Source organism: Pleurodeles waltl, chromosome 4_2, assembly GCF_031143425.1.
Source record: "Pleurodeles waltl isolate 20211129_DDA chromosome 4_2, aPleWal1.hap1.20221129, whole genome shotgun sequence".
NCBI classification, from domain to species: domain Eukaryota; kingdom Metazoa; phylum Chordata; class Amphibia; order Caudata; family Salamandridae; genus Pleurodeles; species Pleurodeles waltl.
The window spans coordinates 1,038,575,883-1,038,647,971 of record NC_090443.1 but is presented as its reverse complement, the minus strand read 5'-3'; the positions used below and the strand labels follow the sequence as shown (position 1 = coordinate 1,038,647,971).

Genomic DNA, 72,089 nt, shown 5'->3' with positions numbered 1-72,089 from the left:
TACAGTGGAACATAGACCTGGGAGTAGCCACTCCAATGCAGATGGACTCTCCAGATATTTCCACTTAGACAATGAAGACTCATCAGGTCATGGCTAGTCTTATTGTCCTTCGTTTGGGGGGGGGGTTGTGTAGGAAAGTACCATCTTGCCTGGCATGTTACCCCCATTTTTCACTGTATATATGTTGTTTTAGTTGTATGTGTCACTGGGACCCTGTTCACCAGGGCCCCGGTGCTCATAAGTGTGCCTGAATGTGTTACCTGTGTAGTGACTAACTGTCTCACTGAGGCTCTGCTAACCAGAACCTCAGTGGTTATGCTCTCTCATTTCTTTCCAAATTGTCACTAACAGGCTAGTGACCAATTTTACCAATTTACATTGGCTTACTGGAACACCCTTATAATTCCCTAGTATATGGTACTAAGGTACCCAGGGTATTGGGGTTCCAGGAGATCCCTATGGGCTGCAGCATTTCTTTTGCCACCCATAGGGAGCTCTGACAATTCTTACACAGGCCTGCCACTGCAGCCTGAGTGAAATAACGTCCACGTTATTTCACAGCCATTTTACACTGCACTTAAGTAACTTATAAGTCACCTATATGTCTAACCTTTACCTGGTAAAGGTTAGGTGCAAAGTTACTTAGTGTGAGGGCACCCTGGCACTAGCCAAGGTGCCCCCACATTGTTCAGGGCCAATTCCCCGGACTTTGTGAGTGCGGAGACACCATTACACGCGTGCACTACATATAGGTCACTACCTATATGTAGCTTCACAATGGTAACTCCGAATATGGCCATGTAACATGTCTATGATCATGGAATTGCCCCCTCTATACCATCCTGGCATAGTTGGCACAATCCCATGATCCCAGTGGTCTGTAGCACAGACCCTGGTACTGCCAAACTGCCTTTCCTGGGGTTTCACTGCAGCTGCTGCTGCTGCCAACCCCTCAGACAGGCATCTGCCCTCCTGGGGTCCAGCCAGGCCTGGCCCAGGATGGCAGAACAAAGAACTTCCTCTGAGAGAGGGTGTTACACCCTCTCCCTTTGGAAAATGGTGTGAAGGCAGGGGAGGAGTAGCCTCCCCCAGCCTCTGGAAATGCTTTCTTGGGCACAGATGTGCCCAATTCTGCATAAGCCAGTCTACACCGGTTCAGGGGACCCCTTAGCCCTGCTCTGGCGCGAAACTGGACAAAGGAAAGGGGAGTGACCACTCCCCTGACCTGCACCTCCCCTGGGAGGTGTCCAGAGCTCCTCCAGTGTGCTCCAGACCTCTGCCATCTTGGAAACAAAGGTGCTGCTGGCACACTGGACTGCTCTGAGTGGCCAGTGCCACCAGGTGACGTCAGAGACTCCTTCTGATAGGCTCCTTCAGGTGTTGCTAGCCTATCCTCTCTCCTAGGTAGCCAAACCCTCTTTTCTGGCTATTTAGGGTCTCTGTCTCTGGGGAAACTTGAGATAACGAATGCAAGAGCTCATCCGAGTTCCTCTGCATCTCTCTCTTCACCTTCTGCCAAGGAATCGACTGCTGACCGCGCTGGAAGCCTGCAAAACTGCAACATAGTAGCAAAGACGACTACTGCAACTCTGTAACGCTGATCCTGCTGCCTTCTCGACTGTTTTCCTGGTGGTGCATGCTGTGGGGGTAGTCTGCCTCCTCTCTGCACTAGAAGCTCCGAAGAAATCTCCAGTGGGTCGACGGAATCTTCCCCCTGCAACCGCAGGCACCAAAAAGCTGCATTACCGGTCCCTTGGGTCTCCTCTCAGCACGACGAGCGAGGTCCCTCGAATCCAGCAACTCTGTCCAAGTGACCCTCACAGTCCAGTGACTCTTCAGTCCAAGTTTGGTGGAGGTAAGTCCTTGCCTCACCTCGCTAGACTGCATTGCTGGGAACCGCGACTTTTGCAGCTACTCCGGCCCCTGTGCACTTCCGGCAGAAGTCCTTTGTGCACAGCCAAGCCTGGGTCCACGGCACTCTAACCAGCATTGCACGACTTTCTAAGTTGGTCTCCGGCGACGTGGGACTCCTTTGTGTAACTTCGGGTGAGCACCGTTTCACGCATCCTCGTAGTGCCTGTTTCTGGCACTTCTCCGGGTGCTACCTGCTGCTAAGAGGGCTCCTTGTCTTGCTCGACGTCCCCTCTACCTCCTGGTCCAATTTGCGACCTCCTGGTCCCTCCTGGGCCACAGCAGCATCCAAAAACGCTAACTGCACTATTTGCAGCTAGCAAGGCTTGTTGGCGTTCTTTCGGCGGGAAAACACTTCTGCACGACTCTCCACGGCGAGAGGGATCTGTCCACCAAAGGGGAAGTCTCTAGCCCTTTTCGTTCCTGCAGAAACCACAGCTTCTTCTGTCCAGTAGAAGCTTCTTTGCATCCACAGCTGGCATTTCCTGGGCATATGCCGATCTCCGACTTGCTTGTGACTTTTGGACTTGGTCCCCTTGTTCCACATGTACCCTAGATTGGAAATCCATCGTTGTTGCATTGTTGGTTTGTGTCTTTCCTGCATTATTCCTCTAACACGACTTCTTTATCCTTAGGGGAACTTTAGTGCACTTTGCACTCACTTTTCAGGGTCTTGGGGTGGGTTATTTTTCTAACTCTCACTATTTTCTAATAGTCCCAGCGACCCTCTACAAGGTCACATAGGTTTGGGGTCCATTCGTGGTTCGCATTCCACTTTTGGAGTATATGGTTTGTGTTGCCCCTATCCCTATGTGTCCCTATTGCATCCTATTGTAACTATACATTGTTTGCACTGTTTTCTAAGACTATACTGCATATTTTTGCTATTGTGCATATATATCTTGTGTATATTTCCTATCGTCTCACTGAGGGTACACTCTGAGATACTTTGGCATATTGTCATAAAAATAAAGTACCTTTATTTTTAGTATAACTGTGTATTGTGTTTTCTTATGATATTGTGCATATGACACTAAGTGGTACTGTAGTAGCTTCACACGTCTCCTAGTTCAGCCTAAGCTGCTCTGCTAAGCTACCATTATCTATCAGCCTAAGCTGCTAGACACCCTATACACTAATAAGGGATAACTGGGCCTGGTGCAAGGTGCCAGTACCCCTTGGTACTCACTACAAGCCAGTCCAGCCTCCTACAGTCACCAGCTGGCGATACCCAAGGCATGGGTCCTGTGACCCTTTTTATCACCCCTAGCTTCTCCAACTGCTCAAGCTCCTTTTCAACAAGGGGATGTAAATTAAATGGCATTCTACTGTGTCACAAGGCCACTCTTCACACTGTCTCATCTATGTGTAGCTGGATTTTCTTCTCTTTCAGGCAGCCAAGGCCCTGAAACATTTATGAGAACGCAGCTGTGATGTCTGAATAGGACTGGTGGACTTGCTTGGCGAAGAAAACTAACCCTAAATCTTTGGCCATATGGCACCCCAGTAAGGTGCCAGTGCTGCCCCTCGTGATATGGAATTTGGCTTGTGTTTTCGAGTCGCCATTTTTGATCATAACTTCTATCATGTCTTTCAGCAGGATTGTGGTCAGTGCCTCTATAGGTGTAGATTCTGGCTTTTGTAGGTGTGATGTTTGGTCAGGGACGTAGCTTGCTGAACTGTGTAGTGTCTATGACATTCACCGAGGCACCAGTATCAATGAGAACTGTGATTGGAATTTCGCCAATCTCGACCTGGCACATTGGGGGAGGTCTTTTCTGTTGATTGTCTTGGCCTGTGAATGAGATTGTAAATGCTTCTTCATCGTCATCATTCTCTGGGTTATTGGTCTCCTGATCGTTAGGGTCAGCCTGGCCTTCTGCACTGTCTTCCACTGATAGCTGACAGAGTGTTGGTTGCTTTCGTTCCCGATTGCTTGGTCTTTGCTGCCGGGCTGCTGCTGAAAACGTTACCAAAATGATTGGCGCAACCATACTTCAGGCACGCCTTTCTGTGTGCTGGCCAGGTGATGGACGTGCGATGTACCATGCCACAATTCCCACAGGTCCTTCTGCTTGGGGTAATTAATATTGTTTTATGGTTCAGATCTCTTGATTTGTGTTTCCTAGTTCAGAAACAAGGAAAACAGGGAATACAGAGAGCGTCACAGCTCTCTTTACAAATACCACATTTATAACCAAAACACCAATACATCCCATCAAAAGCCCCCCTTTCACTCCCTCCACCTATAGTACTCAGCATGATAAGAGTGTGGCACTTCATGACTCAATGGTACTCATCCTAGTTGTCATCTTCGGATTGTGAAGGGGTGGCATTATCTGTCATGCATGATAAACAGGTATTTGGGGCATTTGAGTTCCTTAAATTCTGCTGAGAGTAAGGCGATATATGGGCACCAGAGCTCCATATAGGAGTTACCCTACACTGTAAGAGTAAGGGTAAGCTTCTCAATAGATGCCATAGGGGATGCATCCATCCCTGATGTGATGGAATGTGCCATGTCCCCTAGTGTCTTAAGGTAGTCTGGAGTGCTGCTTCTAAGGCCAATCCAATCTGTCTCCCACTGCGGGATTTTAGCAGGAAGGTGGCACATTTGGAAGCTCCACAATTGTGTAAGCAGGGAATTGTGGCAATTGTGTATCTAAATGTGTGTCAATATCATCAAGAATTGTGTCCCAGTACCTTACAAGCTTAGGACAATCCCACAGCAAGTGGAGCAATGTCCTGGGGGATCCACAGCCTCTCCAGCAATTGGCACTCTGCGCTGGGTTACCTTTATGTAGGTGCACCTGCGTGAGATCCCAATATGTGACTATCTTAGTGGCTGTTTTGATGGTGGCTGTGTTGCGTGCAGTGTGTATAGCTCTATAATACATCTCCTCCCATTCCTTATTTGTCAATTGTCTCCCCAATTGTAACTCCCATCTTTTCTAGCTCACTGTTTTACCCTGTGGAGTGGCCTGATGTAAGATGCTGTACAGTTCAGTGACTAGACACCTATCTGAGGTTTTCATCACCAACCATTTCTCGAAAGCTGTAAGGGATTGATGCACCCGTGTTTGAATCGTCGGGTGTGCAAGGCAGTGCCAGCCTTGTAAGTTGTGCATTCTCTGTGATTTCTGCAACACGTAATCTGAGCAAAGCTGGTCAAAGGGAAGTGGGCCCTCTTCGTCGAACATGTATTCCAGGGAGTGTCAACTTGCTCGCTGTCATGGCAGAAATTCCGCCTGGTCTAAGCCTGCAGTGAAGTCAGTATTACCCACAATCGGCATTAATGGGGAGGGAAATGAGGATAAGCCCTTACGTAGTCCCACCTGGTCCCACACCTTCTATGTGGCTCGAGTTACAGGGGAGGAGTAAAGACTCCTCGGTTGGTGCAGCTTTTTCAAGAAAGGGACTTTCCATAAGTGCTGCCTAGCGAGTGTCCAATCCATATACAACCATTGCTTCTCGGATTCCTCTCTGGTCCATTCTACCATATACCAGATCTGCGCTGCTTGATAGTACTGTAAGAGATTTAGGATACCCAGATCTCCTTTGCTTTGGGGTCTGTAACTCTGTTCCCTCCTCATCCGGGATTGCACCTCAGCCCAAATAAAGTGGTTCATTTCCCCTTGTAGGGACTGAATCAGTCCTGCAGGAGGTGCCACTGGGAGAGCTTGGAACAAAAACAGGATTTTAGGCAGAGCAGTCATCTTTAGGGCGGCCACATGGCTGAGCCAGGAGAGCAAATATTGCTTCCACCTGGTCAGGTCAAGCAATACCCTATAGTTTAGGGTCTCGTTTGCTTATACCGAATAGGCCAATTGAATCCCCAAATAGGGGATGGAGGTAGCTGCCCATTGGATTGGGTATTGACATGCGAGCTGTGCCTCCATCACCAGACACACCGAAAGGTTACGGGCCTGTGATTTATGGACATTAATGCAGAACTTTGCCACCTGGACAGCGGCCTCTAACTCAGCCAAGAAGGCTGGAGTAGAGACCTTGTCACCTACTTTTTAAAGATCTCAGTGGACCTACTTGAAGTAAATTGGTAAGTCTTTTTTGACTGTCAGAAGGTCATTGCAGAGGGATGCAAACAAGGCCTCTAGGCAGGATCGAGTTACCGACCCCTCTGTATCTTCGCTGTCTGGTGGGTGTTCTGGACTGGGCGGTGGCAGTTGATCTCTAGACAGGCTTGGTCAGCATTTCTTTCAGGGAGCGACCTTTCTTCACTCTTGCAGCGGCCTTGATCGCCCGATCCGTAGGAGTTCAGCACGGGAGAGGTGCACAGTCAGAAGGCTTCTATGTGGTCTCAGCCCAGGCGGGGCAGGTCTCGATAACGAATCAGCTAGTTTTCCAGCAGGTGCCTGAAAACCCACTGGTCATAGGTGGTAAGTTCCAATGTAAGGGTCTCGTCTGGGCCTGAATGTCTTCTTGTCGTTATCTTGCTTTATTTAAAAAAACAAAATCTCTTTATTTGTTTTATCAAGAGGTACAAACATCATTAACTGTGCCCCCTCCACCTCCCTCAAATGCACAAACAGATGTGCATTATTAGTGTTGTAGTTCTCATCATTTGGGTCCTGTATGGACCAGACTTCAGTGGTCTAGCCATTAGTCCTAACCAGGCTCTGGGCTTAGTTCATGCCTAACCTCACAGATAGCCACTGGGGCGGTGTCCATTCCATCCTACAACAAATTGGGTCCCAGCCTTGCTTCTCTAGTCCCCTTCCTCCCTCTTCGATGTCCATTAGGCCCATATTTTATTCCATTTACGTGGGCATCCTCTCATCTGGTACATTTTTTTCTGCTGCCATGCACCAGTACAGGTCCTTCTCCCATTCTGACATTGTAGGCAGGTGGGGTGCCCCCCACTGCATCAGTATATCCCTACGAGCAACCATGAGTGCCAAGTTACTGACTATCAGTGCATAGCGGTCTAGAGTTTGTTCGCCTCAGATTCCCAGAGTGACCATCTGTGGTGTCAGCTGTATCTCCAGTCCCAGAGTCTCTGATATCCCGTCCTTTATTCACTTCCAACAGGATTAAAGTTTCGGGCAAAGTGTGTGGATTTGAGTTCCTCGTCTGTGACATCCCCGCAAGCACCGGTCATTGGGAACCCGGGTCATTCAAAATAGGGGGGTCTGGGTACAGTAAGCCCTATGAAAGATTTTTGATTGGATCAGTCTCAAGCCTGCTCGATGTACTACCTCACTAGGGTACCCACATGCCTGATTCCAGTCATCATTCTCCAGTCTACCCAAGTCTCTTTCCCACTTCCCTTTCAGGGGGGGTCTAGCATTTGGAGACTATTATTCAATAATGTGGAGTAAATTCAGGACACTGAATGGTTTGACAGTGGGGATCCCAGTACTTGACATTCCAGTGGGTCTCATCCTTAATATCTTCCCTCAATGCAGTGCATTCCATAAGGAGGAATCAGAGATGTTTATAGCGCAGTAATTGACTCCCCAAAAGCTCATATTCTACCTGCAGTTCGCCAAAAGATATTAGTGCCCCATCGCTCCAGGCCTCCCCCATTTGGGGGCTCCCAATAGATCCCATTTCTTATGGCCGTCTATGCTCCATAAACTACTAAACAGGTCGGAATCTCAAAGGGGGGTCTTAGTGTCACCCTATCTTTCTACCCCAGTGCATGTGTCACTGTTTTCCAAATTGTAATTACCATCTGTGCCGCCCTCTGTCTGGCAACGTGTCAGTAGGGAAAGAGCTATCCTAGGAACTCCACCATCCCAGAGCAGCACTGCCCCAGAGGGGAGAGTGGCAACTTCCACCTCTCCACGTCACAAATATTCCTAGATATTGAAAAGTCCAGTCACCCACCGCAAGGGGTAACTCCATCTACGGGAAGAGTACCTGTCCCTATGGGAAATGCTACTGATTTAGACCAATTAATACAAAAACCCGAGGACCTCCTAGACCTCTAAGGCTCTTTGTATCAAGTGTGGGGGATCCGTGAGGCAGACGAGAGGATATCATGGGTGTATAGTGAAATCACATCCTTCCATTTTGGTTCCCAACTGAGATCGCTAATCTGGGCGTCCACCATGATCCAGGATGACAGATGTTCGGGGGCAATGGCAAAGAGCAACGGTGTGAGCGGACAACCCTGCCTGGTGCCTTGGGAAAGGTCAAACTGGGCTGATAGGACCACTTTGACTCGGACCCTGCCACCGGTTGTGTATATAACAGGCTGATCCAGGACAAAAAATTTGGGCCAAAGCCCATCTTGCAGAGGACTGCCATCATATATGGCCACTCTAGTGAGTCAAAGACCTTTTCGGCGTCCCGGGTCAACAGTATCCCCGGCTCTCGGAACAAGCTGCCCATCACTCTCTTCAAAATGTGCCTCGTGACTCAATATGGTATGGAGCCAGACTGGTCTGGGTTAATTAGAGAGCCAAGTACCTGAGCTAGGCGGTTCGCCAGGATCTTGGCTATTCTTGCACTTTCTTCAGCAACTCCTGCCAGCCTGTGTGTGCCTCACCAGGAGGGAAGGCCGAGCCATCACTAGTGAGCTCCGCACTCCATCGTAGGCAGCTCCTTCATGAACCTCCAATCACACTGGGTAGTGATGTGCGTTTGCCGAGTCCCTCTAGTGTCCCATCAAGCCGCTTCCTCCATGAGTAAACCCCTTAGGTCCCTTCCGGGGCCTTCCGAGGATCCCTGCATCTTGGCCGTCCAGTTCACAGGATCCCGAGCTAGCCCAGACTAACAATGTCCCTTCTGGGTGGTGCAGTGCTGCAGGATGTTGAGTGTCAGGAAGGTCCTGGGCCGTGGGTGTGCAGCTCACTGGTGCTGATCAGAGAGTCTGCTATCAGAGGTGTGGACTGGGGATGTGCAGCAAATCACACCAGGGTTATATGTCACAGCAGACCATCTCTCTCCAACCCTGCAAGAGTTCTGGGGATTGCTATGCCTGGGGCCCCCAAGTGCTGCTTTTGCTGCTGTCTGCACCCCTCTAAGGGTGAGATTAGCAACCTCAGGGTGTAGCCAGGTAATGCTGGATGGGGATCCCCATCCAAAAGATGCCTGTGGTGTTGAATGCTTTAAATACCTGTGGCAACTGAGTGGTCCCTCAGGGGCCGCTGACTGTGATCCCCATCTACCAGCCGCTAAGCTTCTATGCTGCCCTCAACAAGCACTAGGCGAGTGTCTCTCCCAGGGCCTCGGCCCATAGTGATATGGCCAGGCCCCCCGCTGGCCTGGGAAGGTGTGCTTCCGAGGACAATGAAGGCCCCCTAGGTCAGGGCGGGCCCAGCGTGAAGAACTTTAAGTCTGCTGGTGAAGAGACAGTGCCCAGTCATCACTCGGCTGTGAGCACCCCCGTTGTCCCCCCTCTCTCAGTGTGGAGCCTCATGAAAGTCCCAGCAGCAGGCCCTGGGACCAGAGCGAGCAAGACGTGTCAGGCCTCACCTCAACTGGAGCGCGGTCGCCAGTGTGTGGTTCTGTGCTGCTCAACTCCCCACACCATCATCACTCATCTAGGCTAGGGTGTGGGAGATCAGTGGCGTGCAAGCAGCCGGGCCCATGGAAGGGAAGCAATCTCGTCGGGCTCAGTCTTGCTTTTGCCGCAACGGGGCCACTCTGTTTGCGTCTCGGCTCTTCCCCGCAAGCGCCCCCCGCGGGGTCGCAGCGCCGGTGCTGGTGCAGTCACGTGGGTTGACATTGCTTAGACTTTAGGGCACAAAGCTTGACCCGATCGGGGGCGGGGACTGAGAAACAGAAAGGTGCGTCCAATCAGCCTGCCATCTTGATCACGTCCCCATTAATAGCAATGTTTTAATAACGTTTTCAGTAATGTAGTTTTTAAAAATATTGTTTTTTAATTATTTTAATGTGTTTTAGTTGATATATTAATTTAATGTGTTACTATTGTTTATATAAATATTATTCGTTTTTTTAGATATAGGGCCTCATTACGAGTTTGCTGAAGGGGATGACTCCATCACAAACGTGACGGATATCCCGCCCGCCGTATTACAAGTTCCATTATATCCTGTGGAACTTGTGATATGGCGGGTGAGATATCCGTCATGTTTGTGACTGAGCAATCCCTTCCGCCAAACTCATAATGAGGCCCATATCTTTTAATGTTCAGTGATTTCTATTTTTTATTTAATTATTGATAGTAATTTATAGTGTTGTAGTGGGGTGTTGGTTTTGTAGGGGAATTAGAGTGGGAAGTTATTTAGGTAGTAATTAATCATGAATTATTAAAAAAAATACTTAGGTGTATGATTGATATTTAGTATGTACATTATGTAATACTGATTTATTTTCACTATGAATTTTAAATGTGTAAATCTAGGAATACTTATGTATTTCACTTATATTTTAGTTGTGGGCTGGTAGGTTTGTAGGGATGTAGGTAGTAAGTTCATTAAGGTATAAAATAATTAACAATTAATTATTAATAGTTGATTCATTATTTAATTTAATTTAAGATATGTAAATTATGGAATACTTTTTTTAGTTATATTTTAGGTGCGGGCTGCTAGGTTTCTAGGGCTAAGGGTTGGGAAGTTAATTAATTAATAATTGAATACCAATTATTTATCAATTGATAATTAAGCCTTTAATAAATAATAATTATGCAAATTGAATAATTGTTTTTAGTTTTTTAAATAAATATACATGCATATTAATTAATATTTTTATATTGAGAGTTTAATATATATATATATATATATTACTCATATATGTAATGTGTTTTAAGTGAAGTAATTTTCCTACTCTTGCTTAGAGTGCAGGAGGAATAGTGAAAATAACCTCTTCCGAGTTCAACACTTTCCCTTCTGTTGAGCTGTTTGGAGTGGGAATAGTAAATTTTACCCCTCCGAAATCCAACACTTTCCCTGCTGTTGCACAGACTAGAGTGGAAATAGTCAATTTAACCCCTCCGAAGTCCAACACTTCCCTACTGTTGCACTGTTTGGAGGGGGACTAGCAAATCTAACCCCTCCGAGGTCCAACACTTTCCCTTGTGTTGTTCAGACTGGAGTGGGAATAGTAAATTGCATCCCTCCGGTTAGATCTGTCGGCTTTAGGGTGGTCTTCCCCCAAACGTTTTGCATTCCTCCTCTTACTTTTGCTGATCTTGTTTTGGTTGGCCTTAGACCTCTGCTAATCAGTGCTGAAGTGCATGTGGTCACTCCTTAAAACATGATAACATTAGCTTAACCCCAGTTGACATATTTATTTACTTGTAAGTCCTTAGTAAAGTGGTACTAAATGTACCCAGGGCCTGTACATTAAATGCTACTAGTGGGCCTGCAGCACTCATGCTGCTACCCACTTAAGTAGCCCGTAAAACATTTCTCAGGCCTGCCATTGCAGCCTGTGTGTGTGTGTGCAATTTTAGACTAAACCTTTTGCCAGGCCCAAAGCTTCCAATTTAATATATATGTCATCCCTAGGGTAGGCCCTGGACCCAGCCCAGATGGACAGGGTGCTGCGTATTTAAAAGATTGGGCATGTGCCTTTATGTTTTACTTGTCCTGGTAGTGAACAACTCTTAAATTAGTTTTTCACTACTGTAAGGCCTACTTCTCATTGGTGTTATCGTATTACATCTAGTATGCTGTAATTTCCAAATAGGAACAGTTAACTGTAGGAGGCTGGCGTGGTTTGTAGTGGGTGCCAAAGGTACTTACACCTTATACTAGGTCCAGTTATCCCTTATTAGTGAAAGTAGTCAGTGTCTAGAAGCCAGGATGTTTAGAGGTAGCTGTAGCTGAGCAGCCAAGGCTGACCTAGGAGACATGCAAAGCTCTTGCAGTACCATTGTAGTGACACAGTACTCACACACATGAAAGAAAATACTAAATACTCAGTGTTACCAAAATAAAGGTACTTTATTTTGGTGACACAAATGCCCAAAATACCTTAGAGACTATACTCCTTTAGGAGGTAAGTAATATACACAATATATACACTATTATCCCAAAACAGTTAAGTAAACAGAAAACACTGCAAATAGTGAAAATCACAATAGATTGCAATGGGCCTAGGGGGAACACAAACCATATACTAAAATAGTGGAATGCGAAAGTCGGTTTCCAACCTAGGCAAGTGTAGTGTGTAGGGGGGCGCTGAAAGTGTAAGAAAACACCAAAGGTAAGTAATAGAACCCACACCAGAGCCCAGGAAAACAGTAGTAAATCACAGTAAGTTTCCTGAAACACAAAGAAGTCGTGGTAGAAGATTATGCAAGAACCAGAAAAGACTGCAAGACACCAACAATGGATTCCTGGACCTGAAGACCTGTGGAAGAAGGGGACCAAGTCCAAGAAGCACTGAAGAGTCTAGGGAGAACAGGAGCCCATGCTAACCTGGATGAAGGTGCAAAAGAAGAACCACTGGTGAGAAGACAAAGGGGGTTATTCTAACTTTGGAGGAGGTGTTAATCCGTCCCAAAAGTGACGGAAAAGTGACGGATTTACCACCAGCCGTATTACGAGTCCATTATATCCTATGGAACTCGTAATACGGCTGGTGGTATATCCGTCACTTTACCGTCACTTTTGGGACGGATTAACACTCCTCCAAAGTTAGAATAACCCCCAAAGTCAGTTATGCACCCAAGAAGACAGATGCGGGTTCCTGGTTGGTGCTGAGTATGTCCCACGCCAGATGGATGATTGCAGTCTGGTTTGCGTCGCTGGATTCCACCAACAAGCTTTGGCACACGCAAAGCCCGAGGTTAGTGGAAAATGGCACTGCCGGGGACCAGGAGGGACCTGGTGGCCTCTACCCAGGAGGGGAAGAGAGAGGGGGCTCTCAGCAACTCAGAAGACCAGGCAGCACGCACAGAAGTCCCACAGCACAGTGACAAAGCAGGTGCAACTGGAGGCCCACGCAGCAATGACACAAAGGGATCCCACGCTGCCAGAGAACCACTCAGAAAGCTGTGCGTCGCAGGATGGAGTGCTGGGGGGCCTAAGATGTGCTGTGCACGGAGAACTTCTTGGAAGGTTGCATACAAGCCTTGGCAACTGCAACTCACACGGTGCACAGGGGTACTGTCTTGCATGGGGAGGAAAGCCCTTATCTCCACCAAAGTTGGACAGCTGGACTTTGGGACTGTCAGGGATCACTTTAGTCCACCACCTGTGTTGCTGGATCCACGCTCATCGTCTGGAGAGGGGACCCATGCCATCGGTCGTCGCTGCAGAGAGGTACCTGCTAAAGCAGGGAAGTGACTCCATCACTCCACGGGAGATTCCTTCTGGTGCAGGCTGAAGACAGGCAGTCCTCGGAAGATGCACGACCTGGAAACAGTTGTAGTTGCTGGCAGGAGCTGAAGGTACAATGTTGCAAAGTCATCTTTGCTTCTTTGTTGCAGTTTGTAGAGTTCCTGGAGGGTTCAGCTGCCGTTCCATCGGTAGAAGATGAAGTAAAGGATGCAGAGGATTCCTGCTGGAGTCTTGCAATTCGAATCTGAAGAAACACCCAGGAGAAAGACCCTAAATAGCCCTGAAAAGGGGATTGGTCACCTAACCAGGTAAGCACCTATCAGGGGAGGGCTCTGACATCACCTCCTGGCACTGGCCACTCAGATGCTCCCAGAGTGCCCCACCATCTTGGAATCCAAGATGGCAAAACCCAGGGACACTCTGGAGGAGCTCTGGGCACCACCCCTGGGATGGTGATAGAAAGGGGAGTGGTCACTCCCCTTTCCTTTGTCCAGTTTCGCACCAGAGCAGGGACTGGGAGTACCTGAACCGGTGAAGACCGGATTATGCAAGGAGGGCACCATCTGTGCCATTCAAAGCATTTCAAGAGGCTCTAGGAGACTACCCCTCCCATGCCTGTAACGCCTATTTCCAAAGGGAGAGGGTGTGAGGTGGCAGCAGCTGGGGATCCTGGAAAACCTCAGAAGGCTGATTTGGTTGTACTGGGGGTCCACTGTGGAGCCCCCAGAATGCATGGGGTTGTACAACCAATACTAGAATCATCATTGGGGTAAAATTCACAGTTGTTAGACACCTTACATGGCCATATTCGGGGTTACCATTGTGAAGCTGGATATAGGTATTGACCTATGACCAGTACACGCGTAAAATGGCATCCCTGCACTCACGAAGTCCAGGAAATTTTTCCTGGCCAACATGGGGGCACCTCTGCTAGTGCAGTGGTGCTCTCACACACAGGTACTTTGCACCCAGCCTTCAGGGTTGGAAGGCCTGACATATAGGTGACTTATAAGTGACCTGGTGCAGTATAAATGGCTGTGAAATGGTGCATGCACCATTTCACACAGGCTGAAATAGCAGTCCTGTAGAAGCCTTTGCATGGGCTCCCTGTGGGTGGCAAAAGAAATGCTGCAGCCCATAGGGATCCCCTGGAGCCCCAATGCCCTGGGTACCTAAGTACCATATACTAGGGGCTTATAAGGGGTGACCAGTATGTCAATTTTGGATGAAATATTGGGTTACCAGTATGTAGCGACTAATTTGGGAACAGAGAGAACAGAAGCACTGGGGTCCTGGTTAGCAGGATCCCAGTGGCACAGTCAAGCATACTGACAAAACAGTGAAACATACTGACAAGTAGGACACAAACCACAAGCATTGGGGTCCTGGCTAGCAGGATCCCAGTGACACAGTCAAACACACTGACCAACAGGCCAAAAATGGGGGTAACCATGCCAGAGAGAGAGGCTACTTTCTCACAGTAACCAATTCATTTTGGTGTCTTTGGATTTGTAATGAAAAATCCTCTCTTGTGGTAAAGTTGGACTTTAAATTACAGTTTTGCGATTGGCACTTTTAGAAAGTTCGCACTTTCCTACCTCAGGGCCTAATTACGAGTTTGGCGGTTGAGTTACTGCCGTGGAAATGGCGTGGTTCTTCCTGACCGCCAAATCGGCGGCCCACGCGCCCAATTACAAGTTAAGTGGGTGCATATACAAAAGACCACCGTGGCATCACCGTCACTCCCATGAAATTCAGACCACGGCAGTGAACGTTAACACGTATGTGTGAGGGTGGACCCCCAGTTCCATCACCGGTCCAATCAAGATGTAGCTAGCTGCTGACATGACTGTGGAAGCCAAATCTCCACACCTGAGCTAGTGGAAAAAAAGGAATAAAAGGCAGAAACTCACCTTCACTCACCTGCACACGTCCTCTGCAGTCATCGAGCTGATCGTACACGTCCTGCTGCTGCTACTTTATGACCGGCAAAACCCACACCGTTGTGGACACAACCAACAGTAAGTCCTCATCTCAACTGTTTCCATTTACTTTCCACTTATCAGATGCATAGACAGGTGCAAGATAAGTTTCAGAGGGGAAGAGTCCTGGGACAAAAACTATTTTGTGTATCCCTGTCCGGAACAGCTAACAATGTTTGCTACCAACTCACCTGTCTGATGTCCTCTTTGGCCAGCTCACTGACCCTGCACAGGGAACTCCTTCAGAATTGAAATGTGTGCCCCCAAAATTGACAGGGGCAGTGATGTGTGTCCACAATACATTAACACAACAGCAGGTCCACACTAACATCACAGCAAATAATAATTGTGACACCTTACAACTTCTCACAGGCTAGGCCCAGTATTGATAGACAATAAACTTAAATATGGATGTTACATGAAAATGAAACACACTTTCTATGCTACTGTACTGCAATAGACTCACACATCAGGCACATCAAACAATCCCATTTGTAAAATGCTCTCCTAAATAATACAGCTAAGACATAACGCAAACCCACCATGGAAACACCCTATGCAGAACAGGGTAACCTAAATCAGGGGACCACCTCAAAGTCCGGGTCCCTGGGCCACAGACGACTTTGTCCCTGCCCCAAAACGTCTCTGTGCACAGACCCACTGGCTTAAAGTACAGCATGGAAAACCAATAGCATCATCTAGTGCCATGCATATGTGTGCAATGTGGAAATGCAAGATACTTAAACAAACACATCAGTAACTGCATTCACCACATTCAACTAAAGTAGGTGTAAGCTACACAGAAATCTATGGACAGGTCACAAAAATAAGAAAAACAGCCATGTCAACCAACCACCCTCCAGGTGTGAATAAATAAAGGACTAATTTGCACACAGTCAACACAACTCCAACATACATCATAGGGAGAAGTGAAAGACAAATGAGGTTAACGATGCACAAGATTAGCTGAACCGTTTACCCTTTGAAATACCACAAAAAAATGTCTGTAACTATTTGGAGACATCCCACATATACATCCATGCAACAGTGCCCGTTAACTTACATAAGTCCTGTACTAGGCACAAAATCAAAATATACAAACCTGATCAGATTGATCACTATTTAAGGGGAAAATAACACACCTGCAGTCCCACATCCCAATGTCAGAAAGCACACAAATTAGGAGGGGCATGTGCTCATTACCATGATAAATGCCTGCACAGAAAAGCCTACCACCAACACATACCATTACAGTTTGTGCTAGTACACAACAAAGTACACTATAAACATAAGTGGAGCATAACCTGCGATAATGTGTAGACAGAATGACATTGTGTCCCAATCAAACTGTTGTCACATTTGGATGTTCTCAAAAGTAGCTAGGGAAAAGTAAAACAAGGATCAATGTATTCTTTATAATTGTGAATCAAACAAAAGAACACATGATACAAAGGTCAATGGCTAGTCCAAATAGATTGTTGTGTGCACAGTGCTGTTCCACAAAACGTGCCTCATCAGACACTGCCAGGTAACCTACTCAGAAAGGGGCATCCATTGGGCAGGCAGTCACCTCTAAGATTTAATTAGGGTGGGGATGTTTGGGTTGGAGGGCTGGACTTGGTATGTGAAGTGGTGGGTTGGGAGAGGAAGGGGTGGATTAGCGCTTAGGAGGGGGTCTAGGATGTGGAAGGGGTGGAAACTCTTTTGGATGGGATAGCTTGGGACTTGGAAGGGGTGGATAGGTGGATACTAGGGGTGGTTTGGGAGGTGGGAGAGGTGGTCTGGGGTGCAGGAGGGGTGGGATCCTGTTTGGGAGTTCGGGTATGAGGCTTGGGAGGTTTCAGGGACAGGGAAAAGGAAGGGTCCTCAGAAACAAAGGAGACAACCGTGACTTTGTTTAGCTGCACATTCCTCAAATTCCCAATTCTAAATTTATATGATTGCGGTGCTCCTACACTATAGTACATCTGTTGCCAACATGTAAATACTGGAATCCCATGGCCAAACCAGTTAATCGCAAAACAAAGAAAGAGTGGAGCACACCATAATTCAGATACTGAATATCTAACTCTGGCAAAACATTTTTACATTCAAATAAATCATTAAATCAAATGTACAGATATACAGAGGAATGCAATACAAAGTGAACAACAAAAACATATGGGTGTATATTCAAAAAAATATTATAATTCCAATTACTTAATAAGTATAATCATGACATATGTATCATATTTTATTTGTAGATATACACATTCATAAGGACATATTCTATGACAAATATAAAAAGTTTGAAAAAAACATCTAAAATCGTATCCAAATTGTTTCCAAGCAAATTGTGTATCTCAAGCATTCTGATACAATAAATTCTCAGCCAATAGATTTGAGCTTCAGCCGATATGTGTTTTGTCCTATCTCAGGACTTTTTCAAGGCTCGTTTTCATTCCAATTTGTGTCATACATCCAAAGACACAAACACTCAGAATTTCCTCCAAATTATTTGTACCAGGATCCCAAAAAAGGCACGAATCCAATTCTATATTTCCATAACAGAGACTTCAAGGTTTTGAGGTGATATGCCCGATAAGCATTTGAAAGTCACGCATTTCAACACGATAAGCGGCAGAAAAATTCCAGTCTGCATGTATGCATCGAAAACGCGGTGGGGTCCTGAACAGAGGTTAGACCATACAGTGCAGACCAGGCCAGACACTGCACTATGAATGCCTTCCAGGTAGGCCACCATCTGCTGCGGATGGCTGCCTTACCCCTGGGTGGCATTCAGAATGGCAGTCTAACCCACGGAGATTGTCCTCAGGAGGTCAATAGCCTCCTCACTCTGTGCAGCGGGGGTAACAGGGGCAAGGGCTGAGGTGCCTGGAGCAAAGGAGATGGGCCCCCTCTTAGGAGTGCGTGCCTGGCCAACTGGGTGGGGAGCAACAGGGAGGGTGCTGATGGAACCGTTGATGGAAGACATGGATGAAGATGGTAAAGATCCAGTGGGGTCTGTCGCCATTCAGGAGTGTCCACTGGAGGAGGACTCAGAATATGAAGAGCTTGAGCTAGCATCCTTCATGGCACTCCCTGCTCCCTCTCGGCTGCTGGGTCCCTCGGTGTCCTGAGACCGGTAGCCGGAAACACTGTGGCTAGATGCTCCCCCAAGAATGTTGGCACTGTCTCCTTCGCTTGCCCTGGATAAACCTGAAATAACACATTGAAATGGTTGCATCTGCGCAAACACACCTGACCATCAGATTCAATACAGAAGGGCACAGACTACTGCAGCTGTGTGGCTCACTACATGGCCTTCATCATTAGTAGGAGCACGTGCGTACATGCTGGAATAGCAGAAAATACTTGGTCACAGTGATGTGGTAACCACAGCAAAAACCTATACCATGAATTCCCTTATGAACACCTCCTCTTCATGTATATAGTCGGACAGATGACCACCTTATAAACTTTGGCCCTTGTAGCATAGCATTCTGAATGGATGGCACAAGATATGATGGCTGACAATAGGACATCTCTATAGTGTCCACACAAGCCCCAGATTGCCCAAAATGCTCATTTCCCTGAAACAACATCTTGATGTGATGATGGGAAGTTGTTCAGTAAGGTAAATGCAATAAGTGCTCTGACAGGAATCATGTCCCATGCAAAGGCTCAGTTCACACTGATGTACTTTTTCTGGTGATAATTCATCATATGTCCAGTTTCAAGGTAGTGAAATCAAAGCTGTACTGACCTATCACATATAGCATAGAATGTTATCCTAATATTAGAAATGGGATGACTAGTTGGCAGCGGTTTGCACCCTGTCCAAGTAGGGACCCTCACTCTAGTCAGGGAAAGGAAGTCATACAGCTAAAATAACCCCTGATCTCCCCCTTGGCAGCTTGCCTCAAGCAGTCAGCCTTATCTCAGAGGCAATGTGTAGAGTATTTGGACACACACACACACACAAACACAGTAACACAGTGAAAACACCACAAAAGTACTCCAAACCAGGTTAGATAAATAGCCAATAGTTATCTGAGTAAAACAAGCCCAGACCGACAAAAATTCAACTTAGATAATTATAGATAAAAATGTTCAAAGATGAAATCTTAATATATCACTTAGAAACACGACAGCTCCAACTGGGGCTTGATGGAGTAATTCCCGACAGTCCGACACCACTTGCGAGGGACTGCGGGCCGGTCATGGAGTGGCACGTACCCGAGGTACAGTACCTTGGAAAACGATGAGGAAACAAAAACGTTGCATGGAGTTCGGGTGGTGAAGCGTCACTGGAGTCGGTGTGATGTTGGTTCCTTACTGCTACCTGGGCGGTGAGCCGTCAGTTCCTCACTGCTAGGCAGGGGCATTGAGACGTCTGTTCTTTATGGTTGCAGGGGAGGTGATGCGGCGTCAGTGGCGAGGCGGCGGGTCCTTACGACAAGGCGGTGTCAATGAATCCAGCAGGTCGAGATGCGAGGCATCGAAATCACAGTGTCTCGATCACACCGCGGGGCCACAGGTGCTGCGGCGGAGTCAGGTGTCATGAATGTTGGTGACACAGCACTCGGGACACACGCTGTGGCAGGACTTAGGAGGCACTGCAGCGGCGTTTGCCCTGCGGTAGAGGATCCTCTTGGTGCACTCAATGAGGAACACAGCTCCGTTGCAGGCAACGGCGTGGAGTCAGAGAGCGGCCCCAGTCCTGAAGTCGTTTTGGACATCCATGCACTAGTTTCTTCCTTGTTGGACCAGAACTCACTCCCAAGGGTCCAGGAACCAGAGTTGGCACCAATTGGCAAGTCAGGACTCTCTGCAAGAGAACCCAGGTGCTGGTAGGTAAAGTCTTTGATGTCCCTGTGACTTCGTAACAGGAGGCAAGTTCAGTCTAAGCCCTTGGAGAACCTTTGGAAGCAGGATGTAGAAAACAAAGTCCACTACTACAGGACAGGACAGGACAGAAGCAGCAAACCAGCACAAGAAAGCAACAGACAGAGTGGCAGTCCCTCCTACAGCATCTAGCTCATCTTCCTGGCAGATTTTCCTCATTCCAGAAGGATTCTAGCTTGGTAGTGTCAGAGGTCAGTACGTATACCCATTTCTGTCTTTGAAGTAGGTAAGCACCCTCGGATAGTGTCTGTGCCCTCACTGGAGCCTATGAGGGGTCCTTAGGTAGACAGACACTACTTAAGGACCCATCACAGGCTCCAGTGAGGGCACAGACACTATCCTAGGACCACTCACAGGCTCCAGTGTGAGCAGACACTACCATAGGACCTCTCACAGGTTCCAATAAGGGAACATACACTACCTTAGGACTCCTCACTGGCTCCAGTGAGGGCATGGACTAACCTGGGCACAAACACTACCATAGGACCTCTCACAGGTTCCAGTGAGGGCACAGACACTACCGTAGGACCACTCACTGGCTGCAGTGAGGGCATGGACACTACCTTATGACCTGCACAGGCTCCAGTAAGGGCACAGACACTACAGTAGGACCCCTCACAGGCTCCGGTGAGGGCACGGACACTATCCTTGCACCTCTCACTGGCTCCAGTGCGGGCACAGTCACTACCTTAGGACCCCTGACAGGCTCCAGTGAGGGCACAGACACTACCTTAGGACCCCTCACAGGCTCCAGTGAGGGCACAGACACTACCTTAGGACCCCTCACAGGCTCATGTGAGGGCACATGCACTACCTTAGGATGCCTCACAGGCTCCAGTGAAGACACAGACACTTCCTAAAGACCCCTCTCAGGCTCTAGTGAGGGCACTGACACTACTTTAGGGCCTCTCACAGACTCCAATGGGAACACAGACAATACCAAATTACCCCACAGGCTCCTGGGAGGCCACAGACACTACCAAAGGACCTCACATAGACCAGTGAGGGCACAGACATTACCTAAGGACCTCTTACAGGCTCCTGTGAGGGCACAGTTACTACCTAAGGATCCCTCACATGCTCCAGTGAGGGCACAGACACTACCTAAGGATCCCTCACATGCTCCAGTGAGGGCACAGACACTACCTAAGGACCCCTCACAGGCTCCAGTGAGGGCACAGACACTACCCTAGGACCCCTCACAGGCTCATGTGAGGGCACATGCACTACCTTAGGACGCCTCACAGGCTCCAGTGAAGACACAGACACTTCCTAAAGACCCCTCTCAGGCTCTAGTGAGGGCACTGACACTACTTTAGGGCCTCTCACAGACTCCAATGGGAACACAGACAATACCAAATTACCCCACAGGCTCCAGGGAGGCCACAGACACTACCAAAGGACCTCACATAGTCCAGTGAGGGCACAGACATTACCTAAGGACCTCTTACAGGCTCCTGTGAGGGCACAGTTACTACCTAAGGATCCCTCACAGGCTCCAGTGAGGGCACAGACACTACCTAAGGACCCCTCACAGGCTCCAGTGAGGGCACAGACACTACCTAAGGACCCCTCACCAGCTCATGTAAGGGCACAGGCATTACCTTAGGACCTCTCACAGGCTCCAGGGAAGGCACAGACACTGGCTAAGGATGCTCACACTGTCCAGTGAGGGCACAGACACTACCTAAGGACGCTCACACTCTCCAGTGAGGGCACATACATTATGTGATCTCTTACAGGCTCCTGCGAGGGCACAGACACAAACTAAAGACCCCTCAAAGGGTCCAGCGAGGGCACAGACCCTCACAGGCTCCAATGTGGGACACAGACACTACCTAAAGACCCCTCATAGGATCCAGTGGGGGCACAGATACTACAGACTGACACCTCATAGGCTCCAGTGAGGACAAAGTATACCTAAGGACCCCTCATAGACTCCAAAGAGGGCACAGACGCTGCCTTAGGACCTCTCACTTGCTCCAGTGAGGCCACAGACACGACCTACGTACCTCTCACAGGCTCCCGCAAGGGGACAGGCACTGATTAAGGATCTCTTTCAGGTTAGGCGAAGCCTGGCAGGACTCACCAGTGACCTGGGTTGCAAGTCCTCTCCCCACAGACAACCTCTCCCTATGCAACCCTGTGCTCCCTCTTCTCAGTGACTTCTTCCCCTGGGGTAGCCCTCACCCTTTGCAACCCTAAGCACTCTCTGCCCTCTCCTCACACTATCCTCATGCACGCTTTCCTAATTCAGGTCACAAATTGGTGAATGGCATCCAAAAATGCTTAGTAAAAGTGCAAACGAACTAGGGATCAAAGTGCACCGGTGTGGAAAGGAATTCTTTTAGCACATAATCAGGGAGGTTATAGTTGCATCAAGAGTTTAGCTGTGTCTAAGTTATGTCTGGTTACTGATTGCTAGGCCTGGTTAGAGGTAAAATAAGCCCAGCTGTTAAAGGAAGCAACTTCTTTCGCTGGTGAACATGGTTATTCTGTTACTCCTCTTCTAAAGGCAGAGGGACCTTGTATTCACACTCTCCCCTCTACTGAGTGCTTAGTGTACTGTGGCTTGACAATCACTGGAATTAGTTTCACGAGCGCTTCATAAATCACAAATGCTATATCCAATGCTAGACAGTTTCTTAGCGGGGAACTATGCAGTCTGTGGCTGTGGTGGAATGTGATTGTAGACCCTGATGAAGGGAAGGTGGGCCTTGGTTTTGCTGAGGACCTTGTAAGTGAAGCCTTGGACCTGGGAAGCTCATGTCATTCCTTCAGGTAAGCCGAGGGATGCTGGTAACAAGAAATGTTGAGTAGAAGCGTAGCAGCTGCATTTAGGATAACTTGTAGATGAAAAAGAAGATGTTTTGGAAGATAAAGCTACTGAGAGTTGCCATAGTGAAGGCCGACGCGATTAAGTTGTGAACAACAGTCTTCCAGGAAGCCAGCGGCTGTACAAGAAGGAACTTTGTGAGGATTCTGGGAAGACCAAAGTAGGGAGCACGTAACTAAGAAACTTGGCAATTAAGCGAAAGCTTAGAGTGAACCGAGTCCTTAGATTTTTAAGTTTTTGCAGATGATGGCAATGGAGGCTGGCCATGCTCAGGGCGCCACCAGCTGGCAGACCCGAATTGGATGAAGGTTCTTGACTTGGAGAACTTCTGACTTGTCACTGTTAAGTTTTAGACAATTGATGTTCATCTATTTGGCGAAAGAGGTCCAGAGGGGAGCTCTTGTTTTCTTTGACAGACACGATGTTTTGTGTGTCATCAGCATAAAAAACCAACGCTCGTCCAAATATATCACAGGTATGGTAACCAAGGCTCATCCATACGTATCACTGGTAAGGTAACCAACGCTCGTTCATACATATCACAGGTATGTTAACCAAGGCTCGTCCATACATATCACAGGTATGGTTACCAAGGCTCGTCCATACATATCACGGGTAAGGTAACCAATGCTCGTCCATACATATCACAGGTATGGTTCCCAAGGCTCGTCCGTACATATCACGGGTATGGTAACCAAAGCTCGTCTATACATATAACTGGTATGGTAACCATGGCTCGTCCATACATATCACGGGTATGGTAACCAAGGCTCATCCACGGGTATAGTAACTAAGGCTTGTTCATTTGATCAACCGTGTGGTTATCAAGGCTCACGTGTACATATCATTGGTGCAGAAACCAAGGTTCACTCATTCATATCAACAGTGTAGTAACAAAGGCTTGTTCTCACATATCGATGGTGCAGTAACCAAGGTTCTTGTACACATATGAAGGCTGTGGTCACCCAATGCACGTTCATACATATCATTGGTGCTCTACCCTAGGCTTATTCATACATTTCGGTTGTGCAGTAACCAAGGCTCTTTCATATGTATCAACAATGCAGTAACCAAGGCTGTTTTACATATATCAAGGCTGTAGTAACCCAAGGCACAGTCATACGTATTGATGGTGTGGTAACCAAGGCACATTCAGACATACAAAGGGTCCAGTCATACATATGCACTTGGACATTTCATGTTTAACAAGCAAATATAGTTTTTTCCAGCTGAGCTGGAGTGCGTTAACTTGGCACAAAGAAAATGGTGGACATGTTAGAATTGCAGGCGCCAGAGTAAGCAAGAAAGATTGGTGACCATGGACATAGAGGAATGAAGGAGCTCCGGATGTACCTGTAAAGGTGATCTTCTGTGAACCCGACTTGTGTTAACACAGAGAGGATCATACTAGAACAAAGTTGTGTATCTATTGAGACTCTCATCACTGCCCATGATTTTAGATCCATCATGAATGACAGGAACAGGTGGTGGTTTGAGACACAACCTAAAAATGAACCTAGATAATTCTCACATGTAGTCATACCAATCTGGATCATCATCTTCATGCTTAGGGTCACTGCTTGGGTCACATGACATTGATTCTGTGACACCAGCGGGGAAAGAAATCCTCGCAGAGTTCCAAATGGCCTGTCCTGTGTTCCAACCTCACACGCTGGCTCGCCACTCCTTGTGGTAGTGAAAACACTGACAAATGATGCCCCTGTAAGGTATGTAGAAACATGTAATAAAACATGTTTAAATAAATAAATAAAATACAAGGTAGTGAGAAGAACAGTCAGCCAGCATAGTCCAGCGACACCACCCCAGATACTGTGCCATGCCTACATGGGAAACAGCCTTTACAGCGCAGCCTTTACCATGCATGGCCTTTGCCGCACAGCCATTACCATGCAATTAAGTATTTACACCTTTACCACACATGCCTTTGCCACGCACATATGATCTTTTTAAAATTAAAATAAAAAGTGGTAAGGTGTGAGCAGTGGTAAAGGGAGGTAATGATAATTTTAGGGTATATGGGTGGGCTGGGAGAAACAGCCTTTACGACGCAGCCTTTACCATGCAAATAAGCACCACACAACCTTTACCACACAGGACCTTTACCACACAGCCTTTACCACACAGGTGTGTACCATGCAGGTAAGTATCTGTACCCCTACCACACAGGCCATTACCACACAGGTATAATGTTCTTTAAATAAAAATATTTACTATGTTAGTTTAAAAAAAGGGTTAAGGTGTGGATAGAGATAAAGGGAGGTGAGTGTTATTTTAAAGTTGAGAGTGGGCTATGTTAAAGGCAGGTAACGGTCATGTTAAAACAAGGTTAAAATTTAGCGTTGGGTAGAAATAAAGGGAGGTAAGAGTAATTTTAGGGTTTCAGGTGGGTAGTGGTAAAGGGAGATATGGGCAATATTAGGGTTATGGGGCGGGCAGTGGTAAAGGGTGGTAAGGGCAATTATAGGGTTTAAGGGTGGGCAGTGGTAAAGGGAGGTAAGGTAATTTTAGGGAAGTTAAGAAGAAATTAAAAACATGGGGGGTTATATATATACATATATATATATATATATGTATATATATATATATATATATATATACACATATATATATATATATATATATATATATATATATGTTTATATAATAAGTTATACTTACCTTACATATACTTACTATGCGTGGTAATGGCATGGGTGGCAAAGGTATCTGCATGGTAAATACTTTGTTGAAAAGGCACGCATGTTAATTGCATGTGTTGTGTAGTTACACATTCTGCCCAGATTCTCACAGCTTTCCTAGCTCCCCAAGCAACCACTGTTGGAATAAATGTCACAATATCTGCATGTTGACCAGGCACAGGCTGGTACTTGTATCACGTACATCATCCCACAAACAGTGGGTTTTACACCCTCATAGTTATGTTGTAAAGGATCTGATGTACTTTCCACTTGTCTTACGACACGCTTCTTTACAATAAAGACCCAACTGCGGCCATTTTGCTCTCACAGGAAGCAGCCATAGACGCATGCCTAGTTCTACCACTTGGTCCCTGGCATAAGAGATTCATACACCAGTACTGATGCATTCTGGGAGCTGTAGTTTTGGAAGTACTAATGGACCAAGTAGACTAACAGATATAAAAATAACAGGTTGTAAAAGGAAAGTCCAGGACTGGTGTCTTCTGTGTGCCTCAGTTACATCACTCACCAAACATCTCAGCAGACACAATCTAGAGAGAACTTGGACTGACCTGCAGTTTGGGGTGGATGACCCCCAAGATCTGTCCATCTGGGTGTCAAGAGAAGTCTTCCTAGCGAGGGAAGTCTTCCTAGCCGATGGGCATGTAGACTTCCATTTTAAAAGCTGGAAAGGCTAATCCTGGAAAATGGAGAAAGGCAGAAGAGACAGGGGGTGATTCTCCCGCCGCCCGCCAAGCGGGAACCGCCAGAAGACCGTACCGCGGTCGAAAGACCGCGGCGGTCATTCTGGGTTTCCCACTGGGCTGGCGGGCGACCGCCAAAAGGCCGCCCGCCAGCCCAGTGGGAAACAGCCTTCCCACGAGGACTCCGGCTCAGAATTGAGCCGGCGGAGTGGGAAGGTGCGACGGGTGCAGTGGCACCCGTCGCGTATTTCAGTGTCTGCAAAGCAGACACTGAAATACAAGGTGGGGCCCTCTTACGGGGGCCCCTGCAGTGCCCATGCCATTGGCATGGGCACTGCAGGGGCCCCCAGGGGCCCCGCGGCACCCCCTACCGCCATCCTGTTCCTGCCGGGAGACCCGCCAGGAACAGGATGGCGGTAGGGGGTGTCAGAATCCCCATGGCGGCGGAGCGCGCTCCGCCGCCATGGAGGATTCTCAAGGGCAGCGGAAAGTCGGCGGTACACCGCCGACTTTCCGTTTCTGGCCGCGGCTGAACCGACGCAGTCAAAATGCCCAGCGGTGCACCGCCAGCCTGTTGGCGGTGCTACCGCGGTCATTCGCAGGGTTAGAATGACCCCCACAGTATTATATGAAGTATGGAGAGTTTGAAGAGAGAAGTGGGAGAGGGGCTAGGAGAGTATAGGGGAGATAGACAAAGAGGCGAAAAGGGAAAGAAAGGGAAGGGATGAAAGAATAGACAAAAGTGAGAGAAGTAGAAATAGAGTGCAGGAGCGGGTATTTGTTGGGGAAGCACATGAGGCAGAGAGCTGGAAAACACATGCACTCTCATGGACTGTTTAACTAAAAAATAAAAAAGTAATTCCCTAAAAGTGAGCAATGGAAGAAAACAAACCAGCCTCTGAAGAGGATGGTTAAGAGGCTATGCTCTAGGGGAGGGACAAACACAAGAAGATGAGGGAAGTTAACAAATAATAAGTAAGCAAGTGAGAGTAACAATAAAGCCAACCAACAGTAAGCAATGGGCGGGCTGTACGCCCACTGAAAGTTCAGAATCGATCTTTCACAAGCAGACAGCTTGTGCAGGTAGGGGACCTCTGTAAAGACATTACTGGTGGGCCATGGGAGGGAAGCTCATTGTCATTCTGTTTTCTTTGTTAAAAACACAGCACTGTTTCAATGTTTGTCTCCGTTGCCATGAGGCACTATAGATGCTTTTATTGGCCAGAGTCTAAGATCGATTCACCCCTCCCCCCGGGGACACAGAAGACGCCCCTGATACAGTAAAGCCCAGGATAGCTCCTAGAAACAAATGGAGCTGTTTCCCCTCCTGCTGGCCAGGGCTGCACAGGAAGCACTAGGAGAGGCATAGACTCATTAACAAACCTAAATGCGGCTTGAGAGACATTTTATGGCTGCAATTAGGGCCACTTGCCTTGTTTTATTACAAGAGGAAGCGCACTGAAGCATTGCCACTTAAAATGCAAGCATAGCATGTGGTTTACTCAGTCAAAACATGTAGCAAGGAAGCTTATCTCCCCTGCTCCACATGAAACCCTCTGGAAGTGGGAGGGGTTATCCAAGGGCAGATCATCCTGGGTGTCACAGAGAATGCACCCCTCAGACTGCTGAACACACACCGAGCGTCACTGCGTGAGATTTATGGATGGATTCAGTCTACTGGTAAACTCTCTCTCTGCCTCTCTCCCAATCCCTCACCCTCACTCGCTCTCCCTCTCTGTCTTTTTATCTCTCTTCCTCTCTCTCCGTTTCACTCTCTTTTTCTCTCTTCCTCTTTCTTTCTCTCCATTTCACTCTCTTTCTCTCCCTTCCTCTGTGTTTCTCTCTCTGTGTCTCTTTCTCCGCCCATCTGTCCTTCCCCCTCTTACTCTCTTGCTCTCTATCTTCCCTCCTCTCTCTCTCTCCCTCTCTCTATCTCTCTCTCTATTTTTCTCACTTATTTTGAATTATGTGTTATACACATATCACGGATAAAAGCACGGTGTATATGAAGACATCTGAAGAAGTGACATCATGTGACTGCTTACAGGGATGAACAACACAGGACGTCATGTGACCTCTTACAGAGAGGAACACAGGACATGACGTCATGTGACCTCTTATAGCGATGAACAACACAGGACATGACATTGTGTGACGTCTTACAGAGATGAGCAACACAAGACCTGACGTCATGTGATGTCTTACAGAGATGAGCAACACAGGACACAACATCATGTGACGTCTTACAGAGATGAGCAACACAGGACACAACATCATGTGACGTCTTACAGAGATGAACACCACATGACACGACATCATGTGACACCTTACAGAGATGAACAACACAGAACATGACATCATGTTATGTCTTATAGAGATGAGCAACACAGGACATGACGTAAGGCGACCTCTTACAGAGATGAACAACACAGGACACGACGTCCTGTGACTTCTTACAGAGATGAACACCACAGGACACAACTTCATGCGCCACCTTACAGAGATGAGGAACAGGGGACATGACGTCCTGTGATGTCTTACAGAGATGAGCAACACTGAACACAACATCATGTGACGTCTTACAGAGATGGACTCAACAGGACATGACATCATGTGATGTCTTACAGAGATGAACACCACCAGACATGACATCATGTGACATTTTACCCTGTTCACATCACAGGGGATATGTCCTGCAGCCCTTATCTAAGCATCCATCGAGCGTCCTTCCATCACAGGGAACATTTCTTCCGGTTATTAAGGCATCCAGAAGACATTTCTGTGACGCGGCAGAAGTGACCACTTCCTTACTCTGTAAGTGATCTTAGTTAACATATCCCTCGACTCTGGTAAAATAATCATTCAAAAGTGGGAGTAAAAGTCAATCTAAATGGTACCCTTTTCTCACAGTTTTATCCAAGAATGGCCTTTTCAAGAGTTTGACCATCCGCTGCACGGGTGAATTAGGAAAATACTCTGTTTAATCCATAACAGCATCCCAGCTGTGTACAGATGTCAACAGACTGAGAAGGTCTGCAAGCACATTTTAAGTCTCTAATGGTGCTGAGGAAATCAGCATCTTTCAATAAACTGACACATATCAGCAGGGACCTGGCTGGTCACCTACTTTCTGAAATAATCTGGCCATAGTACTCAGTATGGCAGCAACTATTTCAACCTACAGTTTAGATACAGTGCCTTACAATACACAGTTCAGTTTACCTTGGTTACAAGGGTGCAAGGAGGTTTGGTGCTTCAGACAAAACGATATTACTCCTGCCTGAGAACTCTCCAAATATCACAAAAGCAATATTTTGAAACTGATTTCAGCGGGCACCTAAACCTATCTTCTCACACCACCAGTAACTCAGACACTTCATCCTCGCATTATTTAGGTTTATCCAACTTCCAGACGCATTTAATTATATTACGCTGTACTTTTGTAATTTGTTGTAACTGAATATCAAGATTAAACACACACTCATTCAAACAATAACATTGTGTAACATTACCATTTGGCCAATGATGAGAAATAAAAAACAGTCCTCAAAGAGATGCAGAAAAATAGCACTACGGAGGCAAGGAGTTCGTAGTGCACACTCCTCAGTCTGGATTTATTACATCCAGTGCTTTAAATGGGCCGGTGCTCTCCGGTACTGAGTACCGGCACTTTTTTATTTTGAGAGGGAGAGTACCGGCACATCTCAAGAAAAACGTGATACTTTTAATTGGAGAGTGCCGGCACTTCTCAGAAACAAGCAGGTACTCTAAAACAGAGTACCTGTACTTCTATTTTTCCATTTAAAGCACTGATTACATCCACAAACACTCTGTTTGCTGCCCAAGTAGATATATTCTGGCCAATTGAACACATGGCAGCTTACAGATAAAATCACACCATTACAGCAAAACAGAGCGCATAAAAACTAGCAGCTCAGCTTGAAGCGCGGAGTTGCGGCAGATCTCTGCCAACCGCCGCGTGGCAGAGTTTTTTCTCACATGTAGCTTGCCAAAGTTAAGTTTGCGACTGTGAATTTGCATCCCCTAGCACACTTTTTCAAGCACTAGAATGCTTCCAGATTTACCAATGCGGGCGGTCACGGCAGGTTGCAACCGTTTGCAGTGAGAAAGCAGCCGCTCCAGTAGAAAATCTACTCGAGCAGCAGAAAGAAGCAGAGACCTCTGATGTGCCGCGCGGTGCCGTTCATGCTGATTTTACAGCATGTAACAATCTCCTGGCACTGAAAATCAACACCAGCAGTGCAAAATGCCTGAATTCCACCTGCTTGCGGAACTCCCCGGAAGTTTTTATGTATCTCCCCCAAATTCCTTGGAATGAAACTCCACGACTTCCAGCCAGGTTTAATAAGAACAAACTGCTGTGTCTCCAGGTGTGAAGGAAGTCTGCAAAGATGATCCCACAAAGGTCTGGGGAGCATCATGTCAGTAAACTACAACATCTTGACTTTTCTGACTACTGTATATGCATTCGTATTTTTTTTTCACATTTTACATTATAGAACTCAAGAATCTTATTATGCAAAGTGCTTTTGGCTAATAAAAAAGCCAGGACTGGCTGAAGATGTCCCACATGGAATGTGGACGCTTTGCAGCTAGGAGAGTGCCACGCACACTGTTATTTTGTGTGTGTGTGGTTTTCGAAATAGAGTAGCAAGTGTTGAACCCAAATCAAAGAAGGTCTGATCTTCACCACACACCACACCACGTCACCACACGTTGTCATTTGGGAACACAGAAGGGGGAGATTTAGTGGATACAATGCGCGCTCGGATTTAATGCCCCCTTTAATTTTCTTTGGACTCGAGGACGTCTCAAGAGATAATAAGTTAAAATATTATCAGTGTAAATTGGGAGGGTTGGCATTTATGATATCAAGCTGAGCCTCATAAAAGCCAATCAAAATAGAATAGACATGTAATCAGATTACAAAAATCAGAAGTAAAGTGGAGCACCCTGAGATGTTTTAAACAGCACATAAATCAAAGTGAAATGCACAGCTGCTTTACAGGAGCACTCTCTGTGCCTCAGTGGAATATTTCTTCACCGAAAAATGAAATGACACATTTTCAAACAAAGTAGGCAATTTTGTTCCTATCTCAGAGGAGTCACTGTGGAGCATTCCGGGCAGCAAGGCTGTCAGATAATATTCTGGGTGCAAAATGAAACTGAAAGTGCTTAGACTTCAGCAGAGCCCAACTTAGAGGTACACATAATCAACATGTGTTCTTTTATAACAAATTCCTTACCAGCACGTGTGCAGCCCTTGACAAAGGGATGTTTTTGGGTTCTAACCCTTTGCAGCTCTTCTAAATATTGAAATGAAATTAATGAGAAGCTAGGGACGATCAGAGGCGCTCAGCCAGGAGAAAAATGGTCCAAATGCCCCCTTTATGAAAGCCAAGCTTCAGACACCCCTAGCCTGGCTTTTCATGACACTTAGGCTTAGAGACCTTTAGGCCCATATTTATACTTTTTTAGTGCCGCATTTGCGTCATTGTTTGACGCAAAAGTGGCGCAAACTTACAAAATACATTTGTATTTTGTACGTTTGCGCTGTTTTTCCATCAAAAAGCAGCGCAAATGTGGCGCTAAAAAAGTATAAATAAGGGCCATAGGGCCAGATGTAGGAAAGGTTTTGAACGTCGCAAACAGCGAATTTTGCTGTTTGCGACGTGCAAAACCCACATCGTGATGCCCAATATTGTGCGAGTCAGTAACCTGGTTACCGACTCACAAAAAGGGACTGCGAGTCGCAATTAGGAAGGGGTGTTCCCCTTCCTAATTGCGAGTCGGGCACGATGCTGCATTGCTTTGTGACCGCGAACGCAGTCGCAAAGCAATCACAGTTACCACCAGTGTCACACTGGTCGTAACCCATTCGCAAAAGGGAAGGGCTCCCCATGGGACCCCCTTCCCCTTTGTGAATGGCATGGAAAACATTTTTTCAGAGCAGGCAGTGGTCCTATGGACCGCTGCCTGCTCTGAAAAAATTAAACAAAAACGTTTAATTTTTTAGTTTTGTGATGCATCTCGTTTTCCTTGAAGGAAAACGGGCTGCATTACAAAAAATAAAAACTGCTTTATTTAAAAGCAGTCACAGATATGGTGGTCTGCTGTCTCCAGCAGGCCACCATCCCTGTGAGTGCTGTGAGTTGCAAGGGGGTCGCAAATTGCGACCCACCTCATTAATATTAATGAGGTGGGCCTTTGCGACCCCCTTGCGAGTCGCAGATGGTGTCAGGGACACCATCCTGCATCCGGCATTGCGACTCGCAAATTGCGAGTCTCTCTGAGTCGCAATTTGCGAGTCGCAATTCAGGAATTTCCTACATCTGGCCCTTAGTATGTACACTGACCCTCTCAGAGGGTCTTTAATGATCCTCGAAACATGTGCCATATAACCTTTGTCTGTCTTCAGAAACAACTTGTCAGCTCTTATCCACATTCAGACACTTTAGATTAGGTATCGGAGACAGTCAGTGTATCACAAAGACCTTAGGGCTTAGCCAATCCTAAAATACCCCAGTTTGATTACTTGATACTTGAGGTAGCTCAGAATACACATTCAGCATCCCCACCTAGTAATTCGACACCACTAGATGCCCCTCAGAAACTCTCAGAGTACCTTTAGACATTGTGAGCTGGCCTTCCGAGATCCACGGCCAGCATTCTGATAATCCAATGTATCAATACGTATCCCTGGTCTAACCTCCATTAGCCAGCCCTCAATCCTCATTCAAGGACCCCCAGATAGTCATTAGAAATCACAGGAGGTGTTTAGAAAATGCCCTCTCTGAAGGGTCACCCCAAACCTTTTGCCTTCCTCCTCCTCTTTTTCTGACCTCGTTTTTGTTGACTTTGGGATTCTGAGCATTTTACCTCTGCTTACCAGTGCTAAAGTGCTTGTGCTCTCTCCTTTAAGCATTGCAAATTGACCTAATACATGTGCATATAAGTCCCTTGTACAGTGCACTACATGTGCCCAGGGCCAGTAAATTAAATGCTACTAGTGGGCCTGCAGCACTAATTGTGCCACCCACACAAGTAGCCCTTTAAACATGTCTCAGATCTGCCACTGCAGAGTCTGTGTGTGCAGTTTTACTTCCACTGCGACTTGGCCTTTAAGATCCATTGCCAAACCTTAAACTCCCCTTTTATTGCACATAAGTCACCCCTAAGGTAGGCCCTAGGTAGCCCATACGACACAGTGCTGTGTAAGCAAAAGGTAGAACATGTACTCTTAAGTTCTGCATGTCCTGGTAGTGACAAACAGCTAAATTCATTTGTCACTACTGTGAGGCCTACTCCTCTCATAGGTTAACATTGGCAATCCCTTTTTACACTTTTAAGCTGTAATTCCTGATTTGAAATATTGGAATAGTAATGATAATGGGGGTCATTCAGACCTTGGCGGACGGCGGAGGCCGTCCGCCAAGGTACCGCCGACAAATGACCGCACCGCGGTCAAAAGACCGCGGCGGCCATTCAAACATTTCAGCTGGGCCGGCAGGCGCTCTCCAAAAGAGCGCCCGCCGGCCCAGCGGAAATGCCCCTGCAACGTGGACGCCGGCTCAGAATTGAGCCGGCGTAGTTGCAGGGGTGCGACGGGTGCAGTTGCACCCGTCGCGTATTTCAGTGTCTGCAAAGCAGAAACTGAAATACTTTGTGGGGCCCTCTTACGGGGGCCCCTGCAGTGCCCATGCCATTGGCATGGGCACTGCAGGGGCCACCAGGGGCCCCGCGGCACCCCCTACCGCCATCCTGTTCATGGCGGGTTTCCCGCCATGAACAGGATGGCGGTAGGGGGTGTCTGAATCCCCATGGCGGCGGAGCGCGCTCCGCCGCCATGGAGGATTCAATGGGGCAGCGGTAAACCGGCGGGAGACCGCCGGTTTACCCTTTCTGACCGCGGCTGAACCACCGCGGTCAGAATGCCCTTGGGAGCACCGCCAGCCTGTTGGCGGTGCTCCCGTGGTCGGTGACCCTGGCGGTCACCGGCCGCCAGGGTCAGAATGACCCCCAATATCTCTTTACTGCTAAAGCTGGATTTTAGAAAGTGGACATTTCTCTGCTCTTACAGCTCTGTGTGCCTGCAGCCTACCTCCTGTACATGTATGGGGTGGGTGACAGCTACACATTGTGCATTCCCTCTACACAGCCACAGACACAGGATGGTTAGATGTGTTAGAGTGCTCATCTGCATTCTGATGGCTCTTCCTGAGCAGGAAGGGAGGGAGGGGAAGACACATCTTAATAGGTAATGGCCTGACCCCACACAAAAGACTGATTACCCTCCCCCCCAAACACACACACATTCACCCATCACCACAGCTAGTTTGAAGTCAGGGCTGAGGAAGAAAGGATACTTGTGCAATTCAAAGACTCTTCTGTGAACTCATCACCCACTTCAAAGGCACTTTTGGGTGTAAGTACTGGGTCTCTGACTCTACCAAACCAGACACTTCTGGACCTGTAACTGGACTCTGTCAGAAGAACTGCTGAGCTCACTTAAATGATTCATCTGGTGGAATGCTGGGTCTCGAAGGCCTGCTTTTCTCTTGTGTTGCCTTGCTGCCTGCTGGACTCCAACTCTGCTGAAGGAGAGCTGGACTCTGCGTTCTACTTTAAGTGTGCTCCAAGTGCTTGTTGGTTTACCTCCTGTTGCTGGAGACTTGGATATCAAAGTCTCTACCTCTGCTCCTGTGTCTGGTATGTGCAAATTAATATGAGGACATTTCTGTACCAACTGACTACTTCCCATCCCTTGGTTCAAACACAATGATTTAAAAATGGAGAGATACAAGTGAGAGAATAGGGGGGAATATAAGGAGAAACAAGGAGTGGTGGGATTCTACAAAAAGGAGGAACATGTTCCATTGGAAAAGAGAAGAAAACAGCACAAAAGGTGAAGGGAAATAGTCAGAAGAGGGGGAAAAGGAAATGGAGCTGAAAAGGAGGAGGGCAAGAAGGAGGAAACAAGGGGAAAGGGGTACCCCCGTCTTTGTGTAATAATGTAGATTTAAAACAAATGATTCCAGCCAATGGAAGCGCGCCATTGCAAAATGCCATTACCTTACCACTGTCATCTGATTGTAGTCAGCTCTAGTTTATACTTAACAAATGTAAATAAATCACTTGAAATTGAGACACATGCAAGCACAAAACCATCTGTGAATCATAGAAAAGCTGTTATATAACAATCAGTTAATGAGGTCTATATATAGAGTCCTTTCTTAATTGGGTTTGTTCCTGTATGCATTTTCTCGTGCTTGTTGAGGTTTCCTTTCAGAGTAAACCATTTGCTGCATTCTGGACACTGGCACGGTCTCTCTGTTGTGAGTCCTTTGGTGTTGGGTGAGACAGTGACTCAGAACACAGCTCTTCCCACACTCTGTACAGAGATACAGGGGGTCATTCTGACCCTGGCGGTCCGAGACCGCCAGGGCCATAATGAGTGAAAGCACCGCCAACAGGCTGGCGGAGCTTTCTCACCCATTCCGACCGCGGCGGTAAAGCCGCGGTCGCCCCGCCGGGGCTGGTGGTTTTCCACCGTTTTTGCCCCGGCTGGGAGAATCCGCCAGGGCAGCACTGCAAGCAGCGCTGCCCTGGGGATTCTGACCCCCTTACTGCCAGCCTGTTTCTGGCGGTTTTCACCGCCAGGAAGAGGCTGGCGGTAAGGGGTGTCCTGGGGCCCCTGGGGGCCCCTGCACTGCCCATGCCACTGGCATGGGCAGTGCAGGGGTCCCCTAACAGGGCCCCGGCCGGCTTTTCACTGTCTGCCTAGCAAGCCAAGGTTGGAATCACCCCCACAGTCTCTCTCCCGTATGAGTCCTTTAATGTTGGGTGAGACGGTGACTCAAAACAAAGCTCTTCCCCCACTCTGTACAGAAAAACAGTCTCTCTCCTGTATGAGTCCTTTAATGTTGGGTGAAATACTGACACAGAACAAAGCTCTTCCCACACTGTGTACACTGATATGGTCTCTCTCCCATATGAGTCCTTTGGTGTTGGGTGAGACGGTGGCTCAGAACAAAGCTCTTCCCACACTCTGTACGCTGACATAGTCTCTCTCCCGTATGAGTCCTGTGGTGCTGGGTCAGACAGTGACTCAGAACAAAGCTTTTCCCACACTATGTACACTAGCATAATCTGTCTCACATATGAGTCCTTTGGTGTTGGGTGAGACGGTGACTCAGAACAAAGCTCTTCCCACACTCCGCACACTGATATAGTCTTTCTCCCGTATGAGTCCTTCGGTGTTGGGTGAGACGGTGACTCAGAATAAAGCTTTTCCCACACTGTTTACACTGATATAGGGCCTGATTACAGCTTTGGAGGAGGTGTTAATCCGTCCCAAAAGTGACGGTAAAGTGACGGATATACCACCAGCTGTATTACGAGTTCCATAGGATATAATGGACTCGTAATACGGCTGGTGGTATATCCGTCACTTTTGGGATGGATTAACACCTCCTCCAAAGTTGTAATCAGGCCGATAGTCTCTCTCCCGTATGAGTCCTTTGGTGTTGGGTAAGTTGGTGACTCAGAACAAAGCTCTTCCCACACTGTGTACACTGATATGGTCTCTCTCCCATATGAGTCCTTTGGTGTTGGGTGAGACGGTGGCTCAGAACAAAGCTCTTCCCACACTCTGTACACTGACATAGTCTCTCTCCCGTATGAGTCCTATGGTGTTGGGTCAGACAGTGACTCAGAACAAAGCTTTTCCCACACTATGTACACTAGCACAGTCTGTCTCACATATGAGTCCTTTGGTGTTGGATGAGACGGTGACTCAGAACAAAGCTCTTCCCACACTCTGCACACTGATATAGGGGGTCATCACGAGCTTGGCGGGCGGCGCCGTGCGGCCGCCGCAGACCCCATTACGACATCCCCGCTGGGCCGGCGGGCGCAAACCAAGTTTACGCCCACCGGCTCAGCGGTGATGAGGCCGCAACATAGGAGCCGGCTCCTAATGGACCCGGCGGTGTTGCGGCCGTGCGACGGGTGCAGTAGCACCCGTCGCACTTTTCACTGTCTGCTATGCCAGCCCTCTCATTCGCCAGGCCCTCTGCCTCCCACCTGCCACTCCCACCTGCCACTCCCACCCTCCCCTCCACTTATGGTAGCTGCGGCTTGGCCGCGCCGCTGGCGCGCCGAAGCCGCACCAAAGGCAAGCCCATCTGCACCCGTCAGTGCCTGGACCGCGCCCAGTGCCAGAACCCCTGGCCACGACAACAGCCACCCCGTCAGCATTCGCTATAACACCGACACCCTCCGCGCACTCAACACCATCCGAGACACCACCTGCTTTCAGGCCTCTCCAAAGAGCATGCACGGACCCTTCTCCTGACACAACTGCAGCTTCACCTGCAACAGAGCCCACAAACCTCCTAGGATCAAGACCAACCATCTCCGTTGCGTACTCCTCAACACCCGCTCAGCACACAAGCACGCCATCGAAGTCTGGGACCTGCTCGACTCCACCTCCCCGGACGTGGCCTTTCTAACCGAAACTTGCTGGAACGACTCCTCAGCACCCGACATTGCCATAGCCATCCCGAACGGATACAAAGTCGCTCGCCGAGACCGCACCAACAGAACCGGAGGAGGCATAGCCATCGTCCACAAAGCCACCCTCGAAGTCAAAACCACCCTGGATGACTCCTTCAGCGCCGCAGAACTCCTTCACTTCCAAGTCGGCACCGACCCCAACACCACGCTCAGAGGAACACTCATCTATAGACCCCCAGGACCCATGGCACCTTTCAGCAACCCCATCGCCGACCTGGCCAGCACCCATGCACTCGCCTCCAAGGACTACATCCTCCTCGGGGACCTGAACTTTCACCTCGAAAACAACGACACCAACTCCACCACCCTGACCAAAAACCTCGCCAACCTCGGCTTCACACAGCTCGTCAACACACCCACCCACACAGCCGGTCACACCCTTGACCCCATCTTCTCCACAAGCAACCACATCACCTTTAACCATACCACCGAACTTTACTGGACCGACCACCACTGCATCCACTTCACCTTCAAGAAGCAGACAGAACACCACCTCACCGAACAACCACCACGCCGCTGATGGGGCAAACTCACAGAATTTCAACTAACCAACGCCCTAGCCCAGGAACCTCCCGTCAACCCCACCGACCCTGAATCGCGGCACACAACCTCAAGCTATGGATCAACGACTGCGCCAACCGCCTTGCTACACTCAGAAAACCCTCCAACAACCACATCAGCAAAAAAGCCACCTGGTTCACCGACGACCTCCAAGCCTCCAAATGCCACTGCCGAAAACTCAAGCAAATATGGCAACTCTAACGCACTCCAGACAACCACACGGCACTCAAGGATGCAAACACCACCAACTCAGCAGGCTAGCAAAAAGATCCTCCTTCAAAACCCACCTATAAAACAACGCCCACGACTGCAAAGAACTTTTCAGCATCGTAAAAGAACTCTCCAACCCAAACGCCACAGTGAACGACATCACCCCCTCCCAAGAACTATGCGACACCCTAGCAACCGCCTTCCACCAAAAAATCACGGACATCCACGACAGCTTCAATTCCCCTCACACTCCGGATGCTCCTACCCCACCCACCACTAACTCCACCCGCTCCAGCCGACTGAACTCCTGAACCAACATCAGCGACGACGAAATCCGCAAGACCATGAACTCCATCCACTCCGGATCACCATCAGACCCCTGCCCACACCACATCTTCAACAAAGCAGACACAGCCATCACACCACACCTACGGAAAGCCATCAACATCTCCTTCGAAACTGCAAGATTCCCGGAAAGCTGGAAACACACCGAAATCAACGCCCTTCTCAAGAAACCAAAGGCGGACCCCAAGGACCTGAAAAACTTCCGACCCATCTCTCTGCTCCCTTTCCCGGCAAGGGCATCGAGAAAATCGTCACCACTCAGCTCACTCGGTACCTCGAAGACAACAACATCCTCGACCCCTCCCAGTCCGGCTTCAGACGCAACCACAGCACCAAAACCGCCCTCCTCGCCGCCACAGACGACATCAGAAGCCACCTCGACAATGGAGAAACGTCAGCACTCATCCTCCTTGACCTATCAGCCACCTTTGACACCGTCTGTCACCACACCCTAAAATCCCAACTCCACGCAGCAGGAATCCAGGACCAGGTCCTCGAATGGACCGCATCCTTCTTCGCCAGCAGAACCCAAAGAGTCCGCCTCCCCGTACCAATCCAAAGCTTTCAACATCATCTGCGGCGTACCCCAGGGCTCATCCCTCAGCCCGACGCTGTTCAACATCTACATGGCCCCCCTCGCACAAGTGGCCCGTCAGCACAACCTCAACATCATCTCCTACGCCGACGACACCCAATTCATCCCCTCCCTCACCAAGGGTCTGCACACCGCCAGAACCAACCTCCACGAGGGACTAAAAGCCATCACAGACTGGATGAGAGACAGCCGGCTAAAACTGAACTCGGACAAAACAGAGGTCCTCATCGTTGGGCGCACACCCTCCGCCTGGGACAACTCATGGAGGCCGTCCACGCTAGGTGCCCCACCGACACCCACCAACAGCGCACAAAACCTCGGCTTCACCCTCGACTCCTCACTCTCCATGTCAAAGCAGGTCAGCGCCATCTCCTCCTCCTGCTACAACACCCTCTGCATGCTTCGCAGAGTTTACAAATGGATCCCAACAGAAACAAGAAAAACAGTAACCCAGGCCCTCGTCAGCAGCAGACTCGACTACGGCAACGCCCTCTACACCAGTATCCCATCCAAACTCCTCCAACGCCTCCAACGCATCCAAAAAGCCTCCGCCCGACTCATCCTCAACATCCCTCACCACTGCCACATCACCCCCCACCTAAGAGACCTTCACTGGCTCCCCGTTAACAAGAGGATCACCTTCAAGCTCCTCACCCACGCACACAAGGCACTCCACAACACCGGACCATCATACCTGAATAACAGACTCAGCTTCTACACCCCCACCCGGCATCTCCGCTCCGCTAACCTCACCCTCGCCTCCATCGCCCGCACCTGACGCAAATCTTCCAGGGGCAGATCATTCTCGTACCTCGCCGCCAAGACCTGGAACACCCTCCCGCCGAATCTACGACAGACCCAGGACCTTCTTTCCTTCAGAAAACTCCTCAAGACTTAGCTCTTCGAGCAGTAGCAGCACCCTCGCCCCCGCGCCTTGAAACCCTCACAGGTATGTAGCACGCTTTACAAATTGATTGATTGATTGGCCAATGAGGGGGACACCTTTATGTGGAATTTCATACAGATTGGTCAATTGGAGGGCACCTTTATGTGGAATTTCATGCAGATTTTTCAATGGGGGGGCACCTTTATGTGGAATTTCATAGAGATTGGTCAGTGGGGGTACGTACACCGTTATGTGAGATGTCATATAGATTGGCCAATGGGGGGGGACCTTTATGTGGAATTTCATACAGATTGGTCAATGGGGTACACTTATATGTGGAATTACATGCATATTGGTCAATGGGGTACACCTTTATGTGGAATTTTATGCACAGTGATCAATTGGGGGGCACCTTTTTGTGGGTCATCTAAAGTAGCATTTCCCATTTGAGTTCCCTTCAGGCTATTTATTGATTTGGTTTTGTATGAATCTGTGTAGTACTTTGGTAGAAGTTTGTTACAAAAAGATAAACATGTAGAACGGGCTTCAAAAGAATAATCTTTTATGTATGTGAAGTGTAATTTGTGAATTATCTGCAAATTCCTATCCAAAGGGGTCAGTACATTGTGCAAGGAATTCACAAATATTTGTCTCTCCTGCATTGCTGAAAAAATACAGCCTTGACTCCAGGAAGGATGGGGGTGGATTACTGAAGGGCAAATTCTGTACTCAAAATTAAAATAAATTATTTTGCATTATAGAGTCTAGTTGTCCTCGGGAATAGGGGGTTGGTATCTTGAATGTGTGGCAACCAAATAACTTGTGTAGAGAAAATGAAGACAAAATTCTAGCAAACCTCCAGTACCAAAGAGACACTCAAAACGGTGCTGAAGACATGGTTGAAGGCTCTGTCTAATGGTCTTTAGAGCCAGAAACTGATTTCAATGGATTATTTCATGATATCATTTGCAAGATCCCACAGTGCCATGGTTGTACACAGAGATTGATGCATGTCCTGTGCCCACAACCCTGGACATAGGCAGATAGCTAGGTTCAGAACCAACTGCTCTGAGAGACACTTCCATGCACCAACCCTGCATGCCCACAGAAACTGTTGTGCAGCCATTTTAGCTATAGCTTTATACACGTTATTTTAGCAAACTAGGCCTGCCGTTATGCACTTTAACCTAGATAGATTTTATTCGGCTTTGTTTTATTATTTTAACAACAGCCACATTTGTGGTCTTGTTTTATTTTCTCTATCTAGCTGTTCTTTGCATAGGCCAGCATTGCTTTCTTAAACAAGCCATTTCTTTCACTCTGTGCTTTTCTCAAGGCTGTAGTAAGTTAGGTTGCCGGCAAAAGTGGTACGTTTTGTCTCCAATGTTCACAGAAACATACACACTCTTACGTGGGGATCCTTTCTTGGAACATCAGCTGTTTTATTATAAAAACACCTCTTTGACCCATGTATGTTAGAGGGAGATTCCAGCCAGATGACCACCACTGTATGCTGATTGCTTCGCTGCAGCTGCTTATGTAGACTACAGCCCTCTTGCTCCGGTACTGCCTTGGGCCATGAAGGCTGGGCTTAGATTTCACTGCTCTAGGAGGCATTGCCATGCACCCACCCTTCACGCCGACAGAACCTGCAGTGTACTGCCCTGGACCATGAAGGCTGAGCTTAGATTTCACTGTTCTGAAAGGCAATGCCTTGCAACCACCCCTCATGCCCACACAACCCACTGCGCACTACCTTGGCCATGGACAGCAGGCTGGGCTCAGAATCCATTGCTCTGGGAGGCATCGCCATGCACCCACCCCGCATGCCAACAGAATCCACTGCGCACTGCCTTAGGCCACGAAGGCTGGGCTTAGTTTTCACTGATTTGAGAAGCACTGCTATGCTCTGACCCCACATGCCCACAGAACCTGCAGCGTACTGCCTTGGGTCATGGGCAGAAGGCTCTGATTCTATTGCTCTGGGTGGTACTGCCATGCACCCACCCGCATGTCCACAGAACACACTGAACATGGCCTTGGGTCATGGGAAGAAGGCTGGGGTTAGAGTCTGTTACTCTGGGTGATGCCGCCATGCACCTACTCTGCATGCCCACAGAACTCACTACGCACTGCCTTGGACCTTAGGAGCAGGCTGGGCTTAGATTTCACTGCTCTAGGAGGCACTGCCAAGCACCCACCCCACATGCCAACAGAATCCACTGTGCACTGCCTTAAGTCATGAAGCCTGGGCTTAGATTTCACTGCTCTGGAAGGCAATGACTTGCACTGACCCTGCAAGCCCACAGAACCCACCGTACACTGCTTTGAGCCATGAAGGCTGGGTTTAGATATCACTGCTCTGGGAGGAAATGCCTTGCACTCACTCTACATGCTCACAGAACTCACTGTGCACTGCCTTAGGCCATGGGAGCAGGCTGGACTCAGATTCTGTTGCTCTGGGTGGTACCGCCATGCACCCACTCCGCATGCCCACAGAACACACTGCGCACTGCCTTGAGTCATGGGCAGAAGGCTGGGCTCCGATTCTACTGATCTGGTTTGTACCACCATGCACCCACCCCACAAGCCCACAGAACCCAGTGTGCACTGCCTTGGGAGCAGACTGCGTTCAGAATCCACTGCTCTTGGTGGTACTGTCATGCACCCACCCCGCATGCCCACAGAACGCACTGCGCACTGCCTTAGGCTATGAAGGCTGGGCTTAGTTTTCACTGCTCTGGAAGACACCACCATGCTCCCACCCCGCTTTCCCACGAAACCACTGCTTTCAGCTTTGTGTAACAGAACCCAATGTACTCAACTGAAGATAAATGTTAAAGACTGTGCATGTCAATCACCTGATGGACAGTAGGGGTCTTTTTCCTCCTCTGCTCCTGGGAGGCCAATGTAGAGGTTTCTTCGTCATCTTTTATGTGTAACAGAAAAATGTTGCCTCCTGTTAAATGAATAAACAGATCTAAGTAACTTATTATGATGTAATATTAATATAAAGTAAGTTTATAAACTACAGATAGACATACATGTGTGAGGGTGACTTTTCCTTAAAAAGATCTATATAACATGGTGCCCTGGACTCAAGGGGTCATAAGGCCTCAAGCACTGAGCTATCAAGCCCCGCACCATACTAACCCCCATACCTCTAATCATGATTGGTTCTCATAATTGAGCATGTGTCCATCAAAGGCCTGTTCGTAAGCCTGGGTTAAGGAGAAGGCATCTTCCCTGACATGAAGTGTTTGCTTAAATGAGGCCTTTCAAGCGCAACAAGGATGGGATCAGTGGCTACTCATGGTGTAAAATGACTGCAAGAGCCATCCCAGGTGTTAGCAGAAGATCTTCTGTGTGTGGTGGGACATCTCCCTCTGCCATTCCTTAGTGAAGTGAGTACCTCCCTCTGCCATTCCTTAGTGAAGTGATTACCTCCCTCTGCCATTCCTTAATGAAATAGTTGCCTGCCTCTTCTCTTACTTAGTGAAGCCCTTGCCTGCCTCTGCCATTCCTTTGTGAAGTAGTTGCCTGCTTCTGCCATTCCTCACTGAACTAGTTGCCTGCTTCTGCCATTGATCAGTGAAGTGGTTGCCTGCCTCTGCCATTCCTTAGGGAAGTAGTTGCTGCCTCTGCCGTACCTTATTGAAGTAGTTGCCTGCCTCAGCATTGATTAGTGAAGTAGTTGCCTGCCTTTGCCATTGATAAGTGAAGTTGTTGCGGCCTCTGCATTGATTAGTGAAGTAGTTATCTGCCTTTGCCATTCATTAGTGAAGTAGTTATCTGCCTCTGCCATTGATTAATGAAGTAGTTATCTGCCTTTGCCATTGATTAGTGAAGTAGTTGCTGTCTCTGCATTGATTAGTGAAGTAGTTGCCTGCCTTTGCCATTGATAGTGAAGTAGTTGCCTGCCTTTGCCATTGATTAGTAAAGTAGTTGCCTGCCTTTGCCATTGATTAGTGAAGAAGTTGTCTGCCTTTGCCATTTTTTAGTGAGTTAGATGCCCTGCTTTTCTTTTGTCAAGGGATGTGAGATCAGTCAGCCTGTCGAGGTGACAGGTGTGGTTTGAGCTGCTTGGAATTCCTGGAAGGAGGGTGCAGTGTGTTTCTGAGTATCCTCCCTCATCCAGTAAGGGACGCCCAATGAAGTCAGAGCCAAGAGGTGAACAGACCTGAACTGCAGCTTGCAGGGAAGAGAGGTGGCGGTCAGGAGACAAAAGGAAGGTACAGACAGGGCCTATTTTAAAAATGTGCACCGAACTTTCCTCTCCCTCTTCTCTCCTTTTATGCCACTCTCCAGAGCTAGCAGCTTCTAGCATGGCATCCCATCAGGCGAAGGACTGTTGCATGATCTCTAAGCCAGTTTCCCTGAAGCCTGTGACCAAAGTTGCTGTCAGCGGGGGAACCTTTGGGAACAAGCTGGCCGGGGTCTACCTGGCTAAGAAGTGGACAAAAGACCCCTCAGAACTGCAGCGCCAGACCTTCAATGCCACCCCCTGCCTTGTGAACCCCCGAGCTGCGAAGGCCATGGTGCGCTTCACTGAGAAGGACATCAATACCTGCTTCCTGGAGAGCATCTTAAGGTGGGTGACTGAGGGGGGCAGAGTTAGGGGGTCACTCAGAGTGTAATCTGCTGGTTTTTAGGAGGGCATAAACACCTGGATTAAGGAGGGCATCATAAGGTGGGTGACTAAGGGGGGCAGGGATGGGGTCACTGAGTGTAAACTGCTGGGTCTTAGGAGGACATAACCACCTACTTCCTGGACAGCATCTTAAGGTGGGTGACTCGGAGGTGAGAGGGGTCACAGAATTCAGGTGACTGGTTGTTGGGTCTGAGAATTACATCAGTAGGGGCTTCCTGGAGAGCATCTTAAGGTAGTGACTGGAGGGGGCGCTCAGAGGGTCGCTCCCGGGTCTTAGGAGGACATCAGCACCTGCTTCCTGGAGAACCCAACGGTGTGTGTTTGTGGACACACAAACCCAGGGGGGTTGCGGCTGCTGGGGACAACTCTTGCCTTTACACCCTGTTTGGAACTAGGGAGACTGAGAGCTGGTATTACTGTTCGCTCGGTTAGTGACTCCTTAACTTTGCTGATTTTCTCCCTTTTCATTCCCTATCTGTACTGTTCTTTTACTTTATTACCCAATTCTTTCTCATACACACTCACACACTCACTCTATAACTCTGTCCTTACTTGTTCTCTCTCATTCTGTCTTCTTTTCTTTTTCTCTAACTCTTTATCTTTTCTCTCTTAACTTCCACTCTCACAAACTCTATCTGTTTTCACTATTAATTTCTCTGTTCCACTCTACGTTCATTTTTCTTTTCTTTCTCATTTTCTCTTTCTGTGTCTCCTTAGTGTTTTCCCAGCAGTTCTCCTTTTCTTTTCCCTTTTCTCTTTTTCTTTTGCTTATTTTCTATGTTCTTTTTCCGAGCCTCTGTTATTCTTACTGCCTTGGTTTCTTTATTGCCTTCATACTTTCCTTCTCTCTTTTATTTTCTTTCACATTTTTGTCTGCTCTCTGTTGCTTTCTTTCTCCCTCCCTCTATTCTGTCTTTTGTCATTCTCTTTCTTCTTCTTTTTGTCTCACTTCTTCAGATCCCATATCACTTTTATCACTGTCTATATCATACTTTCTCTTTTCCTCGGTCTCTTTATCTGTACTCTTTATGCTCCTTCTCTCACTTACTTTTTTCTCCATGTTCTTGACATATCTTTCCCTCTGTAAACTCTTTCCACTCCTCTTACTCTTCCAGGTTTTTAGGTCTTGCCTACAAGCAGCTTTAGCTGTCGGGGAACTAGAGGTGGGTAAGGCAACAAATTGACAGGGCGAGCCAAGCCAGAGCCGAGCCAGTGGTCTGGTTCGGCTCTTAGAACCCGTGCACGAGCCGAGTCTTGAAAATGTTTGCTACGTAAATCATACAACATATACCTTTGATAATAATAGGGCACATTATAGCATAACATAGGGAAATACTTATTAAAAGTGATAGTTCTGTACAACTGGGAGTCTGAACTCATGTTTTAGAAAGTGCTGTCATATTCACTAATGAAGAGAAAAGAGTTTTGGTGAGATTAAGGGGGTTATTACAACTTTGGAGGAGGTGTTAATCCATCACAAAAGTGACGGTAAAGTGACGGATATACCACCAGCCATATTACGAGTTCCATAGGATATAAGGGACTCATAATACGGCTGGTGGTATATCCGTCACTTTACCGTCACTTTTGGGACAGATTAACACCTCCTCCAAAGGTGTAATAACCCCCTAAATGTTTTACTAAGATGACACAATTTAGGCTGGGAAGCCACAATTTATCCAGGTTTTCTGGTTTCACTTTGCTGTAATTCACCAGAAATTGGGTATCTATGAGTCTTTCGTTATGATAAGGCTTTGTATTTACCTTTCAGTGCATTTTTCTGCAATTTTTTTAAAATAGTGCCAACTCAACCCAAAGGTATTGGAGTGCTTTACATGAGTGCCAGCTTCATTACATAAGGTCACATGCATTGTTTATAGGTTTTGGGAGATTAAGTGATTTGCCCAGAATACCAGGACGTTGAGCCGAGACTGAGACTCGAACCTGTTTCCCACTTCCACAGTCGGCTGCTCTGATCATAGTGCCACATCATGGGAAGAGGGAGAAAAGCAGAAGACACATGAAAGCTCGGGTCGTTTTGGGCTCAATGTTCCAATTGGACCTCGAGCGGAGCCGGAGTCAGGCTTCAGGCTCGAACATGGCTCGACCGTTCAGTGTCTCGCCCACCTTTACTGGTGACACCACACAACACGTGTGCATGTATAAATGGAGGCTTTAGGCCGCCCCTTTCAGTCACTGGCTACTGTGGTTCACCTGATATTGCAGATGTGAACTACTTAAAGAAGAAGTAAACATGCATATTGCCTTTCATTTATTTATTAGGTGTATGTATGTATTTGTTTTTAAATGAGGGCCCACTGGCATTTGCAGTCTGCTGGCATTCTTAATGTCTCCCTGTTTACAAATCTAATATATCTGTGGGCCATGTTTGAATGATAAAACCCCAAATGACTGCCATTGCACCACTGACAGCATGCAGTTCCCTGTTTTAATCCCTGGCTTGCTGTGACTGCTTGAGTTTTAGTTACTTCTGGTTGGGATCTTTAGGAATACTGTTGCACGTTTCAGTCCCTGGCCTGAGGTCTCTTCCCCTAAACGTGGTCATCAGTTGCCCCCGCTTGTTTCCCCTGCTCTGCATCTGCCTGTTATAGACTCTAGACTGCTGTCACTGCTCCATAGTAGGTCATTGTTTGCCTATTTTGAAAGTCACTGGGTAGACAAGGTATGAATGTGCAGGGTATTCAAGATGAATATCTTAATGCACAGTTTTTATAGATAGACAGATGCTGCCTTACCTTAATACGCAGATTTCTCATGGAGTTATTTCTTCTATCAATATTGATACTATGTTCAGAAGAAAAGGGCCAGCCAACACGTTTCATCCCTTGGTCGGTGCCCAGGCTTGGGGCTTTCTCAAGGCAAAGAGGACCACAGTCACACACTAACTATTGATTACTTGCTCAAGAGTGATGGATACCGGTCTAGGCTGTAAAAACTTAGTCCAGCTTTGTGGTTGGAGCAGGCCCTCCCAAGGAGGAGTGTAATTCAAAGGTCAGGTAAGCCACCATAGAGGTATTAAATTGATGAAGTGAAAATACCATCCGATGAGTCCAGGTTGATACCTTAATCAAAAGTAAAGAAAGGCACTGCGGTCCAAATGTGAGTCTTGGTAATCAAAAACAGGTCAAAAAAGTTTCAGGTATGAAAACGATTGCACCTTAATAGAAGTTCCCCCGCCTTTCACTTTTAGGTACATATTAAAATCACTCCTACACTTGTGTCCCTTGGCAGAGATTAGGGTTTGATTTGGATCCTAAGGAATTGCCACTGACCCCTTAAGGGCTAGAAAGCCTTGAAACATGTAGACCAAGTTTCAGACTCATGAACCACGTGAGTTTTAAGGGCCCTTTTTGTGTGTGTTTTAATCTCACCATGGATAACGCTGATTAATAAAACAGTCAGTTTTGGTCGTCAATGGGTAGTTTTATTTTCTCTCCACTACAACCCCTCTCCCTGATTCACCATCCTTTCCTGCTCCTGTGGAAGCAGGGCATGCATCAATGGCCCATTCTGGACCTCAGGTTGCATAAGAAAAGATCTCCATCAAAGTGCCCTATCTGTGGTCCAGAGTCGTTTGTCACTGTTGTAAGGCCTATCTCTCTCATAGACAGGGTTACCTTATTACCTTTAAAAAGTGCTAACTTCAGATTGGGAGCATTTACAAATCTGCTCCACTGGAACGTATTGTGCCTTCGTTTGAGTTTGAACACTCCTATACTTTCATTCTGTAGAGAAAGCTGTAAACCCTGTAGTGCCTCCCTGTAGAATTGTTTACTCCATTTGTAACATATTACGTTCTGTTGTGATAAAATAGTTAAACCTTTTAAGAAACAGACAAGCATTGGGCTGAACATTACATTATTGCATGTGTTGTGTGACTATTTGAATGTTGTGTCTCTGTCTGACACACTACCTCCTTGAGATGCCTTGGGCCATAGGCAAAGCTACTCTGAGAGTCAAGTGCATTTGGCCAAGCTTGCAGAGCCATAGTAGGACAAGCCCCCGGTCACCAGTGGCCAATGACCTCAACCACAAAGGTCAGGCCACGATAGTGCAGGTAGCTCAGATACCGGTAGTCTATTTAGCTCAGGCCGCGACAGTGCTGGTCACTCAGATGTCAGTGCAGGTAGCTCAGACAGTGCAGGTAGCTCAGAGAGCGACAGTGCAGGTTGGTCAGACAGTGACAACGCAGTTAGCTGAGACAGCGGCCATGCCGGGAGCTCAGATACCAATAGTGCCGTTTGCTCAGGCTGTGATAGTGCGGGTAGGTCTGATATTGGCAGTGGAGTTCGCTCAGGCTGGGATAATGCAGGTAGCTCTGATACTGACAGTGGCGTTTGCTCAGGCTGCGACAGTCTGGGTAGCTCTGATACGGACAGTGGAGTTCGCTCAGGCTGCTATAGTGCGGGTAGCTCTGATACTGACAGTGGTGTTCGCTCAGGCTGCGACAGTACGGGTAGCTCTGATACTGACAGTGGAGTTAGCTCAGGCTGCGACAGTGCAGGTAGCTCTGATACTGACAGTGGAGATAGGTCAGGCTGTGATAGTGCGGGTAGCTCTGATACTGACAGTGGTGTTCGCTCAGGCTGCGACAGTACGGGTAGCTCTGATACTGACAGTGGAGTTCGCTCAGGCTGCGACAGTGCGGGTAGCTCTGATACTGAGAGTGCAGTTAGCTCAGGCTGTGATAGTGCAGGTAGCTCTGATACTGACAGTGGAGTTAGGTCAGGCTGTGATAGTGCAGTAGATAGCAACACTGCTGGTAGCTCAGACAGTGTAGGTAGGTGAGATATCAACAGTGCAGGCAGCTCAAACACTAACCTTTTCAGGTAGCTCAGATAGCGGCAGTGGAGGTAGCTCAGACAGTGACAGTGCAGGTAGCTCAGACAGTGAGAGTGCAGGTAGTTCAGACAGTGACAGTGCAGGTAGCTCAGACAGTGACAGTGTAGGTAGCTCAGACAGTGACAGTGCAGGTAGCTCAGACAGTGAGAGTGCAGGTAGCTCAGACAGTGAGAGTGCAGGTAGTTCAGACAGTGAGAGTGCAGATAGCTCAGACAGTGAGAGTGCAGGTAGCTCAGACAGTGAGAGTGCAGGTAGCTCAGACACTAACGTTTTCAGGTAGCTCAGATAGCAGCAGTGGAGGTAGCTCAGGCCGCGATAGTGCAGATATTGCATAACACAAATGCCAGGACAAAAGAACACAAAAGTATGACACAAAAAGTGAATTTCACAACTAGGCTAACATCTGATTTGAACATGCAGGCCACTGAGTGAATGGTTCTCCCAGGGAGACCATCATCATCATTATCCTAAAAACCTTGTATAGCGCACTATTCAGGACACGTTAGCTCATTGCACCAATCAGGAGAAAGGCATTCATGAACAACATGATGGGCCTGATTACGACCCTGGCGGTCGGCGGGTATATGGTGGAAAGAACTGACAACAGGCTGGTGGTACTTTCCACCATATTATGAAATTGGCGGTTTGGCTCTCCAGCCCGGCGGCTGTCACTGTACTGCCTGCGGGATAATGACCCCGCCTACTCCCATGGTTTCCGTGGCTCCCTTACCGCCACGAAAACCATGGCGGTAGGCACTATCGTTGACAGGGAATCTCTTCCCGTTCACTGATAGAGGTCTTCTCCACCCCACTACCCCTTCCCAGATTCCCCCCACCCCTGTTCCTCTCCAAACCCCCTCCCCCTCCATTCACGCCCTCTTCACACAAGCATACACACACCCATTACCACATTCATCCAAGCATCCATACATCCATTCACAGACACACGCTCACACACTTTCATACATACACGCAGACGCATTCACAGAACACAACATACAAGCACTCACACCTCTGTACATGCACACACATTCAACACAAAACACACACCTGCATACACTCACGCACAAACATTCACACACACCCCCACACACACACAACACCTCCCCACCCCCCTCCCCTGTAGGAGCACCCACTTACCTGTGTTCGAGGGGTCCTCTGGCAGGAGACGGGATGGGCACTGGTGCCAACAGCAGTGTCTGCCATCAGAACACCGCCAGGCCGTATTATGGGTCATAATACGGCTGGCAGCGGTCTACTGGTGTGGCGCTACTGGTGGCAGCAGCACCACCTTACCGCCATCTGCCAGCATGGCCGCAGCCGGATTTCCGCCATCCTTCTGGCGGAAATCTGGCTGTGGTCATAATACGGCGGATGGCTGGTAGCTGCGGCAACGGTATTTTGGCTTTTACCACCAATATCATTATGAGGGCCTATGACTTTTCTGAAGTCCTCAAAACATTCTGAGAGCAGGTTCAGGTTTTTGGGTGCAAGTGCTAAGGTCGGTCTTAGTTTAGACTTCAGATGTAAACTTAGATTTCAGCTCTAAAGTTAGACTTTAGGTCTAAACCTTTGTTTGGATCGAGCCCTATGTCTGTAAGTCACAAAAACGTATCTACACATCTGCAACCAATGAAGGATGTCAGCTGATGTTTTGTCCATCAGCTTTAGAGGGAGAGTCAATTTATTTACTTTACTTGTTAGTCTAATGAAAGCATATTATTTCTCTGTTCCCGCTCTTCACCTGCTCGCCCCGTTCCAGCGCCCCAGACACAGAGGACACACCGTATGAAGAAAAAAGAGCCAAGGAGATTAACTTAATCTTCGGTCCCAAGGGTTCACCCAATCCTTACGATCTGCTACTGGACATGCACTCCACCCCCTCTAACATGGGGGTCACCATCATCCTGGATAATGCGGAGAACTACCTGGGCATGCACCTGGCGCACTACGTGCAGGTGAGTGTGACCACGCTGACATCTTTATATTTAAGGTACTTGACTTTTATCATTTTCAGGTTGCGTACCAGTAAATTGGACAATCATGTTACCTGCTATTTGCTGTACTTAGAAGAGGAAAAACATGGGGGGCATATTTACAAGGCCCTAATGCCTTCTTCTGCCACATTAGCATCATGTTTTTACAATAATGTAGTGTTAAGGAGGCATTTTTACCACACCATATTTACAAAGTGGCGCAATGCATGCATTCCACCACTTTGCACCCCCTTGAGCCACATTTTGCCTGCGTCAGGCATAATGTTTGAAGGGGGGCGTTCCGCCACTAGGAGGCCTGCAAAAATGGCGCAGTGAAATTTACAACATTTAATTGCGCCATTTTTTGTGTCATTTATGATGTGTGCTCAGAGCAGGCGTTAAAATGATGCACCCATAGTAACCCATGTGCCTCCTCGACACTATTGTCCTAACGACCGCCATGGTGTGCTATATTGTAATTGCGGTGCACCCATGGAGTCGTTAGGTGGGCAGGAGTGACGCAAGAAAACTGGCGCATCAGTGCTGATGCACAAGTTTCTTGTAAATATGCCCCATAGTATCTGTTGTACCATTTGCTCCTTACTTAAATTTTTATAAATATGTCCTTTTCTGGCAATAAACTTGCTGAAAAGGCTGCTGTATCATCCATCATACCATGCTTTGCCACAGTCTGTTATTCAGGAAGCCCTGTGACTACCGGGTGACCACCTCGCTCCAGGTCATTGCTATCACTGTCTAGAGTCCTGAACTTTTCACCTACAAATCATTGACTTCAGGTGTGTCAGTCTACTACGGTTTATGGAATAAAACAAGGCTGAAATGGCCAAATTATTTTACCTTATCACTTGAGGGTGGAGAACTGGAAATAGTGTCTGGAAGAGAAGTGGTCTTCTGATGTGAATATCAGGTATCTCTTCAAGCTTGGGCAAAGTTGCACTGATGCATACGACTGAAGACATTCTTAGGGTCTAGCATACTGCCCACCTCGCCTCCCTGAAAAAGAAAGTAGTGGGTCACACTCTGTCTTATATTATATGATCGCACTTCAGCAGTGATGGTCCAGGATGCTGGAAACCATTGCAGACTTTGATCTTCTCACAGTTGAAAAAGAGGACAGTTTGTCGCCCTTCCGGACTCCTAGTTTCGAGGAGAATCTTGTCCTGCAGATAGAAGGAAGGCTTGGTTCATTCTGAGTTGAAGTGCTTCTGAGTGTTTTGCAACCCATGCCTCAAAGTCTATCTTGAGTTATAAGCATATATGCCAACCCTCCCGATTCAGGAGGTAGACCACTAATTTCAAGACTAGTCTCCCTCCTCCTGATTCCTGCAAGCAGAAAACCAATTGGAGTTTTACAAAACTGCCACACATAAAGCATTGATGCCTGTCACACACGCTCCCCCCTCCATTACCTCTGACATCAAAGGTTAACACTTCCTTCATAATTCTTGGAGGGGGAATTTTGAGCATGTGACAGGCATCAACAGTTTATTTTTGTTTGCCAGAGATTAGAACTCTGTTTTTGTTTGAGCCATGTAATGAAACTGTCAAATATGAAATGCTGATTGTCTGTCACCATTCATACCAAATGATCCTGGTCAGGCAGATTGCCTCTGCTTCAATAAAAATCAGTAGGAAAAATACATTCTCCCGAATATTTTGTTTTAATTTCCCACTTGCCTGCTCTAAAGTGTTGGCCTGTATGAATAAACCAGCATAGTGTAATATTTCAGTGCCTGGAAGTGAAGTCAGTTAGCCCAGGTCTCATGTAAAAGTCAGAAAGTGGGTAACTCTTGTAAGAAACAGTAAGTCATGCAGTGTTTTCTGAGCTCACGAGCAGTGGTTTGCACGGCGCTCATATGCAGGCCTCTGCTGAAAAGGCATATTTCTGACATGTATTCCAAAAAAGGGGGGTGGCTGGGAGATTAAAGGTCCAGTCTACAACCTCCCAAATATAACACTTAATAGATATGAATACACCGTTCCAAGCACAAGAAAAATATAAAGCCACAGGACAATCCTCTTGTTAGGAGCAAAGTGCCCTTACACATCCATTCGGATGTCATGCTTCATCATTGGGCAAGCTCCTCGTCAGACCGGCGTTGCAATGTCTGACGGGCACCCCAAAAGGGGGCTCTTTGCCGGAGATCTTTTTAATAATCGAGTGCCCAAGCCAGAGAGTAGTGGCAAAATGGTGCACCATGTATGGGCACACCAGGAAACAGGAGAGCAAAAAGAAAGAAATTAAAATTGGCCCAAGAACCTTACCACCTAACCACTACTTTTATTTGATAGAGGCAGAGTCATGGTCAATGTTAAAACTCGGAGGAGAGTGAGGACTGAGGTGATGCCCATTCACTCTCACAATCATAAATCAGAAGGGAGGAGAGAATTATCTCACACCCCTGTCAAGTGGGTCAGCATGTTTCACATCTCAGGGGTCCATCTGGATCCAGGGACTTCCGGGCCTCAGCAAAGATCGTCATTTGAAACGGACATTGAAACAGGGCCCCTTTCAGGCCACGTATCCATGTCCTTAACTTTTCATGCAAAAACTCTAATCGATTTCTAAACAATGAGTGTAAAAGAACATTAAGGTAATCCATGTTGTTGCTGCTTATATTTCACATGCTTTACTCAATGTTGTTGCATATGAAAGAAGAGCCTCGATCTTCAATGTGGATTTGGTGGATACTTTATATAAGTGCCTAGTTGCTAGAAATATTATTAGTCTGTGCTACTGATCCCTATTATTTCACCTTTATTGGTGCTGTATTCAATGTGCTAATAAGGTAAAAATTGTCATAAGTAAAGATGTATGCTGGCCCCATTGCTGGTCTCCTTACAGCTTCCAGTGAAATTAAATCATATACAATCTGAAATGGGGTCGAAATACACTTTGGACCTGATTCACAAAGGTAAACGTAGACCTGAAGTCTAAGTTTAGACCTAAAGTCTAACTTTAGACCTTAACTCTAACTTTAGACCATAAGTCTAACTTTCGACCTGAAGTCTACCTTTGGAACATAAGCCTAACTTTAGACCTGAAGTCTAAGCTTAGACCATAAGTCTAACTTTAGACCTGAAGTCTAACTTTAGTCCATAAGTCTAACATAGATGCAAAGTCTAAGCTCTTCAGGTCTAAAGTTAGACTTTAGGTCTAAACTTAAACTTCAGGTCTTACTTTACCTTTGTGAAATGGGCCCTTTATCTTCTAATGTCCACTGACTGTATCCTGGTTTTGCCGCTGACCCCAGTAGGCTTTCAGAGGAAACTGACATGCTTACACAATGTGTACTTGTGGTGCGCAGCTCTTTAAGTGGGCTGTGCAAAGCCTGCAGCAGGCATCAACTTATTGATTAAAGTGGTCAATAATGCCAGAGGGTTCTTGTAGACAAGCATAACAGTGGAATGGGGGGTGGAGCTGGAGGGGGTGGAGGAAGGAGTTGTGGAAGAAACGGAAATGTAGGTGCAGGTTTAGATAAACTTCCTGACTCTCACAACCAGGGGTCATGGGTCACTAAAGCTGTATTCAGTAATAACCTGACAATCACATGTTGTAATTAGATGGTGTAAGTGGTACAGTGTTAGGGCTCGAAAACAGTAGATGCAGGGACCACAGGAAGTCAGCGACTGGTCCACTCCATTGTTTCTCCTCTGTATCCTGGTTCAAAGGGCCCTCTTCTGCCTGGTCCCACTGAAGAGTGGAAACCCTCATTCAACTGTTTATCCTGCAGCATCAAGAAGAGCAAGATGCTGCTGGGTTTGTTTACGCTGCACCTGTATCCTCACCCACAATCCAGGAGCATCAATAGGAGCTCATTGTCACCTCTTCTCATAGACTTATGTCCTAGGATCACATGTAAATGTTTGGTGATGAAACCCATTCTGATAGGAGTTATCCAGTCTGAGATGAAGGAACCTTGCATCATATGAAATCTGTGCTTCTCACCTACGACCAGTAGGTACCACAATGATACATATGAGGAGACACGTACTCAATGTGTGGCACGTACTGCATACGTAGGTCCATGCCAGTGTCTGATAACACCCTGACGTAAGTCAGTCCAGAGTGACTTCATCTGCAGTGTTTTTCATACTCCTTTCTTCTGACCCTACAGAATAACTTTCCTTTTCTGAAGACTCATATCTACCTGAACTTGGCACCCAAGAACACTTCTGGGAAAATTACCTCCATTGTCCGCTGTGGGATAAGTAAGTTATTAATATACACATAATTTTTAATATTTTTAACTAAATACAAATCTACCAGTTGTGATGGAACAGGCACATACATTACCCTGCTCTACGGTAATAAATGGAAGTTATATTTCATTTAAGAAAATGTTCAGAGGTACAGATCACAGTTGTGCATGAGATTCATTTCTCCCTCTAAGGATGCCAAGGGCGGAATTCAGGTCTGCTTCAATCACACCCAAAATTCGCAAAGTAATGTTCAGATAACCTTAGCTGTAGCTCCTTCCTTTCTGGTAGCTGAACCGAGCCCCAGGCTGCTGTAAGGAACACCAGAGACCATAGTCACTAATACAAGACCAGAGAGCACCAGTAACTTGAAACTATGAAAAACACGGCATAGAGATTCAAAATGTTCAAATACCTGTGGACGAGCAAAGAATGGCTAGCATGAAGAGGGGAGCATGAAACAAGATGGAGATGGGTGCAGTAAAATGGCAACAGCACAAAAGAATTGCTTAAACAGGTGAGGGAATGCAACTATCACAAACATCCATAATTTACTACACCTGGTTCTCAAGCCCCCATAAGCAGGGGAGCAATCATACTCCATGACTGATAAAACATTTGCTGAGCTCTCTGAAGGTATTCAGTTAGAGCCATCCAGTGTAAAAGCATTCACACATGGGTCGCACATGCTCCTCATTTGCCCAGGCTTTCTCACAATCTATTTGAAGACCTGGGTGAACTGAAAGACACTTTGATGAACCAGTCTCACCTGTAGTGAACTCTGCAAGCCATCACTAAAATTCTACGGACACATGTTCCTGCATGAAGATATGCACCAGAACATAAGAAGATGAAAGCTCCCATCTGAACACCAGCACCTGCTCGTTCGTAGTGACGGCCATGAAGTAGAGTAGCCCCGATGGGAGAACAACGCCAGTGTGGTCATGAGAGCTGATGCTGGTGGTGTTTAGTTCAGACTCAAATCTAAAATATATTCTGATTACTTGGTTGCGTGGTCACGTTATATGCATCGCTGATATTTCTGGTTGCCTCTGGTATGCTAGTACGCTATGTACATTTGGATCATATGGAGGGCTAGTTCCCCAAAACATTCACCAAAACTCGAAGACTTGGAATATCAGCAATGAAAAGATTTCTCTGTTTGAGACTCCAAGTCTCACTAGATAGCAGTGAGGGCACTGATATCAGGCATCTTCAGTCTAAAAGGGATTTTAGTCCTGATGAAGCCTACCACAGCAGTGAAACATGTTGATTGTCTTGAATTAGCCCAGAACAATAACGTTATTTTTTAAATGGTGCTGACATAAAAATGAACATTTTGTTTCATGGACAGAAACCTACCCCATGTTTTTTATTCCCTTTTGAGTAGAGTGCCCTGTGATATTTATCTATCCAATAGGGTCACAATCATTTTATTAGTCAGGAGAAAACATTTTGTGTTTAGAACATTTATCTTCCCTCCTTGCACCTTTGCCAAAGCCTGGGAGACATGAATGATGAGAAGCCAAGGTGTTGTTTAACATTATATGTTGAGGTGTTGCCTCTCACCTGTTAAATCCTCGTGTGAGTGCTCGGCCCTATTTTCGATTGCTATTTCCCCATGGTATTGAAGCCCCCAGGATCTGCGCTATTGGGAAATTCTCATGTGCTACCTACTCCATAAGATAGATTTCGATTTTTCCTGAACTCAAGTCCGAATCTCAATTCGCTTGTGTCCTCCCAGGAGTTTTTGCTCGTTTATTATTTTTCAGTGAGAGTGATCCTGGGATCATTTCCCCTGTACTCCTCTCCTTTCAGTGCTGATGGCATTATTGTGTCTTGTACATTCAAGGCTTCGGGGGTTATTTAGAGTTTGTGGGACGGGGACATCCCTCACAAATTGGCAAATATCCAGCATATGCCATCCTCTGAAGAGTCTCCTTTGTCTCAACCATTGCTCCTTTTAAACATCTCCAAAAGAGGGAGCAACCGCAATCCTGATCTCAGGAATGTCCAGGATCATATTGGTTATCAAACATTGCATCAGTGAATCAAGACACATATAAAACTTTGGGTCGGCTCTAGAGGCTGAACTTATTGTAGGCAACTGACTGCAGTGCTTTCGAGCCCCAGCAAGATCCAGGTCCCTAAATACTTGAGTTGGCTTCGATGCTGGCGTGGTCCAACAGGATCCAAGTCCACAAGGACAGGTCTGTAAATGCCTGAGTTGTTTAGGATGCTATCTTGGTCCAGCAGGATCCAGGTTCATGAATGCTCAAAAAGGCCTACGTGCAATCATGGCCCAGCAGGATAAGGGTTCGTAAACTGTGAAGCATGGTATTGCATACACTAGCAGGAGTCTAACAAGTCATGAAAGAGCTTATTCTCAAACTGAAGAAGAGAGCCTGGCTGCATTGTGAACAATTCCATTTATTCTTGAATGCTGCCCAGATAGTCACTGCTGACACCACCTTCAGGCCCTGGCCTCCACATTCAGAAATCACAAATTAATGCTGCTATTTACTGCTACATGGACTCTGAGACTCTTGAATAGAATTCCTCTGGTGGTATTTTCAATACCACTGCAATAGACCATAGAAATATATATACAAATGCAGTCACCTTAACAAGCAGTACCCAGACCCGGCAGTGAAGCCCTCTGCCCTCTGGTGGTGGAAGATGTCAACTCCAGCTATGATCTTTTCTCACATCTAATGAGTAATTTAAGAGGGACAGATGTGTCCTATACTGCTGTCTACTTGTTAGAAGTTAGAAACACATGTATGACCCGCTCTTTCATCTTCCTTCTGCCCTGCCTTCTGTTGGAACGATATTAGAACTGGATCTGTGTCCTGCTTTTTTCAGAACCTGGAAGTGGAATCCTAGACACTTGGGTAAGTTCATGGTCTGCAGTTGTGAACTGCTTCACCTCTTCCCCCTAATGACACTCCTCTTCTTCTCTCCACAGCGCTAGAGGTTGGGCCCGTAAATGTGGAGACCCTAACAGCCGATGCCTTCAACCACACCCAGAACCTGGTGAAGTGCTGCCTGGACTTCACTGACAAGTTCAACCAAGGTAAGGAGGCAAAGATAGCTTCTGGCCCCTCATGCACGAGGCCCTGTGGGATCTGGAACTTCATGGCTTTAAAACTGATGGCCAGTCCGTTGTTTTCCTGTCTGCACATCACTCCCTGGCCTCTCAGTTGGTGGGGAATGTGCTGTTTTTTGAGGTTGGGAGATGAAGACAGTCACTGTGTCCACTGGCTTTTTGGCTCTCAGGAGTAAAATATGTGTTTTGGCCCATATTTATCATTTGATTGTGTTACCCTTACATCACGCCTGATGCCAATTCATTCCCTAAGTCAGATTTATCAAGTGACACAAGGCCACCTTCCATGGTCCTGCGTTGCTTGGTAACCCTGGAGTAATGCAAGGCAGCGCTGTGTTGGGAAGGCGTTCCATGGGTCGAGTGTGGGCATTCCTACGTATCTACCCATGGATTTTGGCTCATTCCCAGATTTAGCAAGACTAGTAAACCTGGGAATACTTCAAAATGCTTCAAAGGGCTACGCCTTCCCGATAGAGGTGGAATGCGGAGAAAGACTGATATTTCTCCTTGACGATTCCCCTTTCTAAGTGTTCTTAGATCAGGGAAAATACCTCCTCCAAGGATTGTTTTAAGACTCTAAATAGTCCTTCCTTCCTGCACTCTTGCACCATGATGTATGTGTGCCTGCATGGTGCTGCTTCAAAGTTTAATAAATCTGAGCCCAAGTCTGTAACAAGGGAGGGAAATTTGATGGACTTATTCGAATACCCCAGGGTTGCAATTATAGCAGAACAGTTCAGAGGCGTGAGGAAGGTTACTGTCTACAGGAGTGAAATAAGGAAGTTCTTCACCGAAGCATGTATACGCCTGGATCTAATTTCCAGCAATACCCATGAGGTTGTATTTTAAAATAGTAAGAGTAAGTGCCTCTGTATGCTGGCTGTCTTGTCTGAAGTTTAAGCAGGGATCACAGAAGGGCCCCGGATACAATACAGCCTTTTCTCATATTGGTTTAACCTGCAGGGATTTCCACACTGTAAAAATTGGGTTGTTGTTCCGGTACCAAGAAAATCTGGGTTCACGAACACTTGATGTCTTATAATTGTGCAGAATGGAATTCAGCTTCTCACATTTCCCAAAGTGGCCATGTTGTTTATGGACACCTTGTAAGTGGGCTGATTAGGCAGAGAGGGAGTGACATCACGAAGAAAAGAAAAAAATAAATTCTCATTTGCCTGTAAAATTCTTTTGGAGGACCTCAGTGGTCGGAGAGTGGGATCAATTGGAAATCATGTTCTCATTTTTAAAATTTTACAATAAAAGTTTGCATCCTTTTTGTTTAAAAAAAACTGTTCCAGAAGGGATAATGCCAACCTTTAAGTGTCCCCTGCAGAAAGGGAAGGAAGGGGCTCTCCTGTTCTGTGGAGCCAAGGGAGAGGCTGGCTCCACATATGGTGGTGTCCTGCTCTCTCCATTTCACACAACGCAACACAGCGCAACTTTGGTTCTGCTTTGGATGAAAATTTAAAACCTGCCCTTAAAACACATTGCAGATTTTGCTTCCTACTGAGCATGGTATAATTTTAAAATAATGACTTGCATATTCACAGTGCTTTTATTCTCAGGCTGGGTCCTTATAACACTATAATTACATGTCACTGTCCCCAGTTCACCAACCAGCATCCAGTTGTGAAATTCTGGCTTTGTCTGTGACTGTCTAGTTGCACACATAGATGTCTTCAGTAATTGCATTAGCCAACTGAGATGCCATATTATAAAAGAGTACCCACTGATTTCATTATGTATTTACCTGTAGGTGAACAGGGGTGAGGGGGAGGTTAACTGACTACCCAGTCTGCGCCATTCCCTGCCCACAGCTTGGCCTTTGCTCGCACCATTATCACTCTTGTGTCATCTGCCTGGGCTGTTTGGCCTGAGCATAGCGCCTTAAGGCCTTCAGCCTAGAAGCAAGATTCCTGGTATAGAAATACCACATACATATGTGTGCATGGCTGCTGGGGCAGTGTGGCGACAGTGCGCACTGCTTTCCATGATTGGCTAGAGGGCTGTGGTGAGGCAGTGCATAGTCCTTTTAAGTGCTGCTCCTAGTGGTATTGTGGGTCCAGTGCATGCTCCTAGGCTGTGGAGCATGCACTGCGGGGTGGGACAGCTCTTATGTACTGGGCTGTGGGGAAGGTTCTACTTTTATGAACTGTGTCGTAGGAGTGTTGGGTGCTGTACTACTGTGTTGTGATGGGCTGTGGGGGTGCTCTCGTGCAGTGCACACTAGCTTTATGTGCTGTGCTCTACGGTGTTGTGGGGCTCTCTTTACCACTTTGTTGTGAGGGGCTGCGGCGGTGCTCTCGTGCAGTGCACACTAGCTTTATGTGCTGTGCCCTAAGGTGTTGTGGAGCTGTAGTTATTACTTTGTGCTGATGGACTGTGGGGGTGCACTTGTGCAGTATATACTAGTTTTATGTGCTGTGCCCTAAGGTGTTGTGGAGCTGTAGTTACTACTTTGTTGTGATGGACTGTGGGGGTGCTCTCATGCAGTACATTCTAGTGTTATGCACTGTACCGTAAGGTGTTGTGGGGCTGTAGTTACTGCTTTGTTGTGATGGACTGTGGGGGTGCTCTTGTGCAGTATATACTAGTTTTATGCGCTGTGCCCTAAGGCGTTGTGGGGCTGTAGTTACTGCTTTGTTGTGATGGACTGTGGGGGTGCTTTTGTGCAGTACATACTAGTTTTATGCGCTGTGCCCTAAGGTGTTGCGGGGCGTTAGTTGCTAGTTTGTTGTGAGGGGCTGTGAGGGTGTTCTCGTGCAGTACACACTAGTTTTATGCACTGTGCCCTAAGGTGTTGTGGGGCTGTAGTTACTTCTCTGTTGTGTTGGGCTGTGGGGGTGTTCTCATGCAGTACACACTAGTTGTATGCCCTGTGCCCTAAGGTGTTGTGGGGCTCTCTTTACCACTTTGTTGTGAGGGGCTGCGGCGGTGTTCTCGTGCAGTACACACTAGTTTTATGTGCTGTGCCCTAAGGTGTTGTGGAGCTGTAGTTACTACTTTGTTGTGATGGACTGTGGGGGTGCTCTCATGCAGTACATTCTAGTGTTATGCACTGTACCGTAAGGTGTTGTGGGGCTGCAGTGACTTCTGTGATGTGATGGGATGTGAGGGTGTTCTCGTGCAGTGCACACTAGCTTTATGCGCTGTGCTCTACGGTGTTGTGGGGCTGTAGTTACTTCTCTGTTGTGTTGGGCTGTGGGGGTGTTCTCATGCAGTACACACTAGTTTTATGCCCTGTGCCCTAAGGTGTTGTGGGGCTCTCTTTACCACTTTGTTGTGAGGGGCTGCGGCGGGGTTCTCGTGCAGTACACACTAGTTTTATGTGCTGTGCCCTAAGGTGTTGTGGAGCTGTAGTTACTACTTTGTTGTGATGGACTGTGGGGGTGCTCTCATGCAGTACATTCTAGTGTTATGCACTGTACCGTAAGGTGTTGTGGGGCTGCAGTGACTTCTGTGATGTGATGGGATGTGAGGGTGTTCTCGTGCAGTGCACACTAGCTTTATGCGCTGTGCTCTACGGTGTTGTGGGGCTGTAGTCACTTCTCTGTTGTGTTGGGCTGTGGGGGTGTTCTCATGCAGTACACACTAGTTTTATGCCCTGTGCCCTAAGGTGTTGTGGGGCTCTCTTTACCACTTTGTTGTGAGGGGCTGCGGCGGTGTTCTCGTGCAGTACACACTAGTTTTATGTGCTGTGCCCTAAGGTGTTGTGGAGCTGTAGTTACTACTTTGTTGTGATGGACTGTGGGGGTGCACTTGTGCAGTATATACTAGTTTTATGCGCTGTGCCCTAAGGTGTTGTGGAGCTGTAGTTACTACTTTGTTGTGATGGACTGTGGGGGTGCTCTCATGCAGTACATTCTAGTGTTATGCACTGTACCGTAAGGTGTTGTGGGGCTGCAGTGACTTCTGTGATGTGATGGGATGTGAGGGTGTTCTCGTGCAGTGCACACTAGCTTTATGTGCTGTGCTCTACGGTGTTGTGGGGCTGTAGTTACTACTTTGATGTGATGGGCTGTGGGGGCGCACTTGGGGCCGGGCAGGCTGCTTTTACTTTGATGTTTTTAATATACTTCCCCAGACCTGGCGGTGTGATGTGCAGGTGTCTTGGCTCATATGCAACCCTTATACCAGCAGAATATATCCTACTTCATGTACATTTCCTTCCCATTCCAACCCTCCCTTTCCCTTATACTGTTTCTGTCTCAGGACCCTCTGATATACACTTACGTATTCCTTATTCCTGTAACTCTCTGCCCTCTGCTCCCTCTATTCACACTTTATCTTTCTGCCTCTCTAGTTTTCTCCCCCGTGCCCTCATTCCTGCACCTTTGACATTTTCTCCTTCTTTCCTCTTTTTCTTGTCCAGAAGCTCCACATTATTCCTCCTCTAATGTCATTCCCAGGGTCATGGCCTCTGTCTCTTCTTTCAGGTGTCACCTTTCCAGCATTTGAAACTGAAGCATATCAGTATTTCGGCCTTCAGGATTACCCCATCGACGCTGACAGAGAGATGTCAGCTATGGTGCACCGCAAACTGCAGGTAAGGAAACCGTCCAATAAAGATACTGCATACCTCAGCTGCAATCCTTGTCCCTGTCAGCAGGTGTCACTGTCAAGGCAGTCCTCGCTTCTCCTTCCACCATGACAATTGTTACTTTAGCAGAACTCCCTTACTCCGCCAGCAGGAGTCACTATAAACACAAGACATGTTTTTCCTTCTCTCGTGGATTGTTAGTTCATCAGCACTACTAGCCTCCCCCAAGAGGTGTCGCTGTAAGTGTAGTCCATGGTTCTCCTTCTTCCATGACGAGTGTTACTGTAACAGCACTCCCATCCCCTGCCAGATGGTGTCACTGTAAACACAGTCATTGGTTCTCCCGTCTCCCATGGTATGCCACTTTATCAGCACTCCCAGGATCTGTCAGCAGGTGTCGCTGTAAACACCATCCTTGGTTTTACTTCAGCAGCACTCGGAGTGTCCGCCTGTAGCTGTCACTGTACAAGTAGTACTAGTTTCTCTCTCTCTCTGACACACAAACACACTGTATCTCTCTAACTAACTCACTTCCTCTTTCTCTTTACAGGCTGTTACTTCTATGGCATAGTTGGCAGCCTTCCCAGACCGTATCAGTTGGTGTCAGTGTAATTGCAGGCCTTACAGGATGACCTGCAGTTGTTAGTGTCACATTAGTTCTTTGTTCTTTCTGCCTTCAGCTGCACTCCCCGAACCAACGTCAAGGTGTCACTGTAATATCAGTATGCCCTGACCGACCTCGAGGTGTCACTGTAATATTCAGATGTGCCCTGTTGCTGTAATAAGGTGTAAGGTGTTGCTGTAATGTCAGAAGCCTCAGGCATGTCCTGTAGGTGCCACTGTCATATCAACATTGCCAGATTGCCTGTTGGACCACACAAATATCCTGATGCGGCATGTGGGTAACAGTATGATATCAGCAGTCCTTGAACTGACCTGTAGGTGCCACTATAACATTACAAGTGCATTTTACCCTATGGCTGTTGTAATAAGGACAACAGGATATCTGTTATGGTTGTGGCAGAGTAGCCTGTCCACCAAAGTCTAAATCAGGCCCTAAGTGACACAATGATGGCAGCCTTATCATTGATCCTGGTTCTGTTTCCTTCTATTTTAGGGTAAAGACTACTTACCACAGAAGCCCGGAGACCCTATTTTGCTGTCCTTTGATGGGAAGACCATCCCCTACAATGGGGACAGAGCTGTCTATCCCGTCTTCATCAATGACCCAGCTGTTACCCTCCAGAAAGCTGCTTTTGTGAAGACGGACAAGCTCAAATTCTCTATTCCTGCCATCCGAGCGCGGAAATAGCGCTGCAAAGTGCACCCTGAGAAGAAGTCTTGCTGCCACATCGATGTGCTATATCGTTATTATGTTTTGGTTCTATAATTGAATTTCTCCGTACATCCAGCTTATACTCTCTCTCCTATAATTCAGAAAGTAGATAAAAGGAGCACCTCATAGACCATTGATAATGACAACCTGTGTTTGTCCAGCCTCTAGCCTGGCATCAGGAATCTTCCCTCTCCTAATATTGTAAATGATCTGAAATCATTGCCCGACTTCTCCCAACTTATGTCCCTCACCCCGGATAGATCAGAGATCATTAATTATTTGTTGATGCAAGTCCCCGAAGTATCTTACTCAAAAAAACACATTTGTGCCCAGCAGGCCTTGCACGTTAATGGTCTCTAGCAGGGGCACCCTCCTCATGTAAGCCCTCATGATGGTTCCCGGAAGAATGCCCATACATATGGAAGAGAATCATCTCTTGGGAAAATCCAAATCTGATATTAGACACCATCGAAGTACAGGATGGCACTGACCACCATGCAGCAGCGACTACGACTGCCATGTTTGATACTGTTGACTTCAGCAGTTTTATCAGTGCCCCGCAGCACGAGTCTGGTGTCTCTCCCACCTCCATCAGTCAATCTGAATCCTTTCTTGGCAACTAAACTTCTAAAGTGGTCCTCAAGAGGGTGTAACAGCTGTGGACTCCATGAGTGCAGTACAGCTGTGGACTCCATGAGGGCTGTACAGCTGTGGACTTCATGAGTGCAGTACAGCTGTGGACTCCATGAGTGCTGTACAGCTGTGGACTCCACGAGTGCAGTACAGCTGTGGACTCCATGAGTGCAGTACAGCTGTGGACTCCATGAGTGCAGTACAGCTGTGGATTCCATGAGTGCAGTACAGCTGTGGACTCCATGAGTGCAGTACAGCTGTGGATTCCATGAGTGCTGTGAAGCCATGGACTCCATGAGGGCTGTACAGCTGTGGACTCCATGAGTGCAGTACAGCTGTGGACTCCACGAGTGCAGTACAGCTGTGGACACCATGAGTGCAGTACAGCTGTGGACTCCACAAGTGCAGTACAGCTGTGGATTCCATGAGTGCAGTACAGCTGTGGACTCCACGAGTGCAGTACAGCTGTGGACTCCCTGAGTGCTGTACAGCTGTGGACTCCACGAGTGCAGTACAGCTGTGGACTCCCTGAGTGCTGTACAGCTGTGGACTACATGAGTGCTGTGAAGCCGTGGACTCCATGAATGCAGTACAGCTGTGGACTCCATGAGTGCAGTACAGTTTTGGACTCCACAAGTGCAGTACAGCTGTGGACTCCATGAGTGCTGTGAAGCCATGGACTCCATGAGTGTAGTACAGCTGTGGACTCCATGAGTGCAGTACAGCTGTGGACTCCATGAGTGCTGTACAGCTGTGGACTCCATGAGTGAAGTACAGCTGTGGACTCCATGAGTGCAGTACAGCTGTGGACTCCATGAGTGCAGTACAGCTGTGGACTCCATGAGTGCTGTACAGCTGTGGATTCCATGAGTGCGGTACAGCTGTGGACACCATGAGTGCAGTACAGCTGTGGACTCCATGAGTGCAGTACAGCTGTGGACTCCATGAGTGCTGTGGAGCCGAGGACTCCATGAGTGTAGTACAGCTGTGGACTCCATGAGTGCTGTGAAGCCGTGGACTCCATGAATGCAGTACAGCTGTGGACTCCATGAGTGATGCACAGCTGTGGACTCCATGAGTGATGCACAGCTGTGGACTCCATGAGTGCAGTACAGCTGTGGACTCCATGAGTGATGTACAGCTGTGGACTCCATGAGTGATGTACAGCTGTGGACTCCATGAGTGCAGTACAGCTGTGGACTCCATGAATGATGTACAGCTGTGGACTCCATGAGTGATGTACAGCTGTGGACTCCATGAGTGATGTACAGCTGTGGACTCCATGAATGATGTACAGCTGTGGACTCCATGAGTGATGTACAGCTGTGGACTCCATGAGTTAAGTACAGCTGTGGACTCCATGAGTTATGTACAGCTGTGGACTCCATGAGTGCAGTACAGCTGTGGACTCCATGAGTGGTGTACAGCTGTGGACTCCATGAGTGCAGTACAGCTGTGGACTCCATGAATGATGTACAGCTGTGGACTCCATGAGTGATGTACAGCTGTGGCCTCCATGAGTGCAGTACAGCTGTGGACTCCATGAGTGCAGTACAGCTGTGGTTTCCATGAGTGCAGTACAGCTGTGGACTCCATGAGTGCAGTACAGCTGTGGAATCCATGAGTGATGTACAGCTGTGGACTCCATGAGTGATGTACAGCTGTGGACTCCATGAATGTAGTACAGCTGTGGACTCCATGAGTGATGTACAGCTGTGGACTCCATGAGTGATGTACAGCTGTGGACTCCATGGGTGCTCTACAGCTGTGGACTCCATGAGTGCAGTACAACTGTGGACTCCATGAGTGCAGTACAGCTGTGGACTCCATGAGTGATGTACAGCTGTGGACTCCATGAGTGATGGACAGCTGTGGACTCCATGAGTGCAGTACAGCTGTGGACTCCATGAGTGCAGTACAACTGTGGACTCCATGAGTGCAGTACAGCTGTGGACTCCATGAGTGCTGTACAGCTGTGGACTCCATGAGTGCAGTACAGCTGTGGACTCCATGAGTTCAGTACATCTGTGGACTCCATGAGTGTTGTGCAGCTGTGGACTCCATGAGTGCTGTGCAGCTGTGGACTCCATGAGTGCCGTGAAGCCGTGGACTCCATGAGTGCTGTGAAGCCATGGACTCCATGGGTGCTGTACAGCTGTGGACTCCATGAGTGCAGTACAGCTGTGGGATCCATGAGTGTTGTACAGCTGTGGACTCCATGAGTGCAGTACCTCACAGTTTCCACCGTGGGGCATTCAGAACCTACGTCAAGCCCTTCCATGATCCCTGGCTGTACAGCAGGGGTGGGGGGCTATGGTTTCAGAAATACACGTGGAGCTTTTAATTTGATGCCCCACCCTTGCGTATATGTAACCTACATACTCAACATGTGTTTAACCGTATTACTCTTTCTGCATTTTATTAATCAGTTGTAGGGAGTGGCTATTCGTCCACGTAGATGAAAGACGCCCATACATATAGTGGAATTATAATGAATGTATTTGCCATAAGAAGGGAGTGTATATCCTTTCTTGTTAGAAATGGGGTCTTTGGTTGGCAGTCAGGTTACCCCCTGTCCAAGCAAGGACCCTCACTCTAGTCAGGGTAAAGTAGAATCACACTCAGTTAACCCCTGCTCACCCCCTTGGTAGCTTGGCTCGACCACGTAAGTTTAACTTCAGAAGCAATGTGTAAAGTATTTGTACCAACACACACAGTAATTCAGTAAAAACACTACAAAATGACACAACACAGGTTTAGAAAAATAGAGAATATTTATCTAAACAAAACAAGACCAAAACAACAAAAATCGAACATACACACGTCAAGTTATGAATTTAAAAAACAAAAAAGTCTTAAATCCTTTAGAAAACAGTGAGAATGTTGTTAGTGTACAAAAGTACCTGGGTAGCGTCAAAATAACACCGCACGAGCGAGTGTGCATCAGAAAGGGCTAGCCACGTGTCGATTTCTCACTCATAAGTGAGACTTTGTGTTGTTCCTCCTCCGGTCGGGTCGGCGTGTGTCATTTCTTCTCTACCACAAGAGATTGATGCGTCGATCCGGACAGGCGCCTTGGGTCCGGGCAGGCTTTGCGTTGTTTTTCCACACTCAACAATGTTTCGTTGAAAATCCGGTTGCACAGTATCACAAAACCGCTCTGCGTGGTGTTTGCATTGTTATCAGCCTCTGTTAGCAGGTGTATTGTGTTGTTTCTCCAGCCGCGTTGCGTCGATCTTCCAGCCGCGATACAGGTGGAGCGTTGATTTCAGCCGCGAAGCTGGCTGTGCATCGTTTATCAGCCACGTCACGGAAGGTGCATCGAAAATTCCCCTACACAGCGGTCTGTGCATGGATTTTCAGTCTATGTCTGCCGGCTTTACCTTTCAAGGGCCCAGGAACTCGATAGGGCACCACTTGGCAGGGCAGGAGTCTCAGCAGAGAGTTCAAGTGCTGGCAGGGGGAGTCTTTGATGGCCCTGAGACTTGAACAACAAGAGGCAAGCTCAGCTCAAGCCTTTGGAGATTCTTCACAAGCAGGAATGCACAACAAAGTCCAGTCTTTGTCACCTTTCACAGGCAGAAGCAGCAACTGCAGGATAGCTCCACAAAGCACAGTCATAGGCAGGGCAGCATTTCTCCTCAGCTCTTCGGCACTTCTCCTTGGCAGAGGTTCCTCTTGATTCCAGAAGTGATGTAATTTTCAGGAGTTTTGGGTGCTCTTCTTATACCCCTTTCTGCTTTTGAAGTAGGCCTAGTTCAAAGGAAAGCCACTCTTGATTGTGAGATCCTGCGTTGCCCAGGCCAGGCCCCAGACACACACCAGGGGATTGGAGACTGCACTTTGTGAGGGCAAGCACAGCCCTTTCAGGTGTAATTGACCGCTTCTCTTACCTTAGGGGCGTCTGACATGTAAGAAAAGGGAAGGTATAGGCCTGGCAAGTGGGTACACTTGCCAAGTCGAATTGGCAGGTTAAAACTGCACACACCGACACCGCAGTGGCAAGTCTAAGCCATGTTTTCAGGGCTACTAATGTGGGTGGCACAACCAGTGCTGCAGGCCCACTAGTAGCATTTGATTTACAGGCCCTAGGCACCTCTAGTGCACTTTACTAGGGACTTACTAGCAAATCAGATATGCCAATCATGGAAACCCAATTAACAATACAATTTACACAGAAAGCATATGCACTTTAGCACTGGTTAGCAGAGTTAAAGTGCCTAGAGTCTTAAAGCCAACTACAACAGGTCAGAAAAAATAGAAGGAAGGAGGAAAAAAGACATGTATTTATTTTTTATTTAGTTAGTCGGATGAGGAGACTTATGCAGAAACGTGATCCCATATTTCTGTACGAAGAAGTCACTGAGAATTTTGTCCTGTGAGTGATTTAGATTGCTTTTGAGATGGAACAAACGACAAGGTATATGATGTTCGTATTCTTAGAAGTGAGAACACCAAGAAGAGGTACATATACTAAATTTGCTTTTGCTTTTGAGCGATTGGTACTGGTACTGCGAAATACCAGATCTGAGGGTGATTGACACGTATATCATCCACACAGAAGACGCTATTGGCATTTTGATTTTATATTTGGTTTTGCCCTGAAGAAGCCGAGTTCCGGCGAAACACGTGTTGGCTACTTCAGTGCTAAGCATGTGCATTACTACAGTGCCTAGATGGCAACTACAATGGGAAACCAATGGAAAATGATTTGTCAAAATATGTGATCAACTTTGGATTGGAATGGGTGACATTGATGAATACAGTGGAATATTATGTATACTATGGAGGAAAGAGGGTGTATTATGAAGTGTTATATTTATACTTATTTGCAATAATAGAATAATATAAAAACATTTCATCAGACATTTTTCTTTTGTGGTGAATTTCATGTTATGAATTTGGTTTATTTAATTATACTTTTCTGCTCGCAATTCCCTGTCTGAAATGCACTAAATGTTCCTCAGTAGGATAAACTGACTTTTGTGGGTGAGGGAGCAGGGCCATCTCTCAGTTTATCCATTGCCTGTATATTAGTTATTGTATAGTATGGTATGGTATAGCCTGTTATTGTATACTATGGTATGGCCTGTTATATAGTATGGTATGGTTTGGCCTGTTGTGTAGTATGGCATGGTATGGCATGGCTTATTGTATGGTATGGTATAGATTGTCATTATAGACTATGTATGGCCTGTTATAAAGCATGGCATGGTATGGTATGGCCGGTCATTGAATGGCATGGTATGGTATGGCTTGTCATTGCATAGCATGGTATGGTATTGCCAGGCATTGTATAATATGGTATGGTATGGCCTGTTGTAAAGTAAGGTATGGTATGGTATGGCCTGTCATTGTATCCTATGGTATGGTATGACCTGTCATTATATGGTACGGTATGGTATGGCTTCTCATTGAAGTCTTTGGCATGGTATGGCTGGTCATTGTGTGGTATGGAATGTTATTGCTTGTCATTGTGTAATGTGGTATGGTATGGTCTGCCATTGTATCCTATGATATGGTATGTCCTTTCATTGTATAGTGTTGTTTGGTATGGTAGTAGGGTATGGTGTGGCCTGTCATTGTATGGTGTGGTATGGGATGGTTGTATGGTATGGTGTGGCCTGTCATTGTATGGTGTGGTATGGTATGGAATGGTATGTTATGGCCAGGACCACTGACATTATGTGATTCTGTGCCTGTGGCATTTTTTGCACAAGTATAGATTTGCTGCAGTTGCTACTTAATCCATCATCAACAGCATAATCTGCAGATTGTAACAAAAAAAATAATGTTTCTAGCTCAAACAGATCAAAGGTTAGTAAAATCTTTGGCAATCTGGATTCACACGTAGTAGAAGGCCCTTTGCAAAGGCTAACTGGACATTATTCAGTTACTTTTTTCAGTATTTGGTTGCTAACCTGGTACTTATGAGTGCAGTTCTTCACAGCTTTTCACCCTGGAGCATTCAGCTCCTGTATCAAGCCCTTGCATGATCCTTGGCTGTACAGCGGGGGTGGGGTGCTATGGCTTCAGATATACACTTGAAGCAACGCAATTTAATGGCCAACCCCTTTATATGTAACCTACATACCCAACGTGTGTTTAACCGTATTATTCTGTGTGCATTTTATTAATTAGTTGTAGGGAGTGGCTGTGTCTCCACGTGGGTGAGAGCCGCCCGTATATGTAGTAGAATTATAATAAATTAATTTGTCATAAGAAAGGACTTGAAGACTGATGTACAAATTTTGGGCTTCATTTTAGACCATAAGCTTTCAATGGCGTCTCAAGTGAACAGGATTGCAGGCAACTATTTTG

General features: G+C 47.2%; 1 protein-coding gene across 1 annotated transcript; it reads left to right on the top strand.

Moving 5' to 3' along the window:
• The first annotated feature begins 44,614 nt into the window (after positions 1 to 44,614).
• Positions 44,615 to 70,634, top strand: LOC138293671 (N-acyl-aromatic-L-amino acid amidohydrolase (carboxylate-forming)-like). The gene is made up of 6 exons (XM_069232975.1): positions 44,615 to 45,030; positions 51,716 to 51,911; positions 56,069 to 56,162; positions 59,119 to 59,226; positions 63,696 to 63,805; positions 64,917 to 70,634. The coding sequence occupies exons 1-6, from the start codon at positions 44,696 to 44,698 to the stop codon at positions 65,109 to 65,111; spliced, it is 1,038 nt and encodes a 345-aa protein (XP_069089076.1). The 5' UTR covers positions 44,615 to 44,695; the 3' UTR covers positions 65,112 to 70,634.
• The last annotated feature ends 1,455 nt before the right edge of the window (positions 70,635 to 72,089 follow it).

Excerpts from the sequence above, each read along its gene's own strand:
- LOC138293671 (XM_069232975.1), top strand. The coding sequence starts at position 44,696 with ATGTGCACCGAACTTTCCTCTCCCTCTTCTCTCCTTTTATGCCACTCT. Across the intron at positions 45,031-51,715 it reads TTCCTGGAGAGCATCTTAAG|CGCCCCAGACACAGAGGACA; the intron begins GTGGGTGACTGA and ends GCCCCGTTCCAG. Across the intron at positions 51,912-56,068 it reads ACCTGGCGCACTACGTGCAG|AATAACTTTCCTTTTCTGAA; the intron begins GTGAGTGTGACC and ends CTGACCCTACAG.